Source organism: Ictidomys tridecemlineatus, chromosome 8 (assembly GCF_052094955.1).
Source record: "Ictidomys tridecemlineatus isolate mIctTri1 chromosome 8, mIctTri1.hap1, whole genome shotgun sequence".
NCBI classification, from domain to species: domain Eukaryota; kingdom Metazoa; phylum Chordata; class Mammalia; order Rodentia; family Sciuridae; genus Ictidomys; species Ictidomys tridecemlineatus.
In genome coordinates, this window is record NC_135484.1 from 126,277,575 (window position 1) to 126,349,663 (window position 72,089).

The 72,089-nt window shown below is 35.9% G+C and overlaps 1 protein-coding gene and 1 pseudogene across 1 annotated transcript; both read right to left on the reverse strand.

Annotated features, from left to right (window-relative positions):
- Nucleotides 1-4,858: 4,858 nt before the first annotated feature.
- LOC106145423 (olfactory receptor 2B6) lies at nt 4,859-26,181 on the reverse strand. Its single transcript, XM_013365639.2, has 2 exons — nt 25,815-26,181; nt 4,859-5,436 (listed from the first exon to the last, which is right to left on the reverse strand). Exons 1-2 carry the CDS (start codon nt 26,179-26,181, stop codon nt 4,859-4,861), a joined length of 945 nt encoding a protein of 314 aa, XP_013221093.2.
- Nucleotides 26,182-40,682: 14,501 nt separating this feature from the next.
- Nucleotides 40,683-41,586, reverse strand: LOC101956151 (olfactory receptor 2B11-like; annotated as a pseudogene).
- Between the last annotated feature and the right edge of the window lie 30,503 nt (nt 41,587-72,089).

Here is a 72,089-nt window from a genome sequence, read left to right on the forward strand (position 1 = left end):
ATATATACCCCTTTCCAATTCCCTCTTTTTGCTTTAATAAGTACATTTCAATAGTTTGATGAGCTCTTTCAACTATGCCTTGTCCCTGTGCATTGTATGGGATTCCTATTATATGAGTAATGCCAAATGATGAGCAAAATTGTTTAAAAGAGTTAGAAGTATAGCCAGGGGCATTATCTGTTTTTAACTATTTTGGACCACCTACAGTGGCAAAATTTTATAAGCAATGAGCTATAATATCTTTAGTTTTTTCTCTGGCATGAAGGGAGCCCATCAAAAATCCGGAAGAACTATCAACTGTAACATGCAAATATTTTAATTTTCCAAATTCTGTTCTACCAGTATGTTTTGGTGCCAATACCATGTTGTTTTTGTTACCATTGCTCTGTAGTATAGTTTAAGGTCTGGTATAGTGATGCCACCAGCTGTACTCTTCCTGCTAAGAATTGCTTTAGCTATTCTGGGTTTCTTATTTTTCCAGATAAATTTCATGATTGCTTTTTCTATTTCTATGAGGAATATCATTAGGATTTTAATTGGAATTGCATTAAATCTGTATAATGCTTTTGGTAATGTGGTCATTTTGACAATATTAATTCTTCCTATTCAAGAGCAAGGTAGATCTTTCCATCTTCTAAGGTCTTATTTGATTTCTCCTTTTAGGGTTCTGTAGTTTTCATTGTATAGATCTTTTACCTCTTTTGTTAAGTTGATTCCCTAGTATTTATTTATTTACTATTTGAGGCTATTGGAATGGGGTAGTTTTCCTCATTTCTCTCTCAGAGGATTTGTCACCAATATACAGAAATGCCTTTGATTTGTGGGTATTGATTTTATATTCTGCTACTTTGCTGAATTCATTTATTAGTTTTAGAAGTTTGCTGGTGGAACTTTTTGGGCCTTCTAGATATAGGATCTTATCATCAGCAAATAGTACTAATTTAAGTTTTTATTTTCCTATGCATATCCCTTTAATTTCTGTTATTTGCCTAATTGCTGTGGCCAGTGTTTCAAGAACTATGTTAAATAGAAGTGGTGAAATATGGCATCACTGTCTTGTTCTAGATTTTAGAGGAAATGCCTTTAATTTTTCTTCACTTAGAATGATGTTGGCCTGGGGCTTAGCATAGATAGCCTTTATGATGTCGAAATATTTTTCTGTTATCTCTAGTTTTTCTAGTGTTTTGAATATGAAAGGATGCTGTATTTTGTGAAATGCTTTTCTGAATCTATTGGGATGATCATATGATTCTTATCTTTGAGTATATTGATGTGATGAATTACATTTATTGATTTCCATATGTTGAGCCCACTTTCATCCCTGGGATGAGTCCTACTTGATCATGATGCACTGTCTTCTTGAGATGTTTCCATGTTCAATTTTCCAGAACTTCATTGAGAATTTTTGCATCTATGTTCATTAGAGATATTGGTCTGAAGTTTTCTTTCTTTGATGTGTCTTTGTCTGGTTTTGTAATCAGTTACTCAATGCTTTTTATTCTTTGTGTGTTTATTATAAGTTGTCACTTCCTGACTGCTGTGAGCTTTCTGAAAACATCTCATAGCTGTAACAGGATATTTTAAATTGATAACAACTTAACTTTGATCATATTAAAAACCTCTACACTTTTACTTTGTCACTTCCCACATTTTGCATTTGGGATTTTACAATTTATACTTTATTATATTGCATGTCCTATAACAAACTATTGTACTTATTATTAAATAATATTTATAGTAAAGACATAAATGGTTTACATTTCAACATTATAGTGTTACAGTATCCTGAAGGGACTGCACAAGTAGTGTAATTAGTCGTAAAAGTGTTTATTGAACAAGAATCACAAAATGCATTTATTTTAATCATTCCCCTGTGTATAATTTGGAGTTTGGAAAAGCCACTTATTCAGTTATTATACTATGTTACACAGATCTGAGGAAGTCTCTTGAATGGAGAAAACTATTGTAAAAACATTTTCTTTTATTTTTTAATCTTGATGCCCTAAATAATTTTATAAATGCATGACTGTATTCTTTATTTTATTTTTAAGTGTTTAAATATTTTGCTGTCTTTCATTTGTTCTTCATGAAAGCCTTGCTTGCTTAAGAAAATGAGAAAAGCTTTTAATTATCTTCCTTGAAAAGATAATGTTAGAATTACACATGCTTTACTTTAAAAGCACAGCACCTTTTTGCCTTCAGAGATAATATGTGCCTTTTCTTCAACATAGCTTCTCAAAAACTAATCACAGTATGCTTTATGGTAGAGTATCCTGAACATATGTGCCAGGGACATGTCAAGTATTCTACATAAATAAAATATTCCTGTGGTTTTCTTCATCACTTCTGAAAGTATTTTTTCCTGATATTTTGCTATATAATTCTTAGGAAGTACAGAGTTTTCACAATCTGTACATCACTCACATTTATGAAATAAGTCATCTTCAACAGCTTAGAAAGTAGTATACACATTAAGTAGCCCAAAGCAGAGTAAATAGGATAGCTATAATCAGTCTGTGTGGTTATGTTTTTGACACAAATTTTACTGGATTTTGACCCCAGAATAAAAAATACTTTTTCTGTGTGTAAAACTAAGGTAGACAATGGATACCTTATGTAAAAAAAATGTTTAACATCACAAAATTTATATTTCATTTGTGTGAATGTGTGTGTTCACAATTTTGATAAAAATTTAGTAGTCAGGTATCATCCAAAAATCAGTCAGTTTTAAAGGTTATTTATAATTTTTTTCTAAACTGAACATACTATAATATAAATCCATTGAGAATTGGGCCAGCACTCTTCAAAGAGTGGATCTGGCTTGCAGCTGATTGTTGTTCAAAATAACGTAACAAAAATAACCTCTTATTTTTCTTACAGTATTCAGTTTCTCACTACCTATCATGTTGGATTCACAAAATATATGTTCAATTTGAATAACTACAAAGTCCTTAAGTGGTTCTCATTAATGATAAATAAATTTATGATGAATTTTAAATTTTTAGTATATCTTAGTCTATTTAAGATATTACAAATACCTGAGACTCTGTAATTTGTAAACAATAGTATTTTTTTCTCATTATAATGCTGAGAGTCCAAAGTAAGGCATCAGTACATTTGACTGGTAGGGACCCCAGTCTCAGTTACCAAGACAGAGATTTGCTTATTGTATTCAATGGAGGGGAGGATCACTTTTTTCTCACATTGTGGAAAGCAGTGGGCACAAAAATTCCAATTCTCTGTCAAGTCTCCTTTATCTCATTCTTAGTGGAGAAGCCCTCATGATCTTGTCATCTCTTATAGGTTTCTTAATATGGTCCATTGGACATTAAGTTTGGATATGTGAATTTTGGAGGAGTTACATTTTAAAAAGACAGAGTGTGATTACAATTTTAGGACTCCCTTTATCATATATATATATATATATATATATATATAATATTAATATATGTTATATATATATAATATATATAATAAACATATACTGATATATATAAATATATATTTATTTTTAGTTGTTTATGGACACAATATCTTTATTTATTTTTATGTTGTGCTGAGGATTGAACCCAGTTCCTCATACATGTGAGGCACAAGCTCTACCACTGAGCTGCAGTCCCAGACCTCCATTTATCTTTTAATGAATCAAATTTTGATCACTATTTGCGTTCAAATTTAAATAAATTTTAAAAACCCTAATATTGCTTGCTGAAATAATTGAGGTGGTTTTCATCCCAGAAATATAAATTATTTCTTTTTCCTATTGATTTTTTTTTTTTAGATTTCAAAGGCATTCCTGGTTGTTTCAGTTTATGCACAGAAATGTTGCCAGATTGACATTCATTATGATTGTTATCATCACTTCCTTGTACTCTCACTGATTCAGAAGACATATGCTTATGGTATTTGAAAGGAACATTAAGAAACATCCATATTTTATCTCTTTATATTAATGTTTAATGTAAATTTTAGATTAAAGACACAACACAACTTTCTTGTTAATTACGTTGGTTTTTTTCTTTTTTCTTTTTTCTTTTAGTGCTGGGTTATAAATTAAGGGCTTTGAGCACAGTATGTAAATATTCTGCCATTGAGCTATACTGGCAGCTCTCAAAACTCATTTTCTCTGTTTGTGTTAGTAAATGAAACAAATACACAAATATTGAACCCTGGAGCACTCTTACTCTGAAGTATACCCCCAGACCATTTTTATTTTAAGACAGGATATCCCTAAATTACAAAGGCTGGTCTTGAAGTTACAATTCTCATTTCCCAGTCTTCCAAATCACTGAGATTATAAATCTGTGCCACTACATGCTCTACAATGTATCTTCAAAGGAACAATGGTATTTACATAAATAAAGTTTGATCAACTTAAAAGAATGATGATTCTTTGAAAACATAGAGTTCTTCACACAGAAAGTCAAGATATAGCCATTCTGCTCACATAGACTTGGGATAAACTCCCAGAGAAATAAGAAAATATTTCTTGGGTAAAGGTGACAGGAAGCCCATTTGAAAATGGTAACATACTATTTTTGTAGAGTTTATATTGAACTAATGAACTTATAATTTGTATTGTTAATTTAACACACTTTATTATTTAAATATGTTAGTATTCAGCACAATTTCAGTATCTTTCTGAATGGAATTATTTTAATGTATTTTCAAAAATTGCTCATAATGTTATGTATTAGCTGAGCATAATTCTTGCCAAACATTATTATAAAGCACATAATAAATATTGCATATCTTGCAAGAAGAACATCTAACTCAGATTTATGATACTAGAATGAGTTATTAGAGAAATCCATATAAACCTACAGTGTTAAATAATTTCATTTCATGTTTACAACTGTCACTTGGGTCTGAAAATACTCCACATCACTTTGCCTAATGCCCCTTTCACATCTTTATTCCTTAGGGTATAGATGAAGGGATTGAGTGTAGGGGTCACTACTCCATAGAATAGAGCCATGAACTTAGACTGGTCTCTTGAGGTGGAAGAGGGAGGCTGAAGGTACATGCTAATGCCTGGACCATAAAATAAGAAAACTACAATTAGATGATAGGAACATGTCCCAAAGGCCTTTTTCCTTCCTTCAGAAGATTTGATTTTAAATAAGGCATGTCCAATACTAGCATATGAGGCAAAAATTAAACACAGAGGAACAACCACTATAAAAATGCCTACCGCAGAGAGTGTGAGCTCATTAGCCTCCTTTTTCCCACAGGCAGCCTTTATCAGAACTAGAATCTCACACAACAAGTGAGCCAGTTTATTGATGCCACACAGTGGCAATTTTAATTTAACAGAAGCTTCAGAGATTTCATAGGTCATCCCAGTCAGCCACAAGATGGATACTAATAGGATGCAGATGTGCTGATTCATGATGAAGGTGTAGTGTAGAGGTCTGCAGATGGCCACATAGCGATCTGCCTCAGTCTGGCTGGGCACAAAATCACAAGCCACTCAAGCAGGAACAAACTTTATTTCCAAAACTCCCGCCAATGCCACACACTCGGCCTTCTCCCGGGACACACTCCACCAACAGGAAATCTCTCCTCCAGAATTCCCTCCTACCACACTTCCCCAACCAATGGGAACTCTCCTGGAGTCCTGGGAGAGCTCCAAAGTAGCAGGCCTCTACAGACAGCAGGGGCCTAATCTCCAATTGAATGCACATCTTAACATAATCATTATCATCTCAATGGCTTGCTGGGGTCACCTTTCAACCAAAAATGTCATGCTTCATTCCTACTTGGCTATGGCTCTCAGCATCTCCCCCCTTCTGTTTAATTAAAAAACAAGCAATGTGGCTTAGGAACCGTGCCTGTTAGGTTGTCCAATACAACATATGTTCCTTATGTGTCATTGGATGAACTGACCTCTAGGCATCAGCCTCCTGTCTTAGGTTGGTACCACTTCAATTGGATCATACCCGTCACTGACTACTGGTCTGGCATACAGCCATACTTGTGGATAGGCCTATGCACCAGTGGGGGGGTGAGTGCTGGTAACAGGCCTTCCCTGGCCCCTGGGGCTCAGCCCCGAATTTCTTGTTCTGCATGTCAAAGTGGCCAGCTCACAGGGTCATGACGCAGGCTTGCGGTTTCATGTTTATCTGCCTCAGACATATGTGCCTTTTTGGGAGCATCTTGGCCTTCTTGGAGCTTCCTGATAAGGGACGGTCATGGTAACCCAAGAGTAGCAGGTGTTATTCCTCCCCTGTTTTGGCTAAATTTCCACTGCAGTTGTAGAAAGTATATAAGGGAACAAACTTGGATAATAAAGCGCACACATGCCTCCTCCTGGATGAAGAACCTTGGTGTCCTGTGATTTTTTTTTTTTTTTAATTCTTTAACCTCGACGTCCCTCGCCGGACTCGGTTCCTGAGGCCAGACGCAGCATCTGGAGGTCCTTACCGAGATTCGGAAGGCAGGGGGTAAGCGGACGAGGCTCACCTTCTAAGGGAGAAGGGAGAGGATTGGATCAAAGATAATTTAAAGAGAGAGGGTACGTACCATGGGTAACTCAACAGTGAAACTTCGTTTGGTCAACGAAGTTAAAGAACTGTTAAGCAAACAAGGAACAGGAATAAAAACCAAGACAACAACCAAATTCATTGAAGCTATAGCCCAGGCTTGTCCTTGGTTTCTGAAAGGAGGCTTTGTTAATAACAGTGATTGGGATTTGCAGAATCTCCAAAAGTTGTTGAGAGACCAGGGTCCGGATAGAGTCCCGATTGCTACTTTCTCTCTATGGAGATTGGTAAAGGATGCTCTTTTAACTGATAAAGTGAAGATTAAGGAGCAGCTTGCTGAATGCAAACAGGCCCTTAATCAGGTCCAGGAAGAGCAAATGGCAGAGTCCTTACCCCTTTCCCATTATTCTTTCACATCTCCTTCTTCATTCTTAGATCCACCCTAGCCGCTCTCAACCCTGCCTTCTCATCTTCCCCCTCCCTACCAGGCCCACAGAAAAGTCTTAACTGACCTTCTCCAGAATATTCACCATGGCTGATTTTAGGACTTTCAGCAAAAAGAATCTCTACTAAAAAGTTCAATATAGATAAAACTTTCTATTTTCATGTTGCCCTGTTTTACTTGGCTACTGTCTGGGAAAAATCAGCACTCCAGGCGATGGACACTCCCTTACTAGTTTTTCACAAAAATATGTAAACAAGGCCTCTGGCCTTGAGCTGGGCTTCACAGTGCTGACTACATTGCTAAGATAAGGGTGTTACTAACTGGGCTCCATGGTAACAGCTGGCAGGAGGAGGAACTGGAAAGGGAGATAGAGGAACTAGAGGATCAATTGAGGAAGTCAAGAGTTAAAGCACCTACGGCCCCGATCACTGTTATGCTCCCTCCTTATATCCCCGATTGGGACGAGGACAACATCAGAAGGCGGGGGGAGGGGGGGTGTTCAGTGGCAACCTAAGACAGCCCAAACTTTTCCAGTAATTGAAAACCTGGATGCCGATGAACAGCCAGCCAGAGTGCATGTTCCTTTAGCCTTTAAGGATGTTAAACAACTAGAGGAGGCAGTTACTAATTACAGACCCCACACCCCCTTTACATTGACTCTCCTGAGTCTTTCTCTGCCAATCAGCTGACACCTAGTGACTGGCAACAGCTTTGCAGGGCTGTGTTGTCCAGAGGGGATTTTATGTTGTGGAAAAGTGAAAATCAAGAGAGGTGTCGCAAGCTAGCCCGAGTGAATCAGGACACCGGCTTCCCACAGCGTAACCTTGAAATGTTAACAGGCTTGGGACAATATGCTATCATAAATCAACAAATTAATTATGATCCTGGGGTCTATTCTCAGATAGCTACAGCAGCCATTCAGGCTTGGAAGGCTCTACCTATTTCAAATGCTGAAGCAAAAATTTCAAAAATTGCTCAAGGACCCTCTGAGCCTTATCCTGACTTCATAGCCCGATTGATGCAGATAGCAGGAAAAATTTTCCCTAATTTGTAACAAGCCATGCCGGTCATTAAGCAACTGGCTTTTGAAAATGCAAACTCCTATTGCCAAAATGCTATTAAATCTACCAGAGCAAAGAGTGTTGATGACATGATTCGAGCTTGTAAGGATATTGATGGATCTCATATTACCGGACAGGTTCTGGCCGCTGCCCTCAAAACGGGAACAGGGGCCTGCCCTGGGCCCCGGAAGCCAAGGTGTACAGGGCAATCCAGGGACAGAATGGTGCCCCCCACGGACCAACCCCTTTCTATCTGTAGACTCCCAAGGGGAACGCCAGGAAGTGCAGGATGTACACGAGCTGCAACCGCAGGTCGCAGAGACAGAACAAGCTGCTACCGCAGTAAGATCTTGGCCGGGGCGGGGGGGGGGGAAATGCAGACAAAATTAAACAAAATGCAATCGGCTAGGAAAACTTGGGGAACTTTTGCCCCGAAAATGGGCAGCGGACTCCATGTTGTTTGCATCACCATGGTAACCATGGAGTGCCTGGCCAGAAGAGCGACTTCCTGGTCCCACCTCCCACACTTTTGCCGGCTTTCGATTGGTTCTTCCACAGTCACTCAGACAGGACTTCTAGTCCTACCTTTCAGCCACTAACCTGTACTGCTGTGTTTCAGATTTCTACCGGAGCTGCTCAGAGCCTGTAGTTTTAAAAAATGCCTACCTGTAAATGCTAACGAAAGATATCTTTTTCAGACAAAATTTAATTCCACAGGTTTCTATGTTACAGACCTAAATTTAAGTTAGTTCTAAGTTAAATAACCTGACTTTTTTCTATAGTTGTGTTGCTAAATAATGTTCTATTGATGAGAGATATCAAATATGCTTCTTTATATTTTACTTTTAATTTTGGAGGTTATGAGGATGCATTGGCTCGCCACAGGAACAAGCTGGCAAAGTTCCTGTGATGACCAAAAAATCCTTATTTTTATTGCTAACTATAAAAATAAAAATGTATACTCAAGGATCTTATTTCAGTTACATCAAGTGATGTCACATAGAAGAGTGCACTCCTAGTTAAAAATAAATTAAAATGGATCCTAATATTTTAAGACCACGTGGTTACATAAAGTTAATACAATTATAAGTTAAGTTCTTATTCTTTATATATATTTTTTAGATATTTAGATAACCTATATTTGTTAATCTATAAATTAATTAGCACATACCTAATTGATTAGTTAATATATAATTTGCCTAATTGTTTTTCTTCAACAGAAAACCCATAATTTATGTTTTATATTTACATTTATCAGATACTTTGTCTTTTCAGTTACAGATATTTAAGATAAATGTATTTACTATAAATTTGCTTTTAAGTGAAAATACAATCAAGTAGTTTCTAATTCTCAAGGTTACTGTTTAAACTCATAAGATGATAAATTATTATAATTATTTCTACAAAATATCTAAGGGTTTTAACTATATTTTCATTGATATTTCTTATCAAAGTATAATAATTTGTTTATAGATTCTGAGGTTTTCAGAAATTGTTCCAAAGTACAAAAAAAAAATTTTTTTTTAAAGAAAAAGATGCTTCAACAAAGAAAAAACACACATGGATCCTAAAATGAAGAAAGAAATCATATTTGGGTAAAACAAGGTCTTTATATTCATTTTCCTAAGTAAAAAAGATTTTTATATTGTTATCTAAACAGATGATGTAAAAAGTTAGAACAATTAAAAAAGAGATTTATATATACTAAACTGACTATAATTAATTTAAGGGTATTTCAGCTTATTTTCCTAATTTAACTATACTAATGTGAGCTAAAATTTTGTCCATATTTTGATATGATAAACACCTATTAAAATGTAAGTTTATTTCTTTAAAGAAAGATCCTTATTGTCTAATAATTCTTACTGTTTAAGATAAAGATTAATTTTGGTAAATAAATTCACATTGTTGATTAAACATTAAGTATATTGAACTACTAACTTAAACCCCTGTATGACCTTTTGAGAGGAGGCCCCTCACCCACCTCTCTGCAAAAACCTACTCCAGAAGCCTTGAAGGCACTTAGATTGATAGAGACAGCCTTATAATAAATGCAGGTAATGCAGGTGGATTACTCCCAGTCCTTGTTATTCATTGTTCTGCCATCAAAACTCACCCTGACTGGAGTCTTTTGGCAGACTGGTCCTATTTATTGGGTTCACTTACCTACATTCCCCTCTCGGGTCTTGATACCTTTCCATGATCTGGTAATACAATTAGTTTGGAAAGCAAAATATCTAGGAGATGCCTTGTTTGGGGAAACCTTTGATGTTCTCATATTACCATATAATCAAGACATTCTTTCTAAATTAAGACAGGAACATGATCTCTGGTGTCTCTTCTTCTGTAGTTTCATGGGACAGGTTACAATCACTACTCTAAAAGCAGGCTCCTTGAAAGTCTAAAAACATGTCCAATAATTTTCCCAGGGATCCTAAAAACGGATCCTCTCCCGGGGGCACAAACCGTCTTCACTGACAGGGCCAAAAATGGGTTTGCTGTTGTCTTGGATGGAACCCAGGTCATCCGCAAGAGAGTGGCCGATTGTTCAGCCCAAAAAGCGGAAGTTGAAGCCTTGATATTGGCCTTACAGACCTATAGCTCGGTGCCCCTGAATGTTTTCACAAACAGTCTCTATATCGCCAGGCTCGCCTCCGTGATTGAGACGGCACCTTATATAGGAAAACAATCTACTATCATGGATCAACTACAAACAGTACAGCTTCTTACATGAGCTAGGGCAGACTCCCTCTTCATAGGTCACATTAGAAGTCATTCCGGGCTTCCAGGCCCTCTGGCGGTGGGCAACACCATGGCAGACGCTGCCACACATGCCACTAACCATGTATATACAATAACTGAGTATAAGGCCCTACAGATTCATAATAAATTTTACCTAAACGCACAAACTTTGCGCTTCTGCTCAGGATGTTCCCAGGATCAAGCTTTAAAAATTGTCTCCCTATGCCCTACTTGTGCACCTTTTATCCATTCCCCTTCTCTGGGAGTCAACCCAAGAGGCCTTCAGCCAAATGACATCTGGCAAACTGATGTAACTCATATTCCTAGTTTTGGAAAGTTGTCCTTTGTACATGTCAGTATAGACACGTTTTCTGGGTTTATCTCTGCTACTTTACATTCAGGAGAAAAGGCTAAAGATGTGATACAGCACTATGTAAAGCCTTTTCCTTTATGGGAACCCTTCAATGCATAGAAACAGATAATGGCCCAGCTTATACTAGTCAAACCTTCCAAAAATTTTGCTCACAGTGGGATATTATGCACAAGACAGGAATCCCATATAACCCCCAAGGACAGGCCATTGTTGAACGGGCCCATCAACATCTTAAAACCTATTTGCAAAAAACAAAAGAGGGGGAGATATACCAAAGTTGTCAGGAACCACATGCACTGTTAAATATAACTCTGTTCACTTTAAATTTTTTGCTCACAGACGCTGAAGACCGTACAGCAGCGCAGTGTCACTTCTCCTCTCCCACCATGCAAAAGGCACAGATAAGGTAGAAGGATTTATCTACAGGAAAGTGGCAACCCCCTGCTCCACTCTTGGCTGGAGTGAGAGGAGCTGTATGTGTCTTCCCTCCAGGGACGGAAAAACCCATTTGGGTCCTGGAACGCTGTAAGAGACCGGTGGACATAGACTTGGGAAGGAGTGATGACCCTGGAACTTAAGGTTAGGCCATTTTCATTTCTCCAAAGGAGTGACAGAATGAGTTTTGCGGATTGGATCTTCCTTATAACAGTCCTGGTATGCAGGCCTGTGGATGCAGGAATGGGTCCCCCACCAGGTAATATCTATCAACATCTTTTTTGGGACCCCCTGCGAGTGCAGGGGAAGGATTTGGAATCAGGCCCCCAGTAGCTGGATTCAGAAGGCCGATTGTGTAACCAAGGTAGCCTACCTCCGGGCTGAAGTTCATCAACAAATTGGGGGATTTCACCTCACTAAGTGGGTATGCATGAACAAACCAAAGATTAACCTCCCTGGTCCTGAAAAAACCTTCAGTAACTGCTCCACAACTTGCACTTATACTTCAGCAGTTCATGTCTCTTGCTATGAGACGGCCTCGATTTGTGTACACAAGGGATGACAGTATTTTGAGGCCAGATTGACCAAGACCCGGTTGGGGGAGGGGGTGGGAGTGACTTTTCACTTCACTCTGTTTCTTTTCGGCCAAGGGGGAGTTGAATCTAAACTCCGGTTGGCTGGGTGCCAGGGTCAAGTCGGCAAGTCCTCCTGTTGGCCCACTGAAGCCCCCACAGGGATCTCTGATGGGAGGGCACGGATTCTGTTAAACATCTTCAAATAATCAGGCTCTTGAAACCACAGGTCCCTGACCTCATATACAACCCCTTGGTGCTGCCTAAGTCCCAGCTCCCAGATCTGGATGCCAACACGTGGAATATTTTAAAAACCACCCTTTTCTTACTTAACAACTCTGATCCCACGCTTGCTAGTGACTACTGGCTCTGCTTGACAACAGGGGAGGTCATGCCCGTGGCGGTTCCTATCAATGCCACCATATCTGATGATGAGACCTGCCAGCCCGGACTGCCTTTCAAGGTCCAACCTATGGGCATTTTTACAGAATGTCTCCTGGGTATGATGCAAAACAACACCTATGATGTTGATGTTGGAGTGACTTCCTTTGGAAACTGGTCAATCTCAATAACCAAGAACTATTCCTCACCCACTCCAGCCCTCTTCTCCCCTAATAGCACTGTTTTTATGTGTGGTGGAAACTCTGCCTTCCCCCAACTCCCTGCCAACTGGACAGGTGGTGGTGTTCTCACCCTGCTCCTCCCTGACATAACCATTGTCCCTGGGGATGAGCCCCTGCCCATCCCCAGCCTAGAGACTCTAGTGAGAAGACACAGGTGAGCTATACAGGCTCTACTGCTACTCGCCACACTTGGGATAACAGCTGTTGTAGGTACAGGCATGGCGGTGCTGGGTGCAGCAATACATTCTTCTCGCCGCCTATCTCAGCAGCTTATAGATGATGTGCAGACCTTATCTGGCACTATTGGGGACCTACAAGACCAAATTAATTTTTTGGCAGAAGTGGTCCTCCAAAATAGGCGAGGCCTAGACTTACTGACTGCCAATCAGTGGGGAATCTGTTTAGCCTTAGGAGAAAGGTGCTGCTTCTATGCCAATAAATCGAGCATAGTTCGCACTAAAATCAAGGAGCTTCAAGAAGACCTAGAGAAAAGGAGAAAAAACTTATTCGAGAACGCTCTTTGGACTGGGATGAATGGGTTCCTTTCCTACCTTCTTCCCCTCCTGGGACCCTTACTGAGTCTTCTTTTGATTGCAACCTTGGGAACTTGTGTTGCAAATAGGATAACTCAATTCATTAAGGACCAGATTAACATTTTAACCTCCAAGCCAATACAGGTTCACTATCAACGCCTGAAGATGGATGACTCCACCCAAGAAGTGTACTTACGACCCATCCGGAGATGAGATGTAACTGGACAAGAGCCAATACCCGAGCCCTCCTATGTGCCTGCTTTTGCCCAGGTCCCTAATTACCCTGCCGGCTTGGTGCCGTCATCCCAGACCCTTACGTTCAGAAAGCTCCCTGGTCATAGCTATCCCACTGGCAGAGATGATGACTGGGATCTGCAGTTATGTCCTGCTGGCCATGACACCCTAACTGAAAAGTGTCCCTTTATGTAGGACAAGAGCAGATCTTGTAGTACCCAGTGACGGGCAACTTTCATGCTTGCACTGCAACCTAAGCCAGGGGAATGGGGCCTCCCCAGAGACGGGTAAGCAGTGCAGGGCGGTGGATGACCTAAGACAGGGGCTACTTGATTCCCTTTGACATGCAAAAAACAAAAGAGGGGGACTTGCTGGTAACAGGCCTTCCCTGGCCCCTGGGGCTCAGCCCCGAATTTCTTGTTCTGCATGTCAAAGTGGCCAGCTCACAGGGTCATGACGCAGGCTTGCGGTTTCATGTTTATCTGCCTCAGACATATGTGCCTTTTTGGGAACATCTTGGCCTTCTCGGAGCTTCCTGATAAGGGACGGTCATGGTAACCCAAGAGTAGCAGGTGTTATTCCTCCCCTGTTTTGGCTAAATTTCCACTGCAGTTATAGAAAGTATATAAGAGAACAAACTTGGATAATAAAGTGCACACATGCCTCCTCCTGGATGAAGAACCTTGGTGTCCTGTGATTTTTTTTTTTTTATTCTTTAACCTTGACGTCCCTCGCCAGACTCGGTTCCTGAGGCCGGACGCAGCAGGTGAGGTTCTTTGCCTCACCTCTGTTGGCACCCAAATTTGGTCTTGGTGCCAGTGGGGGGTGAGGTTCTTTGCCTCACCTCTGTTTGCACCCAAATTTGGTCTTGGTGCCAGTGGGGGGTGAGGTTCTTTGCCTCACCTCTGTTAGCCCCCAAATTTTAGACCATCACTAGCAGAAGGGATGAGGATACAGAAATGCCACGACACCAAGCCAATTGATAGCTCCTTTGGAAAAATTGTATCACTGGTGACACCATCAGCAAAGATACACCAGCACTACCACAATTTGCTGCACCAACAGATAGTTCACAATGCATACAAGTGATACATAGTCCAGGAAAGTTCTACAAGCAGTTCAAAGCTGAGTAATCTATCAATATGTTTATTTCCTCCCAGTAAATTGACTCCTTGATTGAGCATTACTTGCTGAGTTATTATTCATTGATGCATCAGTTTATATAGTTTACTGTAATAGCTATCGAAGAAGCTGTAGTTTGGTTTCATCTTTTGTTGAGAGCCACAGCCGAAGGGGCCCCAGCAAACTTCCAGCTGCCGTCTGATGATTGGCTCACAGCAGCCCCAGCAACATCTAGCTGATTGGCTCCTCTGTGGTGATGCTCATTGGAGATGCTCATTGAGCTGTTCCCTGCCCTTTCAGACTGCCAGCTGATGATTGGCTCACAGCGACCCCAGCAACATCTAGCTGATTGGCTCCTCTGCGGTGATGCTCATTGGGCTGTTTCCCAGCCCTTTCAGACCACAGAGCTGCTCATTGGGGGACGTTTTTGGCTCCACCCACGTGACCCAGCCAATCGGCCTCAAGAGCAGGAGGATTGTGGGAGGTGGTGAGGCTTGTGGTTCAGGGAGAGGCTTGTGGGAAGCCCATGGTGGCAGTTGGCCTCTGAGGGTTTTTCCTGAGGAGCTGTTTTGTTTGGCATGTGTGGTTCTAAAAATAAAGTTTGTTTCTTTTGACAAGTGACTCCTGAATTGTGCCCAGCCAGACTGTGGCATTTGGTGGGCCACACAGGGAACAACTGAGGGTAAGCGATAAGGTAAACTGCTCCCCCCTGAGGGCAGGACAAGAGGATGGGTAGCCATTTTAAGATTATTATTGTGTTTTGCTTCACTTTTGTTTTAATTTGCCTGTCCCTGGAGATGTGGAAGAAAAACTGCTCACATCTGAGGAACAGAAAGGGAGAAAAGATGGATGGACATTTCAGGAGGCTATAATAATGATTTGTGTTGTTCCAATTTTGTTTCACTCTGTTTCAGTTTTGTTAGGCGTTATCTTGTTGGATTGTAATATAGTAGAAATATGGGATCAGAAATTAGTAGAAAACAAACTGAAAGAGTGTTAAGTAAAAAGTTATTCTTAAAAGTGTTAAGTAAAAGGGTTATTTTAAGTTTATCTTTGGGGAATATATACCCCTCCCCAATTATACACCAAGCCAATTGACGGCTCCTTTTGGAAAAATTGTACCACCGATGACACCATCAGCAAAAATACCCCACACTACTATAAGCCGCTGCACCAACAGATAGTTCACAATGCATACAGGTGAGTTCACAATGCATACAAGTGATACATAGTCCAGGCAAATTCTGCAAGCAGTTCAGTGATGGCTATTGCAGAAGCTGTAGATTGGTTTTTTCTTTGTCTTCACCAGGACTGGGATGAAGATAGGAATTCTGGCAATGATGGCTAAAGAAAAAATTATGTAACATTCCAGAAGGCACTAAAAGAAAACAATTTTCTTAACAATTTACATTGTCTTGAAGAGAATTATTAAAAATAATGAAAAGGAAAGGTGAAAGTAAACAAACAGATCTGTTAAACTCCTTTTTTGTTAATATATTAAAACAACCCTCAACAGCTGTTTACCCAATTTAAATTAAACCATTTAAATCACATAAATAAAAAAAATATTTGGATCCATTTTTTTTATGAGCGCTCATCATATATGATATATGGACATACATACATTCAAACATATAACACAAAACACAAGTGTGCACACATAATACATACAACACATAACATAATAGTAAAGGCCTTATACCTTTTTACAGGTGAAATCTCCATTGCAATGTTTAAAATCTCTATAGTCAAAAATAGAACTGATCAACAAAATATTAACCTAGGTCTGTATGAGCTCAAAAAACAAAACAGAACTTTATGATATAGGAAATGGCAATAATAAAATAGATATTGAAAAAAGCATCCTGGTTCTGTTGCAGATGTAAGGATAGCCAAATTGGAGTTTTGGATATCAGCTGTTATGGATTTGAGCCAAATCATCTTCTTTTTGGTCTATAGAAATTGCTTTAGATAATCCCTCTGGAATCCAAATCGGCTGCTGTTCTCCCTGTGGAAACACATAAACAGACCCCTTACTCCAGACAATCACTGGGTCAGGACCTTAGTTAATCTCTCTGTAATCCAAATCGGCTGCTGTTCTCCCTGTGGAAACACACAAACAGACCCCAGACTCCAGACAATTACTGGGTCAGGACCTTTCCATTGTCCTGTTAAAATATCCTTCCAAAGTACCTTGGGCTTATGCACATTTTTTGGACACATATGCCTTTTCACAGCACTAAGTCCTGATGAATCCAAATTTAAAAAGTTTAGAGTAAAAAGGGTTATTTTAAGTTTATCTTTGGGGGACATATACCCCTTCCCAATTCCGTCTTTTTGCTTTAATAAGTACATTTTAATAGTTTGATGAGCTCTTTCAACTATGCCTTGTCCCTGTGGATTGTATGGGATTCCTGTTATATGAGTAATGCCAAATGATGAGCAAAATTGTTTAAAAGAGGTAGAAGTATAACCAGGGGCATTATCTGTTTTTAACTGTTTTGGAACGCACACAGTGGCAAAATTTTGTAAGCAATGAGCTATAACATCTTTAGTTTTTTCTCTGGCATGAAGGGAGTCCATCAAAAATCCGGAAGAAGTATCAATTGTAACATGCAAATATTTTAATTTTCCAAATTCTAGCAAGTGTGTGACATCCATGTGCCAAATATGGTTAGGTATCAATCCTCTAGGATTGACTCCAAGATTAACTTGTGGTAAAAAGGTCACACAATTTTGACATTGTTTTATTATTTGTCTAGCTTGTTCCTTAGTTATTTTAAAATGCTTTTGTAAAGTATTAGCATTGACATGGAACCGTTTATGAAAATTTATAGCCTCTTCTAGTGTAGAGAAAATATGTATGTCATGTGTAGTTTTATCTGCTAAATCATTGCCCAAACTAAGGGCTCCAGGCAATCCTGTATGAGCCCTGATATGTACTATAAAGAGTGGATCTTTTGTGTCCCAGATTAGACTTTGTATAGTGGAAAACAAAGAGAAAACAGTAGAGGAAGGGTAAATCCTACCAGCATCTTCAAGGGATACTATAGCATTAACTATATACTGACTATCTGAAAATAAATTAAATACAGAATCTTTAAACATCACAAAAGCTTATAATACTGCATTAAGTTCTACCTTTTGAGCTGATTGTTTGGGTACTAAAAATGTAAAAGTTTGATCAGGTGTAAATATTGCTGCTATACCATTATTTGACCCATCAGTTAATATATTTGGAGCATTCATGATAGGGGTTTTTCTTGTCATTTTTGGAAAAATTACAGGATGCAATGACCAAAAAGACAATAAAGAATTAAATGGTAAGTGATTATGAAATGAAATATTAGATTTACACATGATTATTGCCCCAGTATTTAACTCATTAGCTAACTCATCCATTTGATCCATAGTATATGGAGTAATAATTTTATTGGGAGAAATTCCAAACACTCCCTTTTCTGGTTTTATTCCTTTGAGTATTAATTGTCCTATGGCCTCAGGATACCTAGTAAGAATAGTGTTAGGAGAATAAGATAAATGTCTCCATAATAATGGACCTTCTTGCCCAAATACTACTGTAGGAATATTTTTTGTTGGTAGTACAATAAATAATAAAGGCAAACTTACATAAATTCTATCCAAATGCATATTTTCCACATATGTTTCAACGATTTTTAATGCCTTTCTTGTTTCAGACATTAACATTTGTGGTGAATTTGGATCTGATTGACCTTTTATGATATCAAATAAAGGTCCCAACTCTTCTGTTGGTATACCTAGATAAGGCCTTATCCAATTTATGTCTCCTAATAACTTTTGAAAGTCATTAAGTGATTTGAGTTATCTACACTTATTTGAATTCTTGGTGGACAGATCATGGTTGAGGATAATAGAACTCCTAAATAATTAATTGGAAAATTTTATTGTACTTTATCTTTTGCTATCTCTAGATTATAATTTTTTAATAAGTTTGTAAGTGTGGCATGACATTCTAGCAATGTGTTTTTATGTTTGTGTGATAATAATACATCATTCATATAGTGAAATATTTGTAGTTCAGGATTTTGATTTCTAAGTGGCTGGATTACTTTGTTAACATAAATTTGACACATAGTTGGGCTTTTAGCCATCCCTTGAGGGAGTACTTTCCATTCATATCTCTGATCAGGACCTTCATGATTCAGTGCAGGGATAGTAAATGCAAAACTTGGACTATCCTCAGGATGAATTGGAATTGAAAAAAAAAACAATCTTTAATATCTATAGCTAAAACGTACCAGGATTTTGCAAAGCAGACAATTGAGGAATCCCCGATTGAGCAGGTCCCATAATAACCATATCATTATTAATGGCTCTTAAATCTTGCAATAATCTCCATTTCCCAGATTTCTTTTTGATGACAAAAATGGGAGTATTATGGGGAGATACAGAAGGTTGTATATGTCCTTCCACTAATTGTTTTTTGACCAGATTATGGGCTGCTTGTATCTTTTCTTTAGTCAGGGCCTACTGAGGAACACATACTGGTCTTTCTGATTTCCAAGTAATTTTTATTGTCTCAGTGGCCCTCTGTGAAAATCCAACCCATGTCTGTCTGTTCCTTGATGTATTTGTATTGGTGCTGCTATACCTTGTTCTTGTTTTTCTAATCTTTTTCCTTTGCTAAAACCTTGTCTTTTCATAATAGTGTGTGCATTTTTGTTGATGTTATTTGTTAATGTCAAACCTAATTGATCTAGTACATCTCATCCCCATAAACTTACGGAAAGATGATCCAATACATATGGCTGTATAGTTCCTTCACATCCTTCAGGATCCTTCCAATATAATAGCATTGCACTACTATGGGGATTAGTTGCCACTCCTAGGCCTCGAAGTGTTTGAGTGGCTTGTTGTAATGGCCAATGTTTTGGCCATTCTTGATGAGAGATGATGCTAAGGTCTGCACCTGTATCCAGTATCCCATTAAATTCATGTCCTTGAGTATTTAGTTTTAGCATGGGGCGAGACTCTAAATTTAAAGAAAGCATAGCCCAATCTACACCTATGGAACCTAATCCCTTGGAACCTCTTTCTACAGAATGACTTGAAAATTTATCATGTAGTCTTGGTATTATTAGTAACTGTGCTATTCTATCTCCTGGTGAAATTATTGATATACCCTTTTGAGAACTGGCTATAATTTTTATTTCACCTTCATAATTGGGAACAATTACCCCAGGACTTATCATAAGACCTTTTAGTGTAGAAGAACTGTGTCCCAATAGTAAGCCTACTGTTCCTTGGGGAAGAGGTCCTTTTACTCCCGGGGAATGATTGGAACTTCCATCTCTGGAGTTAGTACTGCTCTGGCGAGGTGCAGATATCCAATCCTGTGCTCCCTCTGGTTTGTCTGATGAGGGATTTAATGGATAATGTGTCCTGGGCACTACCATGATGGTGTTGCTGGGTTCTTGCATTGCCCCGTATATTTGTGGTTGTGGGCCCTGGAGCATTGGGCCCTTCAATCCGTTTTAGGCAATGGAGCCTGATGCCTTTCTTCACGATATCGTGGATAAACATCTGTTCCTTGTCCATTTTTTTGACAACAGAATACCCTCTATGGTGGTTTGAGAATGACATTCATTAGCCCAATGTCTCCCTCTACAGCAAATACCTGGTATTCTATTTTTTTTATACCTAGTTTTGTTAAACCCTTTCCTATGCAGCAATTCCTTTTCAAATATCCTGTTTGTTCACAATTGTAGCATGTTCTTGGCTTGGCATCTAAAGCCTGTGGTATTGCAGATGCTAAGACTTGTTTTTGTTCATTAATGTCTCTACATAATTTAATATATGTGTTTAAATCTTCATTTTTCCATGGTCTAATAACCTCTCTGCAGCAACAATTTGCTTGGTCATAAGCCAGTTGTTTTATTAATGGCATTGCTTGTTCTGTATCCCCAAAAACTCTGGTAGCTGTTTGAATCAGCCTATCTACAAATTCAGCGTAAGGGTCATCAGCTCTCTGTTTCACCTTAGATAATTGACCTTGTAAATATCCATGTCCCTGTAAAGTCTTCCATATCCTAATTGCATCTGCAGCAATTTGTGCATATATAGTAGTATCATATTCAATTTGTTGTCATTGACCCTCATAAGGTTCTTTTCCTAACAACATATCTAGATTTCTTTGAGAGTAACCAGCTGATGCATTTCCCCTAGCTGTCTCCATGCAAAATTCCTCATTTGCAACATTCCATAACAAATATTGTCCTCCATTTAGCACAAATTTACACATGCTAGCCTGCCGCAGTCTAGCTGGGCACAAAATCATGAGCCACAACACACCTTGTAAATTCAAACAGCAACTATTTATTCTCAAACTCTCACCAGCATTCTACACGCACGTTCTGGGAAAATCCACACCTCCACTGGGCTCTGCATCCCAAAGTACTCTCTGAATCCCGTGAGAACTCAACGGGAACTCAAGGAGCAGACACCTGGAGGCAGCAGGATACACCCTATTCCCACCAGGATACACCTTAAACCTGGAACCGCCCTAAACCTGAATCACGCTAAACCCCAATCTGCCCTAAACCCTGATCCACCCTAAACCTGGATCCGCCCTAAACCTGGATCTGCCCTAAACCCTGATCCACCCTAAACCTGGATCTGCCCTAAACCCGGATCTGCCCTGGTCCTTGAGCAGGGTCACCTTACTCAAACATTCATACAATGTCACTGCAAATGACCTGGGTCCAAGGCAAGCCCATTTCAACAATGGAGAGTCCTCCCTCTAAGCAAAATGGGGTAGGCTGACAAGGAAATTGCCATGCATCATTCTTACTTAGCTATGGCTATCAGCACCTCCCCTCTTCTGATTAATTAAACAACAAGCAATGTGGCTTAGGGACCGTGCCTGGTAGGTTGTCCAATTCAACATATGGTTCTTACCCATCATTGGATGAACTGACCTCTAGGCATCAGCCTCCCATCTTAGGTTGATACCACTGCAAGTGGATCATACCTGTCACTGACTACTGGTCCAGCATACAGCCATACTTGTGGATAGACCTATGCACCAGTGGGGGGGTGAGGTTCTTTGCCTCACCTCTGTTCACCCCCAAATTTTGCCTTGGTGCCAGTGTGTGGGGGGGTGAGTTCCTTTGCCTCACCTCTCTTGGTCCCCAAATTTTAGACCATCACTAGCAGAAGGAAGGACAATACAGAAATGCCACGACACCAAGCCAATTCACGGCTCCTTTGGAAAAATTGTATCACTGGTGACACCATTAGCAAAGATATGCCAGCACTACCACAATTCGCTGCACTAATAGATAGTTCACAATGTATACAAGTGATACATAGTCCAGGAAAGTTCTGTAAGTAGTTCAAAGTGGAGTAGTCTTTCAATATGTCCATTTCCTCCCAAAGTAAATTGACTCCTTGATTGAGCATTACTTGTTGAGTTATATTCATTGATGCATCAGTTTTTACAGTTTACTGTTATAGCTATAATAGAAGCTGTAGTTTGGTTTTTTCTTTGTCTTCACCAGCACTGGGATGAAGATAGGAATTCTGGCAATGATGTTGAAGAGACATTATCCTGAACAGAATTATTAAATATAATGAAAAGGAAAGGTTGTAAGTAAGTTCTCCCTGTGGAAACACACAAACAGAACCCCAACTCCAGCAATCACTGGGTCAGGACCTTTCCATTGTCCTGTTATACTATCTTTCCAAAGTACCTTAGGCTTATGTACATTTTTTGGATACATATGTCTTTCCACAGCACTAAGTCCTGATTAATCCAAATTTAAAAGTGTAGAGTAAAAAGAGTTATTTTAAGTTTATCTTTGGGGGATATATACCCCTTTCCAATTCCCCCTTTTTGCTTTCATAAGTACATTTTAATTCTATCTTGAATGTCTGTATCTAATAGTTGTCTTAGCTTTTTGTATTTTTTATCTGAAATACCTTTACTTGACAATTTCAACCATTTTCTATCTTACTTTTATCTTCTAGTTTTTTCCCCCTAATGTTTGTACATTCACCTTTAATTGGTTTTTTCCTCTTAGTTTTATCTTATTTCCTATTTTGTGGGTTTAAAATTCTTGTCTTCCTACATCTTTTTTATCTTCTTACATCTTTTCTATCTTTTTTTTCTTTTTAACTTTCTATACTTCTGTCTTTAACGTTTTTCACTTCAAATTTTTAATCTTCTTTAAGTATCTTTTATCCTATTATCTTCCCATTTTCATGTTTTTTTAAGTAATGCTTTTAAGATTAACTAGGCTTTGAATGATGCAATCTTTCCTCCGCCATGAAGGCATCTTAACCACCTTTAATTTAACCTTTTAAAGCCTTCCAATAATCATCTATACTGTACTTTTAAATGTACTTTTTCACCACCTACAGCTTCACTCTTTTAAAGGAGGCTTACATTCTATTTAAATCACTTAATGTTAGTTTACATGGCTGCCCTTTAACTAAAGGCTTTTTTTTACTCCATTAAGAAGCTTTGTCTCAATCTGCCATGTACAAATACCTTTTTTTCTTTCTTCTTTTCTCAAGCTTTTAAAGTAAGTCGAGTTTCCTCAAAATCTTTTAAAATGGCATTTTACAACTTTTTACTTTACCACAGAGATTATTTCATCTAGAAACATTTATTTTTCCTTTAACCTTTTATATCAAAATATATTTCCACATCTTGAATCTTTTTATATCCTTTTTTAACCATTAACCCTTTTTATAAATTCACATTCTGAAACAACTCTTATAAAATTTCTGATTTAAACAAATTACTCCACTTTAATAAGATGAAATACTTTCATGTTTTTCTATGGTACTATAATACTATAATTGAAACCCAACTGAAACTTCTTATACTCTTTGTATATAAACTACACCTGATAGAATCTGAACACTTAGTAACCTTGTTTCAGCAAAGACACAGACCAAAGCAATATTAAACTTTTTTTTTCATTTATCAATTTATGAAAACACACATAATGTTTAAATATATTACCTTATGTAACTTAATAAGTAGAGAGTACTTGATTTTACATTTAGTGGTTGATATTTTAACACTTTATCTTTGTAAATTAATCAGATGTCTGTAAAAACCAAGATCTTAGACAAGTGTAGTAAACAGAACTAGTCATCTCTTTCTTGTTGAAGAAAAATTCTTCTACAGGATACCGTGATGGTCTCATTGATACACTTAATAAGTCATCTTTAAAAAGCCATGGGCTACATTTTTGTACTATATTAACATACGTCCTAACTGTTCTTGGTTTTACTGGGGTGCCTCCTTCCTCTTACAATTTCTCTTCCTCAGGTGCAAACAACTTCAAACCTTGAGTCAACCATTTTCCCCAGTTTGCCTGAGAAATTTATAGCAACAGGCAACTTGAACTAAAAACAAAATAAATCAAAACAAGAACATATTGTTTTTTGAAATGCTCACCCATTCTTTCTCTCTTCCTCAAGGGTGAGAATTTTCACTTACCTCCAAGCTTCAGATGTTCCTCGTATGGGCCACCAAATGCCACAGTCTATCTGGGCACAAAATCACGAGCCACCACACACCATGTAGATTCAAACAGCAACTCTTTATTCTCGAACTCTCATCGGCACTCTACACGCACGTTCTGGGGAAAATACACCGGCACTCTACACGCATGTTCTGGGAAAATCCACACTTCCACTGGGCTCTGCATCCCCAAATACTCTCTGAATCCCTGGAGAACTCAATGGGAACTCAAGGAGTGGGCACCTGGAGGCAGCAGGATATGCCCTATTCCCAGAAGGATACACCTTAAACCCGGATCGCCCTAAACCCCGATCTGCCCTAAATCCTGGTCTGCCCTAAACCCGGATCCGCCTTGTTCCTTGAGCAGGGTCACCTTACTCAAACATTCATGCAATGTTACTGCAAATGACCTGGGTCCAACGCAAGCCCATTTCCACAATGGAGGGTCCTCCCTCTAAGCAACATGGGGTAGGCTGACACGGAAATTGCCATGCGTCATTCTTACTTAGCTATGGCTCTCAGCACTAGCCCAATATGCTGGTGTCATGTCCAAGTTTGTAATGGATTCGACCATGCTTACGGTGAAGAGTGCTTGGGGCTCATAGGTTGTTGCAGCCTCCTTTAACTGCTTTACTGTTTTGAAATCTAGAGCATGGTGAATTCGCTGCCTTCCTGCCTGCTCAAGTACAGGGCATGCTAATCTTTGAGGTCCTGTCCCAGGATTCCATCTATCAACTACGGGGGTTGAGGGCCACTCAGCTGTCTCCATAGGTGGAGCTCTTGGTTGAATTACGCCCTCTGGTGATAGAATGGAGTTAGTAGAAGCCTCCTGTTGTAGCTTCCCCCTGATAGCTATTTCTCCTCTAAGCTTTCTTCCTTCAAATTTTCTTCCTCTATCTGACTAGCTGGAGAGACCTTCTCTCTTGCTTGATCTAACATGTTTTCTACCATAGTCTGGACCTCTAACAATTTACTTAACACTCTTTTGGTTTGTTTTTTACTAATTTCTAATCTACTATAAAGATAACTCAACCCAATAAGATAACACAAAACAAAACAAAAACAGAATGAAACAAAAATGGAACAAAAAATCATTGTATCAATTTTCTCTTTCTCAGGGCTGAACAACTTCAAACATTGAGCCAACCATTTTTCCCAGTTTGCCTGAGAAATTTTTAGGGATAGGCAGCTTGAAACAAAAACAAAATAAATCAAAACCAGAACACATTGTTTTTTTTAAATGGTCACCCATTCTCTCCCCTTCCCTCAGGGTGAGCAATTTCACTTACCTCTGAGCTTCAGGCATTCCCCATACGGGCCGCCAAATGCTGCAGTCTGGCTGGGCACAAAATCACGAACCATTCAAGCAGGAACAAACTTTATTTCCAGAACTCCCACCAATGCCATGCATGCGTTCTTCTCCCGGGACATACTCCACCAACAGGAAATCCCTCCTCTGGAATTTCCTCCTACAGAACTTCCCCAACCAATGGAAACTCTCCTGGAGTCCTGGGAGAGCTCCAAAGTAGCCGGCCTTGGCAGACAGCAGGGGTCTAATCTCCAATTGAATGCACATCTTAACATAATCATTATCATCTCAATGGCTTGCAGGGGTCACATTTCAACTAAAAATGCCATGCATCATTCCTACTTGGCTATGGCTCTCAGCAGGGATCAAAAGACATGAGAGCCAAGAGCAGACATTCTGTGCTCCCCATTATGCTAAAGAAATAAAGTTGAACTATACACCCCAAATAACTGATGGTATTCTTAGAAGTTCCCAAGTTAAGCAGCATATGAGGCACAATGCTTGTGGTGTAACACATGTCTAAGAAGGAGAAGTTGGTGAGAAAGAAATACATGGGGCTGTGTAGATGAGTGTCTAACTTGGATACCAGAATGATGGTAATGTTTCCAATCATGGCCATTGGGTATGTTGTGAGAAGAATAATGAATAAAGAAAGTTCTAACCAAGGGCAGTGAACAAAGCCTAGTAGAATGAACTCTTCATGGTGACTTTTGTTAATCAGTGCCATCCTCTTTAGTTCATTTCACATATAGTATGGTAGCAAAAAGTCAGAGTTACAAGAAATGGCGAACTATAATTATGCATTAGACATTCAATCATGGAAGATATTTGTGCAATAAGTTGTGGGAGAAATAATATAAATGTTCAGGCAAAAGTGGAACCCATTATTTTTTCATAAAACTAAGTTAAAGACAGTTACCTTTAACAAGTAAACTAGTCCTTCTAAAACTGAACATTCTGAGAACTGAAAAAAAAACTATCTTCTTGGGTTTTGATGAGGATAAATTAGAAAAATAAGTTACTGTGATTTGGCAACCTCCAACATAAAGGTTTTATAATTTTATCTTGCATAGAAATCAACTGAATAAGCTATAAAAATGAAATGTTGTGTTAGTAGATGTGACATGATGCTGAGGAATCACATGATTCATTTTCAGGAGTACTGCTGCAACTTGTTACTGAAATATTAAAAAGAAAGTATTAAGCTATCCATAATAAAAGAAGGAGGAGAAAACCTGGAGCTATAAGAACCATCAGGGTAGACTTGTCCACCTTTGTACACAACTGATTATACCACAGTGAATCTCACAATCATGTATATCCACAAGACAGAAAAAAGAGAAGAAAACTAAAAGTAAATAGCAGATAGATTACTAGAGTAAAGAGACCAGCGTGAGAGAGGAGGGGAGGGAAATAGAAAATACTAGGGACAAGAGCAAATTATATTCTATGCCTTTATAATTATGTCAAAATAATACCAATATTACACTTAAACAAAAAGAATCAGCAAAAATGGAAAAAAATAACAAAAGGCTGGACTTGTCCAACCTCAATTAATCAGCGTAATAATTATATCATCTCCACGGGAAGTAAGAAGACTTTGATGTTAAACAATCTTAGAATATATATATATATATATATTTTTGGGGGGGTAATGGGAATTGAACTCAGGGACACTGGGCCCCTGAGCCATATCCCCAGCCCTATTTTGTATTTTATTTAGAGACAGGATCTTACTGAGTTGCTTAGAGCCTCACTTTTGCTGAGGCTGGCTTTTTAACTTGTGATCCTTCTTTCTTAGCCTCTGAGCTGCTGGGATTACAGGCATGCACCACCTTGCTTGGTTCAATCTTAGCTATTTTGAATTGAGGGGAAAAATTAAATAATTTTTTTGTTTTTCTGCTAGTGTTTTCTCATTTTTTTTCTTATTCACTGGTGCATAGTAATTATATACACCAGTGAGTTTCATTATGATATTGTGGTACATGCATATAACATAATTTGATCAATTTTATTCCCTAGTACCCTCCACCCCTGAATCTTAACCTCCTCCTTACAACAGATCCTGTTCATTTACTTTCCTGTTTTTCATCCTACTTTCATGATATATTTTTATTTTATATTATTTTATTTATGTTTCCCCAGTAGCTTTCAATATGACAGAAAATGTGGTACTTGTCTTTCTGACTATGGCTTATTTTGCTTAACATGATACTTCACAACTCCATTCATTTTTTCTAAAAATGACATAATTTTATTCTTCTTTGTGACTGAATAAAAGTCCATATTTTCTGTATCCATTCATCCATTGATGGACCCCTAGGTTTGTTCCATAACTTGGTTATTGCAAATTGTGTTCCAATAAACACTGCTATGCATGTATCTCCAAAGTATGCTGGCTTAAATTCTTTCAGGTAGACACCAAGGAGTGGTATAGTGGGATTATAGGGAAGTTCTATTTTTAGCTTTTTGAGGAAACTCCATACTGATTTTTATTATAATGGCTATACTAAATTATGTTCCGATCAACAGTGTATAAATGTTCCCTTGCTTCCACATCCTCATCAGCATTTAATGTTATCTGCATTTTTGATGACTGCCATTCTGATAGGAATGAGATGGAGTCTCAGTATAATTTTGTTTTGCAATGAATTGCTAAAGATTTTGAAAAATTTTTCATATAATTGTTGGCTATTTGTCTATCTTCTTTTGAGAAATGTCTATTCAGTTAATTTGCCCATATATTGATCAGGCTATTTGCTGTTTTAATGTTAATTTTGTTGAGTTCTTTATATATTTTGGATATTAATGTTCTGACAGAAGAGTAGTTGAAAAGATTTTCTCTCTTTCTGTAGGCTGTCTGGTCATACTATTTTTTCCTTTGCTTTGCTGAAACTTTTGAAGTTGATGCTGTCTTGTTTATTGAGTCTTGCTTTTATATCCTGAGCTATAGGAGTTCTGAAGACATTGCCTGAGCCTTTATGTTAAAGTGTTTCCCCTATGTTTTCTTCTAATAGTTTCAAAGTTTTTGATTTTTATACATAGACTTTTGATCCATTTTGTGTTGTGTGGTAGAAAGTAAGAGATAGGGATCAAGTTTCATTCTTCTATATATAAATATCTATTTTTTTCTCAGCACAATGTGTTAAAGAGGTTATTTTATCTCCAATATATGTTTTTGGCACCTTTGTCAAAAATAGATAAATAATTGTGGGGGTTTGTTTCTCTGTCTTCTATTCTATCCCATTGATCAATATGTCATTTTAATTTTATTATCATACTTTTTTGATATTAAGGCTCTGTGGTAAATTTTGAAATCAGCTATTACAATGTCTCCAGCTTTATTCTTTTTGATCATGATTTCTTTGGCTATTCTGGGTCTTTTGTTTTTTCATATGAAATTTAGGATTTTAATTCTGTGATAAATACCATTGATAGATATTGCATTGAATCTGTAGATCACTTTTGTCAATATGGCTCTATAAACAATATTAGTTCTGCCTGTTTATAAACATTAGGGGTCTTTCTATCTTCTAGCATCTTCTTCTATACCTTTATTCAGTGTTCTGTAATTTTCCTACTGGAAGCCCTTAGCTTCATTTGTTAGACCTGTTGTTCAGCATTTCATTTATTTATATACTTTTGGAGCTATTGTGAATAGAATTGTTTTCCTGATTGGAAATACCAATAGATTTGTTATTGGTATGTAGAAAAACTATTGACTTTTGTACATTTTTTCCTGCTACTTTGCTGCATTTATTTTTCTGTGTTTTGGTGAAAGCTTTAAGTCTTTCCAAGAATTGTTTGTTATAAACTGCAAATAGGAATAATTGAACTTCTTCCTTTCCTTTTTGTATCTCTCCCTTTTGTTTCTTTCTCTTGGCTAGTTGCTCTGGTTAAAATTTCAAGCACAATATTGAATAGAAGTTGAGAGAGTGAGTGCACTTTCTTTTCTTGTTCCCAATTTTAAAGAAAATGCTTTCAGCTTTTTCTCATTCAGAAGGCTGTTGACTTTGGGTTCAACATAAATGCTTTTAAAATTATCTTTCTCCATTACAATTTGAGGGAATTGAGCTACAATGTTTCTTCATGCTTACGATTGCATGTTTGTGTGTGCTATTTTATTTATTTATTTATCTGCACAGCCACTTAGCTCACTTTGATCATTTGATATCTTATGCTAAATTTTCTCTATTGTATCCATTGTGTATGAATTTTCCTTTACTGGATTTATTAAAACAAGTTTTCATATAAATTTGGACAGTCATCAGTAACCCAGTTGTTATACAACAGCTGAAATATATTTTTAAACTCCAGGTAATTACTCCATGGTGGAAACTCAATTTCACGCCAGGGTCTTATTCAAACTCATAAATTATTTCACATTTCCAGGATATACATGTTTCCTTGTTTCCCAGCCACTATGTGCATTGAAAGCAACAACATCAAGTACTTGATTACAGTATCACTTTGAGAAAGATAAGTATGCAATGAGGGGTTTTCAAGTGTGCTTTATGAAATCCACAATCATCTTTAGGGTGAACAATATTCATATAGGAAGCTTAGATAATACACCAGTAGAAAGTTTTGAGTCTCCTGTCTAGTTAGTTAGTGTTTAAGGATACCACCTACATTCATATGATTATAAAACCATCCTATGGTATGTCACATAAAATTATTGAAAGCAAAGATGTGAATGTTGTCCTTTTATCATATGTTATTCTAGTGCTGAATTGTGCAATAACAAAAATTAAATAATAATTACAACCAATCCTTAGTGACCCCTTTGTGTGAAACACAATAAGCTTTTCATATTCATTAAATCCCTTATCACCCACACCCAAACCTCTGATAAAGAACATTTTAGTATGTGTATTTTAGTATGTTGTTATTTACTCCTATATTCTGTTACTAACTGGAAAATTTCTTAAGATCAAAAGACAATCAATGCCTTAGAAATGATCTAGTGATATATCAAAACTAGAATTTCAGTGTTTGAATATTCCATAGAAAGCACTGGTAATTTAGGGCCTGAAATAGCTGACATTATTAAAAATATTATCTTTGTACAATGTGCATTTAGGAACATATCTTACCTTATGTTCTCTTTTGGGTGAAAATTCTATGGTATAGAGGGGATAGTACATAAGCATACTATCAATAAATTAGATACATAAGATAGACATTATAAAAATAATAATCTCCCCATATTATTAAATAATTGCACTACAAGACACCTATTATCTGTTCAATTAACACTGCTATATTCACCTTTGATATTTTTCTACCATGCACCATCTTTCAATATTTTAAAGAACATTTTAGAGTTGATGTTCTATGAATTCTATAACCAATAACATCTAATTATCTCTCTAGTGACACTATTCATTTCAATATGCATTAGCAATTTTATTAAATTTGTATTATTTCAAATTTTATTCATAATATTTACCTCAGTGACATTTTGTTTGTGAATATTCATCACTCCTGTCAATAGACCAAATTACAACAAATTTAATTATAGATCTGGTTGGCTTCTATTTGCAATTCATGAATCAAGGCAGCCTCCATTCTACAAAATAAATTAAATTTCCTACTGGGCAATAATAGGACCATGTTTTGTAAGGTGGAAACAGGGAAACAGAATGACTGAAAAAAATCTCACTTTTTAACATCAGGTGTTTTAGGTTACTTTTTGAAAGGATTGAAACAGAGCACCTCAGTAGCTGACTCAAGTAGCCCAGAATCTCCTTTTTCAGGAAAGCCTTGTCTGTTTGGGGATCTATCTGATTTCTTAACATTTCAGTTCAATTATGTGGCATTTTAGCATGTGTGATTCCAATTTGGTTTGATCTGATCTGTTGGAGCCTCATGTAGAAAGTCTGGATATTTCCCTAGAGACATCATTGCAGGTGTGCCTATTCCATGTGATTTAATCTGAAATATATTTTAAGCTCTACAATTATGTTCTTATATCTCTCATCTTTTCCATATCATTCTCATGATATTTCATTATTTTTAGTATTTGAGGTCCATGACTTTTGAATCTTCTACTTCCAGTGTTTTTTTCATCACTATTTCACAACCTGGACAAATTGTTTACCCCCCAAATTTTAAAATTACTTTAATAAAGGACCAAACTCTATTCCTTTTGACATCTCTTTAGTTTATCTGCTCATATTTTCATTGTAGTATATCTTGTCCATACTTAATTTTCATCAAACACAGTATTTGACTTATATTCACAGCATTTTTGACCTTTATTTATAATAAAAGATAAAGAAATTCATGTTATTTTTATATGATATCAAAACATTTGAATGAAATAAGTACAAGTGAATCCATGAAAATTTGATTATACAATAAAAAGTATTTCATGTGACTTAGTCCCTTGATCTAAGGAAATCTTTATACTTCATTCAAGTATTTAACATCACTCTGATATAGAATTTATTGATATTTAAATGCTTTAAAGTTTGGTCTAATTAAGAAGAGAAATCTAGTTATCAGAGTCACTGAAGTGATATTTCTAGTTTAAAATATCTCCCTGAAATTTTGCTTTTCATATGTACATTAGGCAGTATGATGTATATATCTTCATGCCTTTACTGAGAATGTTTGACCTTTAAAGACAAGTATCTTTTAACTTACCTTATTTTGATAAATATTATTCAGTAAAAATAAAATATGAAGAAATTTATCAATATTTTTTAATCTTTCAGAGAAGGATGGAGAAACTGAAGTACACAGATGAGCATTTAAGAATTTGTTTCAGAATTCAGTTTTTCATTTGACTCTAGGCTGTCAAGGATAAGACAAGGATGGATTGGGAAGGCAGTAGTAGAAAATATTACAAATGCTTTGTAGGTGTGTTATTTGTATGCTGTTTCTGAGACCTCTCGGGCATTGTTTTCACACAGGCCATTCATTTTTATTCATTTATCAACTTCCCAGATGAGGTAACAGAGAACATTCCTTGGGACAGAATTTGTAATTTAAATGCTTCTTGTGTAAAATTAGTTACTTAATGAACTGAGGATGAGAGCAGGTCTCTTCTGTTGGTAAATGTGTTCCAAAATAAACTCAGTCAATTTATCAACCCCCAGGACACAAATTTGAACAGCAAAAATTATCACTTTGTACCCCTGAGAAATTGTTCCCATGATTCCTAATGGACACCCAAATCTGTGTATGCTCTAATTCTTTACATGAAATTCCATATTAGTGGGATTTAACCCACATAAATCCTCCTGTGTACTTTAAATTATTCATAGATTACTTATAATACCTAGCAAAGCTTAAATGCTATATGAATTGTTATACTATTATTTAGGGAATAACAATGAAGGAAAGTCTGTAAATGTTCAGTACAGAAGCACTCATGTTAGGTCTAACTGCATAGCACATGATCTACTATTGGTAGAATCTGTTGATGAGGAACCTGGGGACAGGGAGGGCCTCCTGTATAATTGAATAATTAAATAGCAAACAGATCTGAGGTAGACTGAATAAATGATTTTGGGCATTTAAATGAGATTCTTGAATATAGTATTTTATTTATTATTCAATTATGTCAAGAAATATTTGGTAACTTCTAATAATAACAATAAAAGGTACAACAATTAGGAAAAGAAAAAAATTATAAAAGTGATGTTTTCAATAGAAAGGAATAGTGATACTTAAAAACTTCAAAATATTTGATGATTTTATAACAAAAAGACTAACACACACAAAAGTGCATGTTACTCAGATATGTGGGTATTAAGATTTAAAAAAAATAGACACGTAATTCATGAACTCATTATTTTGAAAAACAATTTAAATCTTTGAAATCAAGTACAAATGGAAAGGCTTTCTTTTGACAATTGCTCCCTGGTCTGTAATCCTTCTAACTCCCTGAAGGTAATCACTTGTAGTGCATGACTGTTTGTCTTTCCAAATTACACGTGTGCTAGATATTTCCCACTCCCTCTCTCAATCCCAGATCCATTCTCTATCTCTCTATATGTTTCTACCATGTTTTGTGCTTCTAGGGGTTGACTGAATAGAATTCCTTTGTATCTGGCTTCTGGTTGGGTTTAGCTAATGGAAAACAACATTAAAGTTAGCATGTGAGAATAAAGAGAGTTTAGGGTATTTTCCCCTTTCTGCTTCTCAGCTGAAACACATGAGGCTGCCTATAGTTTCAGCCAAAGGTGATACCTCCTGAAGGTGGCCATGTTAATATAGTTACTCTCTTGTTTCCAGTACCACTTCCTCCCTTTGCTTTTTCAGGTTTTTGGTTGATAACAGGCTCTCCACCATTGCTAGCTCCAGGATAGTGCATATGTAATACACAGGTATAAATCCCTTGTTGGTATTTCTAAGTCCTTCCCACAAACACCTTTGTAAATGCTTTTTTTTTTTTTTTTTTGAACCTACCCTCAAAATCCCAGGTGGAGTATACCATCTAATTTATACTGGGACCATAGCTGACAAAAATTTTGAGAGAAACAGACCAAGGGCATTTAAAATTATTATTATTATTATTATTATTATTATTATTATTATTATTATTATTATTATTATTATTATGGTGCTGGAATTAAACCCAGAGCCTTGTGCATGCAAGGCAAGCACCTACCAACCTATGTATAACCTTAGCCCTTTTTCATTAGTTTCTTATCTGGTCTTTGTTCTTCCTTATGCTAATTTTGGGTTTGTTCTTGATTTTCTAGTTCCCTGAGATTCAGCTATGTGATTTATTTGAGATCATTCTTTTTTTTTGATGTGGATATTAATTGCTATAAATCTTCCTTGTAGTACAGCTTTTACTATATTCTGTAGGTTTCTGTACATTGTGGTGGCATTTTCTCTTCTTTCAGAACTTTTAAATTTCCTTCTTGGTTTCTTCCTTGATCCATTGAATGTTCAGTAGTATTGAAATAGTAGTATTCAAATTAATTGTTTAATTTCCATGTATTTGTATAGTTTGAAATTTGTTCTTATTGTTGACTTTCAGTTTTATTTGACTGTTGTCAGAAAAGAAACTCCATATAATTTTAAGATTTTAAAATTTCTTGAGAATGTTTTTGATGTCTGTAATGTGATCTATCCTGGATAATATTTATTTGCTGTTGACAAAAATGTGTATTTACAGTTGTTAAATGGAGTGTTCTGTAGGTACCTGTTGGGTTAATTGGTTTAGTGTGAATTATAACTCTAACTCCATTATTTCCTTATTGATTTTTTTTTCCGAATTATCAGTCTGTTGCCAAAAGTAGTAGTATGATAATATCACCAACTCTTATTGTATTGGAGTCTATTATTTCCTATAGTTCAATTAATATTTGTGTTTGTATTTTTATTTGTATTTGGTGCTCCAGTATTGGATGAATACAAACACACACACACACACACACACACACACACACACACACATTATTATCTTGATAAATTGACTCCTTTATCATTATATAAGAGCCTTATTTGTCTCTTTATTGCCTTTGTTCTAATGTCTATTTCATCTATTGTAAGTGTGGTACTCCTGTTTTGTCTTGGATTATACTTGCATGAAACATTTTATTCCTTCAATCTCAGTCTATATCTGTACATGGAGGTAAAATGACTTTCTTGGTTTTTTTTTAAAAGTTTAATCTACTCAGAGTAGTCATTTTCTGTCTTTTTTAAAACAGTCTTTTTAAGCATCTTTTTTGAAGACTATTTATTTATTTATTTATTTGCATTATAATTCTTAACGCACCATTATACAATAATTTATCATATATCTGATTATATACAACGTATGTTGACACCACATTCACATCTTCATATATGTATTTTGTATAATGATTTAAACATCTTTTATTAATTTTATTTTACTTATTCTTATTAGTTATATATGACAGCAGAGTACAATTCCATTCCATATTACACAAATAGAACACAATTTTTTGTTTCTGATTGAATACAAAGTAGAGTCACATCATTTGTGTTTTTATATATGTACTTAGGGTAATAATGTCCATCTCATTCCACCTGCAAATGCCATGATTTCATTGACTTTTAATGCTGAGTATTCCATTGTGTATATATACCACACTTTCTTTATCCATTCATATACTGACATGCATCTAGGTTGTTTTTACAATTAGCAGTTGTGAATTCTGTTGCTATAAACATTGACATTGCTGTGTCCTTGTAATATGCTGTTTTTAAGTCCTTTGAGTATAAACCAAGGAGTGGGATAGCTCGGTCAAATGTGATTCTATTACTAGTTTTCCAAGGAATCTCCATTCTGCTTTCCAGATGGGCTGCACCAATTTGCAGTCCCAGCGGCAATGTTAAGAGTGTGCCCTTTTTCCCACATCCGCACCAATACCTATTGTTGTTTGTATTCTTAATAGGTGCCATTCTGACTGGAGTGATATGAAATCTTAGAGTAGTTTTGATTTAGTAGTTTTGATTAGCATTTTTAGTAGTTTTGATTAGCATTTCTCTAATTGATAGAGATGCTGAACTTTTCTTCATATATTTGTTGATTGATTATATATCATCTTCTGAGAAATGTCTGTTCAGTTTCTTGACCCATTTATTGATTGGATTATTTGGTTTTTGGTGTTAAGATTTTTGATTTTTTATATATCCTAGAGATTTCTTTTTCATTCTTTATTTCTTTCTCTTTTTTCCTTCCTTCCTCAATCCAATTCTTTATTTTTTTAATTTTCTTTTACAGTGCTTTGAACCAAGATCAGAAACTTGTGCATGCTATAAAGTAACCTTTCACAGATCTATAACCCTAGCCCTTCTACTATTACTTGTGTAGGTAATCTTTCTCTCCTTTGTCTTTCTTATCTTCTTCTTTAACTCCTATAACTCCAATTTTTTCTTATTTTGTCCCATAAATCTTATAATCTTTTTATATACCACATCATATTCTTTTCTTTTTCTCCTATAAGTATTTTAAAATTACCTGTGTTTGAGTTCAAAGATTTGTCTTCTGGTGAATAATTATGTTGTAGATGTTTTAAATAGTACTCCTCATTTTTGTATTCCAGCTCTGGGCTTCTGTCAAATTTCTTTATTGTTTTAATCTATTAAATTTCCTGTTCTGCTCACTTACTCTTTCTCACTTTTTGAATTTAATTTCATTCTTATTTATTTGTGCTTTCTTGAAGTTCAACCAATTCTCTGAAAGCGGTTATTTTATTTATTTGTCAAGTAATTCATCTCTTTAGGGTCAGTTGCTGCCACTTTACTTTGGGATTTTTGGTGATATCATGTTTCTCTGGTTGTTCCTGCATTGAAGTTGTTATAGTTAAAGCAATGTCCCAGGGTTTCATAAATTGACTTCCAGACTAGTCACATATAATAGAATCAAGCCTTTATTGAAGCACAGTGGTGGCAACTGACCAGAACATAAAGTTGTTCTCCTGATTAGCCCCAAACTATTACAGGGGTGCTCTTTATAAACCTGAAAACTGCAAAAGGGACATTTCAGGGTCTAGTCAATGCAAGCAAGCCAAGTTACAGAAGCAGGAGAGTGCAGCCAGGTGGCAGGAAGCTTAACCAATCACAATAGCCCAGTCATCCCAATTACAGAAACACAGCCCTATTATCCTAGCTACAGAAACAATGCCCCATTAGGTAGTTCTGTGTTCTTAAGGGTTTCTAGAGCAAAAGAAAAAGAACAACTTGCCCCAGTGACCCTTGTATTTGGCATGGCTGTTTTATAAAATGGAGTCACCTTGGCTTGACTATTACAATGTCTAAGCTTTGAAGAAGTAGGTGTTAATTCCAGTCTTGACATACTAGTTTTATTGCAGGAATGTAAATATGTCCATAGATTTTTGGCCAGACTCTCTGATATGGTTTTTATATCCTTTGACAATTACCTTTATTATAGTGCTGTAATGGTTAATTTTAATTATCAATTTGATTGGCTTAAAAATACCAAGTATTGAGAGGATTATGGTTGTATCAATGAGTGTGTGTCTAGGAAAGATTGGCATGTGGGATAGCCAACTGGAAAGGAGTTCTTCCTTAAGCATGGGCAGCACCAACCAATAGAATGATGGCTTGAATGGAATAAAGTTGGGAATACAAAGAAGCAGCAACAGATGTAAGCTCAATTCTTCTTGAATGGGTTCTTGATTGCTGCTGTGATTGTCTGAGGATATCAGATTTTTGCTTCTTCACTTTTCCACAGTGGACTCTGACAGTGATTTTCCAGAAAGCTTAGATCTCAGATTAGCATAGCACCATTGATCCCTCTTGTTCTGGGGCTTCAGTCTCTTGGACAGTGCTGCTTCTGTTTTCCCAGCTCTCCAGGCTACAGATGACCATTGTGAACTATCCAGCTGCTGGTCACATAAGCCAACCTAATAAATCCCCTTTTATAATTATACTTCCTGTTCATTCTGTTCCTCTTGAGAACCCTGACTAATACATGTTGGATTGGAATATTTTGATCCTTGGAGCTGTTGTAACTCAGGGGTGTACCTGAAGGCTATGGTCCCAAGGCTCCCATTGCACTAGAGTATATCTGAGGACCACAACAATTGAGGCCTGTCTGCCATGAAAATTTCACAAAAGTCCAAATGTCCTGTATTCTGTCAGCAGGATTTTTCCCAGAGAGTGAATCTCCCTCCCAGTGGCTACATTTCCCACCTGGTGTTGGAGGCGATATGAAGACTGAGCCTATGGTCAGGGGCTATGATTGTCTGTTTGGTCTAGAATTTCACTTGGTTGGTTCAATGTTGAGTTGTAAATAAAAGCCTATACTTATTTTCCTTTCCCTTCTTCAAATACATGTTATGTCTCTCTGTATTCTTCTGTGTGGGGATGAGGAAATAGTGACATGGGTAATGTAAAATAAACTTTCCTGCTATCTTCAATCTAGCATCTTCTTATTATATAATAATCAGGTACTGTGATCTCTCACCTCTTTTTCTTAGTTCTTGTGAAATTTTACATTAGAATCATCACAAAAGTTTATGTTTAAACTTTACATTTCTGCAGAAGGACAATTATTGATAAATCTTATCACCTTGTTCTACCTCCCTTTTAGAAAATGCTTTTCTTGATATTTACTTATTGAAAAAAAAATTATACCTTCTATTCATTTCTGTATATATGAAATATAACCACTGTCAATGGCTCATATTTTTCTCAGAGTACTTATATTTTATAAAATTTCCAAGTCAACCTACTATATTAATTTCTCACAATTTCTGTTTCTTTTACACTTATTTAATACTTCTTAAGTTGTAGATGAACACAATACCTTTATTTAGGTATTTTTATGTGGTGCTGAGGATCAAACCCAGTGCCTCACACATGCTAGGCAAGTGCTCTACCCGAGCCACAACCCCAGCCCGTCTTTTACATTTTTATCACACAGCTTAGTGAAGAACCTCATTGCTACTTTAAGAAAAAATTTTAGGTATTTTTCTATTTAAAACAACTTTTAATTTAACTTCATATGTTCTTAAATTCAGGGTTGTACATAATGTTATTATTTAAAGTCCTATAAGTTTTTATCACATGAAAGAATACACATTCTTTAATATTGCAATTACTTTTGGTACCTGGTAGTTTAACATATATCCCATTTTCAACAATTTATAATTTTTAGCTTGAAATTTATTGAATTATTTATGATTTTGGACACATAAAATTAAGTATCTATTGTTTTGTTTTTGTACTGGGGATTGAATTCAGGGTCACTCAACTGCTGAGCTATATCTCCAGCCCTATTTTGTATTTTATTTAGACACAGGGTCTCAGTGATTTTCTAAGTATCTAGCTGTTGCTGGCTTTAAACTCACCATCCTTCTGCCTCAGCCTCCCAAGCACTGGGATTACTGGTATGCGCCATCATACCCAGTAATCCATTGTATTTTTAAATAGATTACTATAAATTGAAAAGAGTTGATTTTTTTGGTAATTAATGTAATTCCAAGACATTATGTTGTTATAACAATATCATACAATATTGTCTTCCTCTTTAACATTAAAAAAATACCAATGATCTAAATAGAAACAAAATTTATGCATGAGGAAAGATTTGGATATTCTGACACCTACTATGACCTGAATGAATCCAGAAGACACTATACTAAATATGGTATGATTCCACCTAAGGCAGCCATTCACAGAGATAAAAAGCAAAATAGTGATTGTCAGTGTTTGGAGGTGGGAATTGGATTTATTGTTTAATTGGTACAGAGATGCAGGTTGTGAAGATCAAAAGATTTCTAGAGATGCGTGGTGGTGATGAGTGCACAAGGGGAATCTACTTCTGAAGTATACATCAAAAAAAGTAAAATGATAAATGTTATGTGTACTTTACCACATTAAAAATGAAATAATATTTAGAAGGAACAAAGTAAAAGGTAAAGTGAGTAAACCTGTACCCCCAAATAATAAAAGAAATGGTTTCAATTTTCAATCCTAATATAAACTATAAGAGCTCAAGAATCAATGAGGTACTTCATTATATATCAACTGTGGTTTATACTTTCCTTGAAGATTTTTTGAAACATTAGATAAGGTTGCAAATACAAAATATGGTCAAATATTTACTAACTCACAGCATCCTTTTCCTATTTTTGTGTTGTCTTTCTCATATGTCTCCTTTATTAGTTGTTTCCCTAAGATAATGATATATTCTTGTGCAAAGGTAGTATGTATTCCAATTTTTGCCATCTGACCTTGAAAAATAACAGCAATTTTTCATTTGTTGAGTGTATGTTACATCAACATGAACTGAGTTTGAAAAATTTTTGATTTTTGGAAAGCATACGGTGTTTCACACAGAATACAGAGTGCAGCCAGGCTGTGAACACAGACCTTGGCCAATCTTACAGAGTGAGGAAAATGTTTCTCAGTTGAATGGATGGGAAGCCCACTGATGAATGGTTACCATGGAATTGCTATGATGACTAGTGTGAACTAATCAGTTTATATTCCTAAATTTAAAACTACTAAATGAAATTACTATTTCACCATGTATGTTCCATAATAGAACCATTATAATATGTTTCCACAGAGTGCCACAGATGCATATTACACAGATGCATATTAGCTAACTTTATTTATTTTGGACATGATTGTGAAGAATGTGACAAATATTATTTGGAAGAAGAATATGTAACATGAGATGGAATTATAAGATAAAATGAGCTATTAAGAGAACCAAGTAAATCAACTCTAATTTTGAAAATGTTTCATTTGATTTACCAAGTATTACCTGGAACTAAAAATGCTTCTCAACAGCTTGCCTAATGCCAGCTTCACATCCTTATTTCTCAGGGTACAGATGAAGGAGTTGAGTGTAGGAGTCAACAATCCATAGAACAGAGCCATGAACTTGGGTTGTTCCCTTGAGATGGAAGAAACGGGCTTAAAGTACCTGATAATGGCTGGATCATAACATAAAAGAACTACAATAAGATGTTCCAAATGCCTTTTTACTTCCTTCAGAAGATTTGATCTTAAATATAGTATGCCCAATATTAGCATAGGAGGCAAAAATTAGGCACTGAAGAACAGTTATTACAAAAATGCATGCCACAGAGAGTGCAAGCTCATTATTTTCCTTTTCCCTAGAGGCAGTCTTTATCAGAACTGGAATCTCACAAAACAAGTGATCCAGTTTATTGATGCCACACAGTGGCAACTGTAATATAAGAGTGACCTCAAAAACTCCGTAAGTAATTCCACTCATTCACAAAATTAAACCTAATAGGACACAGATGCGCTAATTCATGATGAGGATGCAATGCAGAGGTCTGCAGAAGGACACATCATGGTCAAAAGACATAAGAGCCAGAAGAAGAAATTCTGTGTCTCCCAATGTGCTGAAAAATAAACCTGAACTGCACACTCCACATAGCTGATGGTCTTCTTAGAGTTTCCCAGTTAAACAGCAGCTGGGGCACAATGCTTGTGGTTAAACAGATGTCCAGGAAGCAGAAGTTGGTGAGGAAGAAATAAATGGGGCTATGAAGATGAGAGTCTAACTTGGACACTAGAATGATGGCAGTTTCTCACCAATGGGGTATGCTAAGAGAAGGATAACAAAAAATGGAAGCTCTAGCTATGGATGGTCAGCAAAACTTTTAGGGTGGCTTTCATTAATTAGTGCCATTCTCTTCAAAATGTTTAACCTATAGTAAGAAATTTATTTTAAAAAGTGTAGAATTATAAAGCACAATTAGGCATTGACTATACACAAATCTGAGATGGCATGCAAAATCTTGTTAGGCAAATAGTATAAGTTTAATAAGTATAAGTGTAAATTAAAAGCAGCTACATTTAGCAAACATACTTAACATTCTGTAACTGAATTTCTTCTCATATTTAATAAAGGTAACAATAGTTATTTCCTTTAATTCTGATGAGGATTCAATGGCAAGTTCAAAGCAATAATTTTCAATCTTCTACTGGCATAAATATCATCAGAATAGTTTGTTTACATTAAGTTTGTAGGTTCTTCTTTTTATTTATTTTTATTGTTTACTTATATATGACAGCTCAATGAATTACAATTCTTACTACACATATAGAGCATATTTTTTTCATATTTCTGGTTGTATAAAAGTTTGTAGGTTCTTATAAACTGACAAAAGAGCTCTGTCATGGGATGCTTGTATAAGATGGTTTCTTTTCAGATGCACTGCTGCAAAGCATTATGGAAATGTTAAGAAAAGGAAAGGTACTGAGGTTTCAGTAGTTGAGGAAGAACAGGGAAAAATCTGGAGCAATGGAAATTGTCAATACAGTATTTTCCCAATCAAACTAGATAGTATAATAGTTGCTACAAAGTAACATGACTACATTTGATAATACAAAGTAGTGTAATTTCCTTGGAATAGTTAGAAGACCTTCTGTTGAACGTAATTGTTAGCTTTCCAGAATTGAGCAAGAAGTTCAAACACTTTTGGCAGTAGTTTCTGTACCTATAAACTGAGATAGTAAAATTACAACATAAGCGTCCTGTTGTTTAAAACTTTAATTTGTAAAGTTTTCTTCCATAACTCTTTGTGTCAAACATAGGTATTTGATCTCTTGTATTAAATTTTATTTAATATATCCTTTGTGTGTTTTTCATTATAAACTGAGCTTAGCATCCTGTTGTAATATATCAGCATACAATTGATATATTGAATAATTATCAATGGTCAATTGAATGTATATACAGCTAAAAATATGTTTTTGAACTAAACACAACTGCTGTCAGGAGAAAAATCAATATCCCACTTTAAGCTCAGATACATTTTCAGATTCTCCAGTTATTTTACATTTTCAGATTCTCCAGTTATTTTACATATGTATATGTATGTATATATATGCATATATATCTACATATCTGCATATATACGTATATTTGTTTCTCAGCTATATGGCACATAGAAAATAATTGAATTGATAGATGAGTAAAGCAATATTTTGAGAAATGTAAACCAGGTAATTAAGGTTCTGTTTGTATATTAATTTTTACATATTTTAATTTGTATATACTTTAAATTTATGTATTAAAACAGACATACATATTCATTTATCTATGTGTATGTATATAGTGTATACCATTAAATCCACTGTATTCTATAAGATGGAGAGCTTTCAAATGGGAATTTAAGACACTGTCCTAGTGACAAAATCTGAGGTATTTTCCCTTTACCATGCTTTGTAGTATGATACAAAACTATTCAGAGCCAAGACACCAAGATGACCCTTAGATTAAATGCTATCATAGTTCAGAAATGTGCATGAGAAATAATAAAATAATAATAATGCCAGGTGCTCCTTAATGAGACTGGTGGACCAAATACTCCAATAAGCTTTTTAAAGGAAATCTTAGTAACCATATTTCTGGGCATTGTTAAAGCTTTATTCTTACAGTATACTAATAACTAAAAGATTTTAAAGAAAGCATATGTCCAAAAAGTATGTTTCTTGAATGTGTTTTGTTTATACCCTTTTTTTTTTTTATTGGAGCTTGAACCCTGGGTCACTCTACCACTGTTTTTTATTCTCAGCTATTATTATTATTTACATGTAATAGGATCTTACTAGATTGCTCAGGCTCACCTTGAATTTGCAATTCTCCTGCCATGGCATCAGAGTAGCTGGAATTATGGCCAGTGCAGCACTTTTTACTTTATTTGAATTGACATTCAGGATGTTATTGTCTACAGAGAATTTAGAAATATACTCTATCCCAAATTTTTATTCAGTTAAAATTGTGTGTCATATTAAATATGAAGTAAACTTGGTTAAATTTTATTGAGTTATGAAATATATTTTTATGAAAATTACTATCTAAACCTCATTATTAAGTAATTATACTGTTAGAGTCTTCTTGTCTATTTATTGGGCTTAATTTCATAATTTGCTACCCTGAACCACACTTTAATCTTTTTACAAACGATTTTAGATTTTATTCTCCAAAATTTTTATATAACTTAGTACATCTATTTCTAAAGAAAAAAATCCATTAATTATGCTTTGAGTGAGTTTATTAAATCTTTATTATTTAAAATCTTGTTCCTGTTATTCACTTTAAATGTAGTTCATAATGAATGAGCATTACTCCATAGTGCCTTCATTTATCTGTTTCCTTGAACATAGCAGAGACAGTGTAAGTCAATTTCATTTACTAAGAAGTATATTTGAGCTCTTTAAGTTTAACCTTAGATCATATCTTTTCTATGTTATGCTCACATTTTATTATCACTTGGATTCTATCTACATTAGATGATTTTTCCATTCCTATCTCATTACACTTGAATGCTTAAAGTAAGGTTGGCAAATTTCCAGACTATTCATGTTGATATCTTCTTTGCAACTTCCCACACATTTTCAGGCTTGTATATTATTCATAATTCATTTTCATAACACATAGTATGTTATATATACTTTTAGCCCTTTTTGGCATCATTGGGAGGAAAAGATCAGAAGAAAGAATCAGTCATCTTCATCTTATACCAAAACATCTTATTGAAAGGTGTGGAAAAGTCAATCCATGAAATTTGATCATATAATAAAAAAAAAGAATTCACATTTTATACTCACTTGATTGAATGAAGACTTCATATTTCATTCAAGTATTTCTGTCAGAAAAGCTCTTTATAAAACTTAAATGCTTTCATTATTGTTTAAAGTGAGAGACTAAGATATACATTACAAAGTGATATCTAGTTGTTCCTCAGCCACTGACCTAGTTTTTTTTTTTAATTTAGGAAAGTCTCTCTTGAACTGAAATATACTCTGCCCTTCATATGTATAGTAGGCTTTATTGTCTACACACATTCCTACCTTCTTTGAGAATGAGTAGTCCATAAGAACAAGTATTTTTACTCAACTTATTTTGATAAATTTCCCAGTAAAAGAGTAATAAAAAATGCACTTGATTTTTTGCTCTTTCAGAAAAATCAAGGAATATATCCACACATTTTCATTTAGAATTAGCTTCAGAACTATCAGTGTTTCAGGTGATACAAAAAGCAGAGGTTAGGGAAGTAACAGTGTAAAACTCATAGAATGGTTGCAATCATGTTATTTATATGCTTTTCTTGAGACTCTTGGGCATTGTTTTCAAATAAGCCATTCATGTACACTTATCCCAGATGAATTTGAAGAGAAAGTTCTGGGGATAGAATTCTCTATAGAAAAACTTGTTATGTAAAATTACCTGCCTAATGCACTGGGATTGGGAACACATCTCTTTTTAGATGTGTTTTACAATAAACTCATTCAATTTCTCAACACACTTAATTTTAATTTTAAATAAAATGCAATAAATAGATAAGTTGATAAATAAATTGTATATAATAAGACCAGAGCTTGTTTGAAAGAATGCTTCTGGGAATTTTAAACAAGAGTTCTTTGAACATATTACTTAATTATAAGAATATGTTATTTCTAGTCATAACAATAAAGGCACTCCAAATTGGGTTTAGTCAATTCAGAGGAACAGTTCCAGGAATAGAAGTCAAGTGATGCTTAAAACCTTTAAAATATTTAATGTTTTTACAATGAAAAGATTAAATGACAATCTGTCTTTTTATTTTTGTCTCTTCATTTCTTTGCCTCTGCATACACAAACACAAAAACATACACACACTATTAGTTAAATATGCAAGTAACATTAAGATGCAAAAATTAGATACATAATGCATGAGTAGACTGTTTTGTGAAAAACTTAACTATATAAAATTTCAGGTAACCACTACTACTATATGTGTATTTTTCCATGTTATGCATTTGTTTGATTGTCTCCTCTGTTTTAAATCCAATATGTATCCCAATATATATATATATATATATATATATATATATATATATATATATATATATATCTTTTATTAGAAAAGAAAATAACAACATATTTAGTTGTACATCTAATTGTTTTATTTCCTGATTCATTAATCACTACAACTTTAATTACAAAAAGAAAGAATTAAAGGAAAAATAAGAGAAAAAGAACTCCTACTGGGCAATGGCAGAATACAGGACTTTGTAAATTGAAGACAAGGAAATAGACAATAGAAAAAGTTGATTGTGTATACCGTAACACTTCAAGTACCCTTTTCAGTGTTAAAGAGGAGGAATCATATTTATTATACTGACACAGGTAGACTGGAATCACTTCTTTCAGGAAAATCTTGTCTGGTTTATAAATGCTGGAATATGGGCAGACCCAGAAGCTATTCAGCCCAATAATCATGTACACAAAAAAGTCACAGTTGAGCTGTGCACAGGGAGCATAGACTTAAATACCTCCATGAAAAAGTGGCATAAACTCAGACTTGGAGCTTAGATCTATGAATTCCAGGCTGAAACCAACATATGCATCTGGCAGATGCCAACTGTGAGATTTAAAGTAAGTCTAGCAATTCAGGACAATCTGTGGCATGGAGAATTTCCTGCACAGAGACCATTTGGCTGGGGGCAATACAGATCAGAGAGGCCAGAGGAAGCCAGAACCCCCTTCCCCTCCTTCATTGAACCTGTAGCCAACCAGTGGCATAGAACCAGTGGCAGGGGAAACCGAAAGCGGCAGAGTGACATCAAAATCCCCCTTGAGAAGCGAAACAAAACAAAACACAAAACAAAACAACCACTCCCATATCAGTATCCTAAAAAACAGAACCTGAGAAGGACTCCCTCTTCCCATGGAGGTGCCCTGTGGAGAGCAGTGGGATACAGTCCTAGAAGCACATTGGCTAATTAACATCCCCAAATCTGCCTCATGAAAAACCCCTGGGGGAAATAACACATGAAATCTCTGTATCATTGCAGCAACTAATCATGAAGATCCCCAAGACAATACTCAGGGAATTAAGCTCCTAGATTCTTCCATAGCTCCTCAAACCATCCTCATCACACCTAGCTGAATTTATTTTTCAATGGTACAAAGTTTCAGTTTGCTCAAATCAAAATATTTCTGGAGAGTATAGTAGTAATGCTTGTATAATGAGAATCTACTTAGTGCTGCTGAGGTGTGCATCCTACAAAATGTAAAATGCTAAATGTTTTGTTTTGTATACTCTACCACAATTGACACATGAAATAATTTTAAATTCAAAAAAGTTAAAGAAACAACAACAACAAATCCCACAAAAGAATGATAAAGAGAAAGGCTCTCAAATTCCACTTCTGACATAAAATATACATTCTCAAGAATTCATGTGCCACATTTTATTACTGCCAATGTTGGTTTATACTTACTTAGATGGGTTTTTGAAAAAATGAGATAATATTTCAAATATAAAGTGTGTAAAATATTCACAAATTTGTGGCAACTTTTTCAAATATTATAATTGTCTTTCCAGTATATCAACTTTAGTTTTGTATTCTCCCAGAAAGTGATATATTTCAGTATAATTCTACCACATGTTCCAGTTTCTGCCAAATGCTCTTGGAAGATAACTTTATTTCTTTAGGGCAACATAGTTTTTGTTCCAGAAACATATTCTTGAAGGTGAATTTTAGTGCTTTGTGCATTGTATATTGTGTATAACTCACTTTCAGGAGAAATTCAGAAAGGTAATAACCTAGAAGAGGCATGATGGACAACAAAAACAAATACACAAAAAGTTAAGAAAAATGGAAGTGATAAGATATTGTGGTTAGTATGAGATTTGGTAATGGTTTTAAGGGAAGTATATAGTGTGTTGTTTGAAAAGGAAGTGTTCTGGCAGGTAGTATGTGAAATCAAACAAAACTTCAGCAATTATTTGAGTTCCCTGTCTGTGCAAAATAAATAAATCTCAGTATGTACAAGAAATTGAGACCTCAAGTTCAATAGATAAATATTGATATAATGAAAAAAGTTATAAAAAATTATGATGTTGATCTAAATGAAAATAGAGAAGTTTAGATTTTAGTTTGTGGAGTGAATTCTTAAATGGCTATTTAAACATCCTCTACCCAATGAAGTGTGTTTTTGTGTATTATATGCCCAAGGGAAAAATATATTTACCTCTCAGATTAGATCAGGGCAACAGTTATCTTTGTTTCTATCTAGTGTGTTTTCTTCCAACAAAATCTGACATTTTCATTCCATTTCTAACATTCTCCTGCCAACCCAATTGAGCCTTCTCTGGCACTCCTCTAAGGCCTTGGAATTCTGAATGTAACAGTTTAGAAAGATACAGTTTGAATTTATATTAGTCAAGGACACATTTTGTATCAGAATCTTAGTGCATATGTATTTTAATCATCCCTGTTAGAATAAGATGGACTGCTAAAAACTGGCAGTTTTATCCTATGCAGCTGTGATATCTGTAGTGATGAAAAATGTATTTCTAAAACATCTTTGACTTTTACTCATATGAAGCCTCTAAATGGGTGTGTGCATTTTAAAGTTTTTATTAATTCTTATTTTATTTTTTAATGTTCACATTTTTACCTATTAACATTATTTCCTGTTCTTTAGGAAAGTCATGATTGCTTGGGACAATGACAAAAATATTGGATGATCCTCCTTGCAAAAGCAATCTCAAGAGTGCTCATGCTTTATACCAAGGGTGGAGCACAGTTCAACTTTACATAACATATATGTATTTCTGTTGAAAGAAAAGAAATTAATTAAGGTATCCTTCATTCTGGCATAAACTGAATGTAATTAACTCTGGAGATGTGAAGACATGAAGACCAAGTAAAGTATTTCTGTGTGTTGTTGTCACCACTTCTCTAGGTATTATTCATTCTCAGATGGTTATTTTTTTTAAGAGGTCCTGATTTCTCAGAGTAGAAATAATAGTCACAATTTTGTCATGAGTAATCTCCACAGGCCATGATTACTAAATTGCATTCACTCAGAACAGAGGATAACTTAAGAAACTAGACAGAACAACCATTACCAGTCTTTTATTTTTAAGAGAGAGAGAGAGAGAGAGAGAGAGAGAGAGAGAGAGAGAGAGAGAGAGAGAGAGAGAGAGAGAATATCTTTTTGTAGATGGACACAACACAATGCCTTTATTTTTTTAATGTGGTACTGAGAATCGAACCTGGGTCATGCCCTTGCTAAGCGAGTGCTCTACCGCTAAGCCACAATCCTAGCCCCTGTTACCAGTCTTTCTAGCTGTGCTTTTGACAAAAATCTTTCTGTATTATTTTTCTTAAAGTTATTGTATTTTACTGTATGTATGACTAAGTCAGACAAATGATACCTTAACTAATAAAATTGTTAAAAGATATTATTTAACATCAAAGGATACTTATTTCTCTGAGTGCTTTGTGTGCATGCACAAAATTGAAAACCTTTTTCTGACAATGATTCAGCCCCTAGCCAGAAATGGGGAAATATTTAAAATTATTACATTTTTCCCCTATTTAATCTATCAATGTTCAACACTGAACCAGCAATGGTTGTTCTGTTATTTTTAAAGACTATGCTTGAGTTACAATTGATTCTTGCTCATGATAATATGTGACTTTTCCTCTAGTGATTTGTTTCATTTTGATCAGATCAGAAGACATGCCAGAAAATTCCAAATGATCCCTTAATTTCCCTGCAGTGCACACAATATAACAAAGAGAGTTAAGTCTGATTCATTCCACTTTCTTTCCTCCATAGATTCCTTTTGCAATTTCTATATAAAAATATTGTCAAGTTGTAGTTCATTATTAACATTATCTCTCATTCATTAAGAAGACTCATGCTTATAATATTTTAAAATAATTTTAAGAAATTTATCTCTTTATTCTATTCATTTTAATATTAAAATATGAATTCTTAATTTCCACATAGAAAATACAGTGTAGTTATTCATTAAGGAAGAACTATAATGCATTTGAAAAGCCTTATGTAAAATAATGACTTTGATTTAAAGGAAATAATAAAGCTTGATCATTCTAATTTAAATATGTGAATGCTAGTCTAATAATGGTCAAATTACCCTAAATGACAAATACTGGTGAGAAAGAGTTTGCATAAACTTATAGCCATACCAGTGGAATATAATAGAAAACACAAAGCAAGCCCCCACAAATGCCGAAAAGCACCAAAACATACATTGGAGAAAATATAGCCTCTTCAGCAAATGGTGCTGGGAAAGCTGAAAATCCATATGCAGTAAAATAAAATTTAACCCCTATCTCTCACCTTGCAAAAACTTCAACTCAAAGTGGATCAAAGACCTAGGTATTTGATCAGAAACTCTGCATCTACTAGAAGGAAAAGTAGTCCTAACTCTCCAACATGTCAGCTTAGGAAATGACTTCCTCAACATGACTCCTCCAGTGCAAGGAATAAAATCTAGAATTAATAAATGGGTTGAGTGTGGTGATATACATCTGTAATCCCAGTTGCTTCAGAGGTTACAGCACGAGGATAGTGAGTTCAAAGCCAGTCTCAGCAACAGTGTGGTGCTAAGCAAGTCAGTGAGACCCTTTCTCTAAAAGATAAAATATAAAAAAGGGCTGGGAATGTGGCTCAGTGGTTGAGTGTCCCTGAGTTCAATCCCTGTTATGCCTCCCCATGCACACCAAAAAAGAATAAATGGGATGGTATCAAACTAAAAGCCTTTTTCACAGCAAAGGAGACATGAAGAGAGAACCTACATAATGGGGAAAAATCTTTGTCATTGGCACCTCAGATATAGCATCAATCTCCAGGATATATAAAGAACACAAAAAAATAATACCAAAACAAAAAAAAATAAGCAAGCAAAGGAAATAAACAGACACTTTGCAAAAGAAGAAATATGAACAGTCAACAAATATATGAAAAATATTTAATATCTGTAGCAATTAAAGAAGCTCAAAGTAAAACTACACTGAGACTCTACCTCATTCCAACCAGAGTGACAATGATCAAGAATAGAATTTAAGATAAATGTTGTCAAGAATGTGGGGAAAAGGTTATACTCATATATTATTGGTGGGACTGAAAATTGGTGCAATTATTCTGGAAAGCAGTACAGAGGTTCCTCAGAAACCTAGAAATGGAACCATCCTTTGATCCAGTTATTCCATGCCTTGGTATATTCCCAAAGGAGTTAAAATCAGCATACTACAGTAAAACAGACAAATAAATGTTTATATAGCAGCATAATTCACAATAGATAAGCTATGGAGCCAACTTAGATGCACACCAAGAGATAAAGAGATAAAGAAATTGTGGTATATATACACAATGGAATATTCTTCAACCATAAAGAATAATGCCTTTATGACATTTGCTGATAAATTGTGAGAGAGCTGGAGACCATGCTAAGTGAAATAAGCCAGTTCCTAAAATCCAGAACTTGAATGTTCGCTCTGATATGTGAATGCTAACCCACAAGAAGGAAGGGTGGAAAATAGAATTTCATTGGATTAGAGAAAGGAGAATGAAAGAAAGCGAGGTGGGATGGAAATGGGAAAGACAGTGGAATGAATCTGACATAACTTTCTTATGTACATATATAAATACACCACAATGAATCTACCCATAGTGTACATCCACAAGACTGGGAATATAATTAGAATAAAATATATTCCATACTGTAGGAGACCATCCTCACACTTGATTAAAGTTACCTCCCTGGCTGGGCGAGAGGCGCTTTAACACAACTTTGTGTCCAGAGCTTTTCCCACCCTTCTCAGGTCTGAGGGCTTGTCCATGTGGAGGTGTGCTTAGCCATAATCCCTGAAGACCCAATTGTCTCACCTGACCTTGGGACACAGCCCCCCTTAATCTTCATTGGATAGGATTTTCCCCAGAATTTTTTGTTCCCTAATAAAAGTCCACTCCCTGGCGTGTTCTCTCTCTCACTAGCCTCTTCAGTAAACCTCAATACTCTAATATGTAGCTTGAGGCTGGGCATACAAAAAACTGTCCTGGAGCTGGTTTAAAGGTAATTAGAGTCCATCTCTTTAATTCAAACTCCCTTTGGATTTTTCACATAGACGAACCTTCACCTATGAAGCCTGTGCTGGCCGCAGGCTAAACCATACTTTATAAATATATCACAATGGTTTCCACTGTCATGTATAACTAATAAAAAGAAAAAGAAACTTTTTTGGCCATAGAACAAAAATTATATATAAAAATTATTTACAAAATATATTGTCGGAGGCACTAGATAAGCAGTTATAACAAACTAAGGAAATCTGTTCATTAGGTTTCAGATGTTATAGCAATCTTAGTTTTAGGGCTAGTGAAGGCCAGAGCTCTGCTTATTTTAGCAATACATTCCAAAAGATTTATCTAGTAGTCATATATATATATTAAATCAGATACAGATTTGAAAGAAATTTGCTGATAAAAGTACTAAGACACTCTAAAAATGTTCATTCTTGTCCTACAATATTCTCCTTCTGCACACACATTTCACTCATTCCTAATCAGTGTCCAGAATCTTTATTAGATGAGTCTTCTTCAGAGAATTTTAGTTTCACAAAAATAATAGCATCAACATAAACTGAGCTTGAAAAATTAATGAGACTCATGATTGTTTGAAGAAATAGAGTCTTTCACAGAGAACTCACAGTGTGCATACAGACATGGCTGAATCTTACAGAGAATGACAAAATATTTCTCAGGTGAACTGATAGGAAGTCCATTAATGAATGGTTGGCATAATGTTGTTATCATGTCTAATCAGTTTATACTATAGTTTATCTTGTTAATTATAAACTACTAATCAATGTTCTTATTTCACCTTGTATGACTAGAATAGAACCATTTAAAAATGTACTACAGATAGAGAGACACTATGGTGTCTATTAGATGAATATAATTCTTGCTTAGGAATATATCCCCAAGGCCTTTTTCTTTCAGAAGATTTAACCTTAAGTATGGCATATTCAATACTAGCATAGAAAGAAAGAATTAAACACAGAGGAACAGTTACTAAAATATGCAAAATAAAGATAGTGAGAGTTCAAGAGCCTCCTTTTTACCACAGGCAGTCTTCATCAGAACTGGCATCTCTCAAAACAAGTGATCCAGTTTATTGATGCCACACAGTGGCAACTGCAATGTGAGAGTGACCTCTACAACAGAATATGTAATTCCACTCAGCCATATAATGGACATGGATAGGATACCAATATATTGATTAATGATATAATGTAGTGCAGAGGCCTACAGATGGCCATATAGCAGTCAAAAGATATATAGCAGTCAAAAGAGCCCCAAGAAGACATTCTGTGGCTCCCACTGTGCTAAAAAATTAAACCTGAATTGCACACTCCACATAGCTAATGGTCTTCTTAGAACTTCCCAGGTTAAACAGCAACTGAGGCACAATGCTTGTGGTTAAACAGATGTTCAGAAAGGAGAGGCTGGTGAGGAAGAAATACATGGGGCTATGAAGATGAGAATCTAACTTGGACACCAGAATGATGGCAGTTTCCCACCAAGGCCATGGGGTATGCTAAGAGAAGAATAACAAATAGTGAAAGATCTAGCCAAGGGTGGTCAGCAAAGCATAGTAGGATAAAAACTTCAGGGTGGCTTTCATTAATTAGTGCCATTATCTTCAATGTGTTTCCCCTATAGTAAGTAAGTGGCTAAAAAAAGTATGGAGTTATAAAAAATGAAAAAAAACATATTGTGCATTGACCTCTACAAATTGTAGTTTGGAAGCAAAAGCTATGTGGCAAATGATATAAATACTCTGGCAGCAAGTGACCAAATTTTCTTTTATAACAGTAAAAAGTAAAAGTATTTACTTTCAACATGTATGATAATTATTCTGGAAATGAGTATCTTCTTCTTAATAAGCCAGACAATAACTATTTACTTGAATTCTGATAAGGAATAAATAAAAAATAGGAGTGACTGTGTTTTATAATATCCAAGACAATAGTTTTCAGACTTGTACTGGTAAACCAGGTAGTTTGTTTATTTGAGGATTATAGGTTTCTCTCTCCAGGTGTCTGATAGAGTTGATATGGCATCAGGTAATGAAATTAGATGGTTTATTGTCAGACACACTCTTGTAAGACATTACAGGAATGTCAAAAAAGAATCATATAATTAGGTTATAGTTGTTGGAGAAGAAGGAGATCTAGAGCTATGGAAATTAATACATTCTTGTCCATTGTGAGTAGTTGGTCCAAAAATCATATTACTTTTTTAGATATTAAATACAATTTGGATTGAAACAATGGTCTCTTTACTCTTTAGAATTGAACAAGAAGTTCAAACACTTTAGCATTAGTTTTTTTGTTTTACATTTGAATCAGAATATAGTTTCTCTTTTTATTAAGTGTACAGGTTGCAGAATTACATTGGTCATGCAGTCACATATATACACAAAGTAATAATGATGTCTGTTTCATTCTACTATCTTTCCTATCCCCCCATCCTCTTCCCTCCCCTCCCATCACTTCTCTCTACCTCATCTAAAATAACACTATTCCTTTTTTTTTCTTTAACTACAAATTGAAAGCTATTTCTGATTTACAAAGTTTAAGAATATTTATTCATTTGTAGTTTTTTCTTCATAGCTACTTTGTTCAAATTTGGGGCATTTGGTCTTTTAATTTAAAGGTCAGTTAGTATATCCATATGTAGGGATTCAGTATGAGTTTGAAAAATTATTAGAAATTGATTGTGTACAACTACAAATGCATTTATGATCTACAAATAACTTCTATAAAGTAATATGTTTACATTTCTGTTTTGGCCTAAGAAGTTAATTCAAACTTGCTAGTTATTTCCCATTTTAAGTACATACATGTTTAAAAGTCACATGGACAATAACAAAGTTCTTTTCCTGAGTAATTCAGTATTTTGTGTAAGGTAAGTGGGATAATGAATTTTTAAAGTTATATTATTCTTTTCTTTAGCCATGAGGATGTATTTCATAAAATCCACACCCTTCTCTAAAATGAAGAATGTTCAGAAGGGCAATGAAGGCAGCATCTCTGTGATAAAGTTTTGAGGTACTCTTTCCATCCCTTTGTTGTAAGGGTGTCAGTTTAAATTCTAAATGTTATAAGTCACAATTTTTCCTTCTCAGTTTCATTAAGTCCTCAAAGCCATCCTTTGCACTATTATACAAAACTACTCTGAATCAACATGTGAATGTTGCCCTTTGATTAGATGAGTTTCTAGCGATAATAAAACCATAATAATTCCATCTAATCCTAAACATTGTCTCTATGCTCAAAATTTCAATGTTCTTATTACACACATCAAATCATTTAGTATTCACTTTAGGCTTTATAATAAAGGAAATGTTAGCATCCTCATTTCAGGACACTGTTATACTGTATTCATTTTTTTTTTTTTGGTATCAGAAATTGAACTCGGGGGCACTTGACCACTCAGCCACATCCTCAGCTCTATTTTGTATTTTAATTAGAGACAAAATCTCACTGAGTTGCTTAGTGTCTTGCCATTGCTGAGGCTAGTTTTTGAACCCTCCTGTCTCAGCCTCCAGGCCTGATGGGATTACAGGTGTGGGCCACCTTGCTGGGCCTGTTAGTAATTCTTAAAGTACACAATAACTGGGAGTTCTGAATACTAAAGGACATTGAATGCCTTAAATGAGGTAGTGATATAATGAGACCATAAACTCAAGAGTTTCAACACTTCAAATAAAGCATGATTACATTTAGAACATGTATATTTTGGAATAGGTTTCACCTACACTTTTGAGTTTGATATTATGCAAGTGAAATTTATTAAAGTGAAATTTATTAAATCACCTTCAAGGTAAATGGTGATTACTCATAGTTCCTGAATTTCTCTGGATATCTCCCTAAAGGTACCAGAAAAATTGTGACTAGTCAATTTTATTTACTCAGAAATATATTTAAGCTCTTAAAATTTATCCTTAGATATCATGCTGTGCATGTTCTGCTCCTATTCCATTATCTTTTGGATTCCATCTGCCATTTGGATCTTTTACTTCAATTGATTTTTCTCTCCTATTTCATTACATGGTAATCTATTTACTCATAAATGTTGAAACTCAGGTTGGTAAACTGCCAGACTCTATGTGTATTAAAATTTTCTTTTCATTTCCCTTACATTTTCAGGCTACTGCATCTTATTTATACTTTATTTTTATCACATATGTTATCTTATCTACACTTAACACCACTTTTTAGTTTTACAAGGAAGAAAAGAATACAAGCAGAAATTAGTCACTTTCATCTGATGCCAAAATATCTCATTGAAAAGTGTGAAGTGAATTCATGAAATTTTGATCATATGATAGGAAAATATGTTTCATGTTTTATGTGCACATGATTTAATAAAAGCTTTATACTTTGAGAACATCAAGAATACTCATTATGAAACATAAATGATATTTTAATGTTGTTTAAAGTGAGACTGAGAAAGATTAATTATAAAGTGAAATCTAGGTTTTCCTAGGGCCACTGACCTAGGTATTTCCAAAGTTTAGAAAAGGCTACCAGATATGAAATGCACTGTCTTTCATAAGCATATTAGCACTAAGATCTACACACATTCCAACCTTCCCTTGAAAATACATAGCCAATAAAACAAATGTTTTTACTCACTTTTTTTTATAGATATTTTTCCATAAAAAAATAGTGAAGCATTTTAAGTTTTCCAACTTTCAGATGCAGACCAAAAAACTATAGCCCTCACATGTACATTTAGAGCTAGCTTAAAAACTGTTAGTGTTTCAGTTGATATAGGGTACAAGAGAGAAAAACAACTAGATTAGAAAGTTAATTCATGTAATGCTTTGTACATGCTATTTCTATACTTTCCTTGAGACCCTTGGACAGTTTGCAAAGAAGTCATTCATTTTAGGTTTATCCCAGAGGAATCAGCAGAGCAAATTTCTGGGGACAGAGCTCTCTATGAAAATGCTTATTAAATACAATTAGTTACTATTGAACTGAAGTCAGAGCCAAAATGACTTTGTAATATGTGCTCTGAAATAAAAACATATGATTTCCCAATATATGAAATATAAATTTTGAATAAGATGCAATTAATAACAAATGAACAAATAAATGATATAACAGTATATTGTTAGAGTACAACCTTTTAAAAAAATTCTTCTGGGAAATTTAACAAGAAACTATTGAATATTCTACTTCATTAATTCTCAGATATATCACACATTCTTTAATTATTTTTTAGTTTAAACAGAAAAGTGGCTCAAAATAAAACTTTGGGTAAATAAAAAGCAAATATTCCAATTGTTACCAGGTCATATCACCCCTCAGTTCTCATTTTCATGAGAAAGATTTTGATCTAGAGATCCAATCAAATAAGCAAAAAGAGTTTTTAAATTAAAATGGAAGTATGATCCACATGGAGTAAACCACTTCCCAGAGAGAACATGGCTTTGGGTTTTCAATGTTATAGGTTTATATTTGGTCTGCCTACCTCTGTCCTCAAGCCCAATACTTAAAGTATTTGGTGTAGTTACTGTGGTCTGTGCCATGTACCAGTGTGTGTGCACTGGTTTTGCAGTATGGTTGGTTCCCATAAACAGTGAGACATCATATTAGGTAAAATAAGCCATCCATAGAAAGACAAGTACTGCAGGAGATCTCTGAGTGTATGGCACCTCACAGAGCAGTGAGGAAGGGGAAATGGGGATGGGGAACTTACCTAGTTCCACCAAAGACTCACAGTTGCAAGTGCTGTATACTATCTTAGATACTAGAAGTTTAATACTGAATAAGAGAGAAACCCAGAAGTTCTGAGATGTTGTGATTGATACCAGTCCGTGGATAAGTGCTGCTGTTTTTGATCCCAGGATATGGGACAAGATAACGACAAATGCACAGCAAGCTGAAGTGAGACAAGGGTATACTTTACCACTACTTTTTTCCTATTGTGATGGCCATTCAGCAATGCTTAGGGGGCCCTGCAACAGACCATTGTCATATAATGATGGTCCTGAGGGAAGATGAGACTGTGAAAGACAGGCAAATAAAAAAAGCAGGGGCGACAATCTACCCCAAATCAAGCAACTGCAGCAGGTACAGGAAAGAGGGGTTGAGAATCTACTTCAAAGCAAGCAACTACACCAGGTGCAGGAGAGAGAGAGCAGGAAATAATACTGCTAATCTTCATGGTACAGGAAGAGGTGATCATAAATAGTGCAGGTGTGCCTTCTACTGACAGGCAAAGATATGTCTTTCCCTGAGTCATTGGCAACTGCTTCCTTATGAGGCAATGCCAAAGCCAGCAAGAGACTATGGCAGCTTAGAGATGACCAGGCCACCAGACAGGACCAAGCCATGGTCTCCCAGAAACCCATTCCAGGAGGCCAGAGATCCTTTTGAAGATCTATGTAAGATATTAGGTCAAAATTGGGGTAAGGGAATACAAGCTTTCGCAGTCAACATGGCCCCCACACCACAGTGCCCTGACACTTGGTATATATATGCATTGGGTACCCTGAGGGGGTTAAAGAAGGCAGTAAAAGAGGATGGGTCCCAGGGGCCATTTGCAGAGCACTCAGTCTTGAATTTAATTGCCCTCAAGACTGGAAAGACCTAGCCAAAGTTGCTCTTTATCCCGCAACAGTTTTGAAGTGAAAGGCATTTTTCTATAATGAATGTGAATAGCATGGGGATGTAACCACACCACAAATGTTAACCTGCCAGCTGAATGCTTACAGGGAGAAGGAATCTACAGTTCCCCAGTGGTACAGGATACAGGCTCACCAAATTATTTTGATCAGATGTGGCTGTGTTCTCTGAGAGCCTGGAGGAAGTTACCAGCTGGGGGAGGTATAGTTTCTATACAGAGCTTAAGGCAGAAAACCACTGAGGACTTGCCACAGATTAATTGACAGAGTAAACAAGGTGGTAGAAGGGAAGGTGTCTCATGAAGAAACCAGGATGGCCCTAGCCAAGGAATTGATCTGGTGCAGACTAAATATGGAACACAGAGCAGCAGTGGCACCAGTATACAATGGCACATAGGATGACTGGAGTTTGGTCAACCAGGATATAGGGACATAAGCAGCTCAAGCCTCTCTGCTGGCTTCAAGCATGGAAGTTGCACAAAAGCAAGACTAAAGAGGCTTGCAGATAAATAGTCCGGGACTGAAAAAAAATGTGTAACTTTTCTCCCCATTGGCCCTTTACAACCTGTTGGAGTGAGTCCCCGAGAGTTAAAATCTAATGCTGTATGGCAAATGGATGTCACTCACTAGGCAACTTTTGGAAATTTAAAATATATTCATGTAGTCACTGATATTTGTTCAGGCTATGTAATGACCACACCTTCCACAGGAGAAACCACAAAAAAAGGTCATCTCCCATCTACTTAAATGTTTTGGAAATATGGACGTTCCCATGTCTGTTAAAACTGACAATGGACCAGCCTATAATAGCTAGACATTTCAGCAGTTTTCAATGATTGGGATATATAGCACTTAACTGGGATCCCCTACAACAACTTAGACTCAAGGCATCATAGAAAGAACACACAAAAAATTAAAGACCATGCTACAAAATAGAGGGGGGAAACTATGCCAAGTCCCCTAACTATGCCTTGAACAAAACCTTATTTGCTTTAAATTTTCTTTCAATTTCAAAATTTTGTATAAAAATAGCAGTCCATAAGCATTGGGCCCCTCAACAGAGCCCTCCCACCAACCTATGGTCTCATGGAAGGATCCCAAAACAAATGCATGAGATGGTCAGGGGCCCCTCCTAACCTTGGGAGGAGGGTTTACATATGTTAACAGGAACCTCACCCCATCAGGGTTACTGCCAGAAAGTCAAGTCCTGGACACCCAGGACCACCAACCAAGAAGATGAAGGAACTAACTGTGGAGGAGAAACCTCATGAACAAAGGACTCAACAGTGCAAATTGACCTCATGTAAAGTAATCTGGGGTCATCTTAAAAATCTTTTTGACCAAGCCACCATATTGGCTCCTTTGCCTGGTGGCAACCCTATCCCTGGGCCTATGATGATGGTCCTAGTGTGTGAAGTGCTCACTTCTAACAGTGAAGCCTCTCTTCAGGTATATTGGGCTTTGGTCACTAGACCATCCTTTCTGGCTATTGCTAGTTGAGAAGAGGCTTTACCTAAGCTCTTTTCCAATAATTCCAACCTTACTGATTCTGAGTTATCTATCCAGGAGGCAATGGTACCCTGGAATACCAGCATTTCCATACCTACTCTGCCCATTTGTTTAGCCATAGTTGATGATGAGACCTACAATCCAGACAGTCCTCTCTGTTTTGCTCTTGTCAATAAAACTATTGTAGATATATAGTAAGTTATATGTTGGGCTATCTCTCACTATTCTGAGTTATAGTTAATGCTACCTGTAGCCATAGAGTCCCAAATGGCAAATGCAAGAAACCCTGCTGCCAACATGCCCAACAATGCTTTTTGGAAAGCCCCCCATATAATGATAGCATCCCATGGAATCAATGTGACACTGTCATACCTTATCTTCTTGATAAGAGGAATTTCTCTGGGGAAGAAGAACATCTATGGGCCTGGGTGGGTGCAGTTCCCTGGAATATAATATGCCCCCAAACCACATGGGTTACTGCAGTAACTGCTACACAGGACAAGCCGTTTGTGCAAGAAATCAGTATGGCATGATGGATATCATGCAGATATTGCTATCTGTTAGACCCATCAAATGGGCAGAAGCAGGCAAAATGAATGGATCAATATTAAGTCTAGATCTTGACCATGGATTTGCCTTTGTGCCAAATTATACCCATACCCACTATATACAAGCTTGTGTTACACCACCCTTTGGCATGCTAATAATCAATGATACTGATAGTATAAGTGTCACTCATACAGAGATCCCCTGTACAGTCAATACATCCTGCTGGCTCACAAATTGTCTAACCTCTGCTATAAAAGCTAAATATATATTTATCCTCAGAGTGCCCCTAGCAATCTGACTTCCAGTGAACCTGTCCAGAGAGTGGAGGAGTTCATGGGACGTGGAAATGAAGAATCTTCTGAATGAGATCCTCCACTGGACAAGGCGTGCAATTAGTCTCATCATCACTGGGATTATTGCCCTGGTAGCCACCATTGCTGCCACAGTCACTGTGGCTGCTTCACTCACTCAGAGTATCCAGACTGCTCAGACTGTAAACAATTTGTCTACTTCCATGGCAGAAGCCTTTGCTGTTCAAAATGACTTAAATAAACTGTACAAAGCCACTATTTTGGTCATTAAACAACAACTAGGCCTCTACCAGGAACAACTAGATAATCTGTTTATGTTACCAGGGCTCACTTGTGACCCTGGATTTCATAGTATTTGTGTTACCCAATAGGATGTTCCTCTCCAGTTTTTCTCAGTGTATTAAGGGCATTTTGGATGCTAACTCTGTTATGACTATTCATAACCTTACGAAGGCAATTGTCAAAATCAATAAGACTAAGGTGTCTATCCTTCTTCCAAGGACTGACTGAACATTGGAAAAACCTGATAGCTAAAATTAACTATTCCTTATAATGCTATACCCTGGCCCTACTGTTTATAATAGTGATAATATTTTCTTGCATTGTGAGATGCTTGTGTAGCCATGTGAAGGCCACCAAACAGAAAACAGCAATGCTGGCTGAAGTCCTTGCAGCACAGTCAGAGGGGGGAGATGTGGGGACAAGTGCATGGAGTACTGCATACATAGCATATGTTAAGTGTGTCTGAGTGGCAAACAACTCCCCTGTGCTAGGCATGTGAGTGGTAAACCACTTAAGTCAAAGGCACAACCCTCGCCCTGGGTGTAAGGCTGCGTGTTGCAGTCTTGTGCTTGATCCATAGCTGCCTCCGAGACTGGTCACTGTAAGGAAAGTTACCAGAAATTGCATTGGTGGCTACCTGTCATCTGTTTAGCTACTGCCTGAATTAATTTCATTTTGTCACATATGGATTTTCAGTTTTCCCAGAACCATTTTTTGAAGAGGCTATCTTTACTCCAATGCATGTTTTTGGCGCCTTTGTCTAATATAATTGTAATTTTGTGGATTAGTCTCTATGTCTTCTATTCAGTACCATTGGTCTGCCAGTCTGTTTTGGTGCCAATACCATGCTGTTTTTGTTACTATTGCTCTGTAGTATAGTTTAAGATCTGGTATAATGATGCCACCTGCTTCACTCTTCCTGTTAAGAATTCTTCAGCTATTCTGGAAAAATAAGAGTATTTTTCCAGAGGAATTTCACGATTTCTTTTTCTATTTCTATGAGGAATGCCATTGGGATTTTGATCATAATTGCATTAAACCAATATAGTTCTTTTAGTAGTATGGCCACTTTTATAATATTAATTTTGCCTATCCAAGATCAAGGTAGATCTTTCCATCTTCTAAGGTCTTCTTTGATTTCTTTCTTTAGCGTTCTGTAGTTTTAATTGTATAGATCTTTCACCTCTTTCCTTAAGTTGTATTCCCAAGTATTTTTTTTTGAGGCTATTGTAAATAGGATAGTTTTCCTCATTTCCCTCTCAGAGGATTTGTCACTGATATACAGAAATGCCTTTGATTTATGGGTGTTGATTTTATATCTTGCTACTTTGCTGAACTTATTTACTAGTTCTAGAAGTTTTGGTGGAGCATTTTGGGTCTTCTATGTATAGAATCATATCTTCAGCAAACAGTGCTAATTTAAGTTCTTCCTTTTCAATATGTATCCCTCTAATTTCTCTCCTCTAATTGCTCTGGCCAATATTCAAGAACTATACTAAAAAGAAGTCATGAAAGAGGGCAGCCTGTATTATTCCAGTTTTTAGAGGGAATGCCTTGGATTTTTCTCTGTTTAGAATGATGTTGGCCTGAGGCTTGGAGTATATCTAGCCTTCACAATGTTGAGATATATTCCTGTTATCCCTAGTTTTTCTAGTGTTTTGAACATGAAGCAGTGCTGTATTTTGTCAAATGCTTTTTCTGCACCTATTGAGATGATTATATGATTTTTATTTTTGAGTCTATTAATGTGATGAATAAAATTTATTGACTTCTGTATGATGAACCAAACTTGCATCCCTGGTATGAGTTCCACTTGATCATGGTGCATGATCTTTTTGACATGTTTTCATATTCAATTTGCCAGAATTTTATTGAGAATTTTTGCATCTATATTCATTAGAGATATTGGTCTGAAGGTTTCTTTCTTTGATGTGCTTTTGCTTGGTTTAGAAATCAGAGACAGAAAGTAATTTAGGGTAGACAAGTATGTGGGGAGACAGTAGAGTACATAAAAACACAATTATATATTTAGAAAAATACGGGATGTTAAAATAGTAAAATTTGGAGGGGGAAAGAAAAATAAAATAAGAAAATTTGCAAGATTCCTTTTCTCAAATCTTCACCAACATTTCTTATATTTTGTCTTTTTGGTAATAGCCATTATAACAAGTGTGAGGGGATATCTGATGTAAGTTTTAATTTCCATTTCCTTGATTGTTAGTGATTCATGCATTTTTTCATATGTCCCTTGGCCTTTGTAAGTGTTGCCTTGAGAAATGTCTCTTAGGATTCTTTGCTAATTTTAATAGAGGTATTACCTTTTTATTAGGTTGTCTGATTTTCTTACATTTCTGGATATTAACTCTTTATCAGATGGATAGTTGCAAATGTTTTTTTTTCCAATTTTCTTTGATTCTTTTTCTGTGCAAAAATCTTTTCATTCAATGCAATTGCATTTATCAATTATTTGCACTTGTTGTGTGTGGTTTTGGCTTCATATCCAAAAGTCATTGTTCAAATCATTTCTTCTAGGAATTTGAAATTTTAAAAAAATAAATGAATCTACTGAGAGTAGAAGGATAGGAATTCCCCATGGTGCAATTAACTCTACTATTTATTAAAGCTACTGGCATAAGAATAAAAGTAAAATTTCAAAAATAAAATTTAATTTTGTACATCAATGACAAATCCTCTGAGAGGGAAAAGAGGAAAACCACCCCATTTAAAATAGCCTCAAAAATACTTGGGAATCAACTTAATGAAAGAGGTGAAAGATCTACACAATTAAAACTACAGAACCCTAAAGAAAGAAATCAAAGAAGACCTTAGAAAATGAAAAGATCTACCTTGTTCTTGGATAGGCAGAATTAGTATTATAAAAATGAACATACTACTAAAAGCACTATACAGATTTAATGCAATTCCAATAAAAATTCCAAAGACTTTCCTCATAGAAATAGAAAAAGAAATCATGAAATTCTTCTGGAAAAACAAGAGATCCAGAATAGCTAAAACAATCTTTAGCAGGAAGAGTGAAGTCTGCCATCACTACACCAGACCATAAACTATACTGCAGAGCAATAGTAACAAAATCAACATGGTATTGGCACCAAAACAGACTGGTAGACCAATGGTTCAGAATAGAGGACATAGAGACTAACCCACAAAATTACAATTATCTTATATTAGACAAAGGCACCAAAAACCTACAATGGAGGAATGACAGCCTCTTCAAAAAATGTTGCTGGGAAAACTGGAAATCCCTATGCAACAAGATGAAATTAAATCCCTATTTCTCACCATGCACAAACTCAACTCATAATGGATCAAAAACCTAGGAATGAATCCAGACACTCTGTATCTAAAAGAAGAAAAAGTAGGCCCTAATCTTTAAATGTGGCATTAGGCCCCAACTTCCTTAACATGACTCCAATAGTGCAAGAATTAAAACCAAGAATCAATAAATGGGATGGAATCAAACTAAAAAGTTTCTTATCAGCAAAAGAAACAATCTGTTATGTGAACAGAGAGCCTACATCCTGGGGGCAAATTTTTACCCCTCACACATCAGATAGAGCACTAATCTCTAGGGTATACAAAGAACTCAAAAAGCTAAGCACCAAAAATCAAATAAACCAATCAAAAACTTGGCCAGGGACCTGAACAGACACTTCTCAGAAGAGGATATACAATCAATAAACAAATATATGAAAAGATATACACCATTTCTAGCAATTAGAGAAATGCAAATCAAAACTACTCTAAGATTTCATCTCACTCGTGTCAGAATTGCAGCTATTATGAAGATAAACAACAATAAGCGTTGGCAAGTATGTGGGGGAAAAGGTACACTCACACATTGCTGGTGAGACTGCAAATTGGTGCAGTCAATATGGAAAGCAGTATGGGGATTCCTTGGAAATCTGGGAATGGCACCACCAGTTGACTCAGGTATCCCTCTCCTCAGTCTCTACCTGAAGGACTTAAAAACAGCATACTACAGGGACACAGCCACATCAATGTTTATAGTAGCACAATGCACAATAGATAAACTGTAGAGCCAACCTAGATGCCCGTCAGTGGATGAATGGCACTAGAGCAGATTATGCTTAGTGAAGCTAGCCAATCCCTAAAAAACAAATACCAAATGTCTTCTTTGATATAATGAGAGCAACTAAGAACAGAGCAGGGAGGAAGAACAGGAAGAAAATATTAACATTAAACAGAGACATCAGGTGGGAGGGAAAGGGAGAAAAAGGGAAATTACATGGAAATGGAGGGAGACCCTCATTGTTATAAAAAATTACATATAAGAGGTTGTGAGGGGAATGGGATAATAAACAAGGAGGGAAATGAATTACAGTAGATGGGGTAGAGAGAGAAGATGGGAGGAGAGGGGAGGGGGGATAGTAGAGAATAGGAAAGGTAGCAGAATACAACAGTCACTAATATGGCAGTATATAAAAATGTGGATGTGTAACCGATGTGATTCTGCAATCTGTATTTGGGGTAAAAATGGGAGTTCATAACCCACTTGATTCTAATGTATGAAATATGATATGTCAAGAGCTTTGTAATGTTGTGAACAACCAATAAAAAAAAAGTGAAGCTCTTGGAGCCTGGGTTGTGGCTCAGTGGTAAAGTACTTGCCTAGCATGTGTGAGGCACTGGGTTCAATTTTCAGCACCTCATATAAATAAATGAGCAAGATTAAAAAAATGTGGCATATATACACAATGGAATATTACTCAGCAATAAAAGAGCATAAAATCCTGACATTTTCAGGTAAATGGATGGTGTTGGAGTAGATAATGCTAAGTGAAGCTAGCCAATTCCAAAAAAAAACAAATGCTGAATGTTTTCTCTGACATATAGAGACTGATACATAGTTGGGTAGAGAGGGGGAGCATTGGAGGAATAGAGGAACTCTAGGGCAGAGGGATGGGAGGGGAAGGGAGGAGGCAGGGGTTAGCAAGAATGGTGAAATGTGATAGACATCATTATCCAAAGTACATGTTTGAAAACACAAATTGATATGAACATGCTTGAAATATAAGCAGAAATATGAAAAAATGTGCTCTATTTGTACAATAAGTGTTATTATGCATTCCACTGTCATTTATTTTAAAAGAATCAATAAAAAATAAAAACGTTCTACTTTTCAATCCCCAACCCTTTGGAGTATCACAAAATTACACATTACATTTTTAAATGTAATTAAAATGACAATTAATCTATGATGTAAATGTCCTTTGACTAAATAGTCTATAAAAATGCAATAGTATATCCTTGATTTGGTGTGTGCTTCACTCTTCAAAATCTCCAATGAGATTTGTACACCTATTAAATTATTTTTTATCCACACTCAAACCCTATGAATAAGGAAATATTAGTGTCCATATTTTAGGAAATTGGTAGCCTTTCATTGTTATCATATACTATTAACTGGGAATATTCTTAACTAAAAAGGCATTCAATACCTTAAATGAGACAGTGAGATAGTGAGGTGATAGGTTCAGTTTCAAGATTTCAAACAAAGCATGGGTGCTCTAGATACATATCTTGGATATGTTAACCCTATACTTCATTTAAAGTTGACATTTTGCAGGGTGTTATATGTGCATAAAGAATTTAAAACTTTATCTTTGCTTATATTCTTATTTATGATAAAAAATCTGTCATAGATTGAATATGAATTAAGCATGATCAGAATTGATTGGATTTGAAATGGCATAGAATAAAAATTGTAATCTAACCACATTACAAAATAATTGCAGTATCAGACACTTGTCCATTTTTATAACATTACTTACATTCACATTTTTGTACTTTTCAAACCTCAACTGCCATTTAGATTTTTAAATATATTTTTTTAGTTGTAGATGGACACAATACCTTTATTTATTTATTTATTTTTATATAGTGCTGAAGATCAAACCCAGTGCCTCATACATGTGAGGTAAGCTCTGCCACTGAGCCACAATCCCAGCCTTGCCATTAAGATTCTTTAAAAAATGTTAAATTTGACCCTCTATATTTTCTATCATAATTAATTATATGTAACTCTAGCTTAATAATCCAGTTTGTTTTCTGTTGTTCACTTTAAATGTAGCTCAGGCTCTGAATGTTCCCTTCTTCTCTGAATATTTCCCTAATCGTACCAGAGAAAGTGTGACTATTCAATTTTCTTTAATCTGAGTTATGTCTCAGCACTTTCAGTCTGTCCTTATACAGCATGCTTTCATGTCACTCTCACATTATATTTTGCATTCTCTATGCAATTTGGACCTTGGAACTTCTTCTTGCTGTGACTTATATATACAGTGTCAGTTTATCCCCAAATGCTTAATTTCAGGTTAATACATTGCAAGACTCTATTAGTGCTGATACCTTTCTTGTATTTCCACTGGCATTTTCAATATACTGTATCTTGTTCATACTTCATTTTCATCGTGCATAATATTTTATCTATACACACAGCACTTTTTAGTTTAATAGAGAGGAAAAGATCACAAAAAGGAATCAACATGATGAACTTCCTTTTACATTTCTTGTGAGATCTAGGGGATAATAATTCACTCAGTTTAGTTTTTATCTCTCTGGGAGAGATTTTATCTCTCCTTCATTTCTAAAGAAGAGTTTATGTGTATATTATTCTGTTTATGATTTTTAGTGCATTACAGTTATACATAATTGTGAGGTTAATTTTGACCTATTCATGCATGCAAGAAATATAATGTGCTCCTTTTCAGTCTTTAACACTTTAAACTATCCCTCCCCACATCTATTCTCCTGTTTCTCATCCTCTAATCTTCTGATCTTCCTTCTATTTATTTTTTAATTGATGTTTTGTAGATACACATAAAGACAGAATATATTGTGCAATATTTATATATGTATATAGCATAATTGGTCAATTTCATTTTTCAGTTTTTCCTCTTTCCTTGCCTCCTCTCTCATACTAAGTCCCTTTTTTTCTGTTGCATTTGACTCCCACAATTTTTATGGGATTCCCTCACTTTTTCACTATAGCTTCCACATGTGACAGAAAACATTCGACTATTGACTCTCTAAGTCTAGCTTATTTTATTTTATTTAGAATGATGTTCCCTATTGCCATCATAATTTCATTCTCCTTTATGTCTGAATAAAGAAACATTTTTTGTGTATCTCTCTCTCTCTCTCTCTCTCTCTCTATATATATATATATATATATATATATATATATATATATATATACACACACACACACACATACTGCTACATATATACACACATATACGTCCATATGTGTAAATTTGTATATAAACATATTTTGTATATATATATATATATATATATATATATATATATATATAAACATCAACTAGGAAGATAAAGAAAAATAAATTAAATTTAGTGCTTTAAAATACTTAGAAGAAATACAAATAGGTTGAGTTAACAAGATCAAATACAACTATAAAATCAAAATAAAGAGCAATACATGTATGACCAAAGTTGATGTTAAAGCTACTTATACAAAACCATGCCGAGGAGGAAAAAATTCTGATTGTTCTTGATTGGAATTTTATTAGGTTTTGGGATCTTTATAAGGTTTTCATCATTCTTCAGCTTTTGATCCCCCCAGTGATGCTGGGGCACCAAAGCCACAGCCCTGGTCACTATGGATATCCCTCCAGCTGGTTTTCATTTATCAGCCCAGGGGGCCTGAGTCTTAATTCTTGGAGGGTGCTAGGCTGTCTCTGCTGGCTATTTCTATTATGTGCTGGAGAAAAACACACAGGGTTTATGGCTGTAACTTCAACTGAAGGGAGCCACTAAACACTTGTTCTCCTTCACAAGAGCCTCCTCAAAGTGGCAGAGTCTGCTAGCTGTCTGCAAGTATAGAGTGTGTGGTTATGGGAAAGAAGCATCTCCCTGAGTGAAGCAGGTCATCAGCACACCATCCAGGTGACCAGGAAGAAGACACAAATAATCCTCCTGTGTCCAAAGTACCTCTGCTTTCAGTTGTGAACCAAAGTCACCAGTCCCCTGTTAAGGGCTGTCCATGGGCTATGTGTGGACTATAATGTATATTGCAACCTAGTGAATAGGATAATCTGGGGTCTGGAAACTTCAAGTGGATATTTCCTCTTTGTAAGACTGCCCAGAAACATAGTGAGCTCTACTCAAGCTCTGCCAAAAGTTCCACACAGCATCAGAGATGGGGTGACTTTCTGTTAGCTGGACAGCCCCTCTGAGATGGGTGTGACCTGCCAAGATGCCAATCAAACTGCTGATTGCAAGACATCACAAAACAAAACCCCACCCCTGTAACCTTAGCTCTGCCTTTGATGTACCCCCTTAAATAAATCACAGGAGCATACATATTCTATTGTATAGCTCCAGCTCCTGTGTAGACTGGATCTATCCAGGCTCCATCTTTAAAACTATCCTTTCTGGATTTTTGTCTTTTGTTTTTCATTAATTATTCTAGACTTTAATTTCTTAGGAGGCCTATCCCTCCGAGAAGGCAAGAATTCCCTGGAGAAGTGCTGACCCACCTTGTGATACTCACCTCTATGGGCTGGGACAGAGACAGATGATGTCTCACCTGTGCCTACCCAGTAGTAGCCCACAGCCATGAATCATGATTGTTTATTCTCATCTTTGACCAAGCTCATATGAAGACTGTGCAGAGCTGTGGGTTAAGCCAACCCTTTATGAGAGTAACCCGCTTTCATGTTTGTTATACTACACTCTCCAATGGAGGGTGGGGGTTCAGCAATTTTCAGCTAGTAGCAGACTCTTCACAGATTCCTTCTAGATTATTATTGAGACATTTTACAGAGAAACACCCTCTGCTGGTTTTATTTGTTGCTGTCTGAAGCTGGGGAGAAGCTGTGTTGATTTAATTTTTTTCTAGGAAAGCTGACCAGCTGTGGATGCTACAAAATATCTGCCATGCCCAGCATAGCTTTCATTCCACAATTTGATATGATGGTAGAGTAAAGCTAGTTGTGACTCCTGATCCCTCCATACCCAACAACTGAGACAGAGAAGGAAGAACTTACTAGAGAGATAGCTGACAAAGTATTCAACATTTTATACTCTGAGACCTGGAGAGTCTCTTCTGGTTTGTTTACTAAAGCAGGAAATAAGGACAGTTTCTTAATCCTGAACCCAAATGAGGACAGTGTGAGGAGAGAGTGGAAAAGAAAAAGGTGAAAAAGAAAATCACATAAATTTGCTTCCTTAACAAGAATTCAAAAGAAAAGCAGACCAAATTAAAATGTGACAGAGGCAGTATAGTCAGTGAAAGAGATCAGATGTTTAATCCTTGTTGTAGGTTTGATATCTGTAAGGGTTCTGGCTGTGGAAATGTACAAGACAGTGAATTTCTTCTGCTGAGCAGACAGTGAATTTCTTTTGGTGAGCAAACTCCTGGGGATAACAGGTGCCCTGTTTTTCACAGTTAGAATATTCTGAAGTTTATCCCAGGAACTAGTAATATGGCTAATACATGCTCAATACTTAGCTACTATAATAATGTCCCATGAGGAGGCTCTGTGCTAGACTCTTATCAGGCTCGACCTTGATCCAGATACTCAGCCTCTGGGAATAAAAGCACTCTCTTGTTAGACAACAACAATGTTTCACTGAGCCTAAACTTGCCCACATAAGAGTAACTTTATATAATGGACTTTCTTGAGAGCTACACAAAACTCCTAATATTGCACATTGGAACTTATTGTATAACTGAGGAATAAGCTGCACAATGTTGCTAACTCTGTAATCTACCTAGTGATACAATAAACAATAGGTGCTAATGATGCCAATGACCTAAAATAACCTATTGATATAAATAAAGCTAGCAGCTGGGATGAAGAGATTTGCTTTGCCTCTGCACCTTGCTTCTGTCTCCTTTTGCTTTATTTACAGATATCCAGAATACATGAATACATGCTAGTACATATATAATATATGGAAAGTACTGGGAACTGAATTGGAGCAAATTAAATTCCATGCTTATATAATTATGTCAAAATGAACCCCAATATTATGTATGACTATAATGTACTAATTAAAAGTGTCTTTTAAAATAAGAAAAAATGTATAAATTTACTGATAAACTGTATAAGGTTTGGAAGTGGATAAAGAGAAAAAATGGACAAAAAAAAAAAACAGAATAGAAAAAAAAAGTAATAGAAACTAAGATAAAAAAATCTGGTGAATTTGAGACAGGAGAGAGAAGAGGAATAATCTGAGCTTGGGAAGCAAAGATAGAGAGTATGAGTCCAGTTATGCTTTAAAACCTTAGAAGAAACACAATCAATTGGGTTGAGAGCTACATTATTAAATAATCATTGATAGATTCAATATGAAAAGTAGTATCAGTAAGGTTGAAAATGACATTAGAGCTGTTCATATTTCACGCTGAGCCATTTGTAGTGGGGAGATTTTTTATTGAGTCTTCTTGATTTAGATTTCATTAGAATGTGGGACTTTTGGAAGACATTCACTTCTTCTCTGCTTTACATCATGTTTTCCTTGTTATGAAATAATGATCACACCAACTCACTTCTGATACAATTCTAAGAGGCCCTCCTCAAATCTTTCTGCAGTGTATCCATGGACCTACAAGCTTTCTGGTGGGTCAGAGTAGATGGTGCCTAATAGTCAGAGGTGTAGCATCCAAGTTATTACTCCTTGTTAGGTGTATTCTTCTGTGCCTTTCTGAAAAAAAAGGTTATGTATCCAGTGCTTTCAAGTCTACTGCCGGCTCCTCTATGTATATTTCAGAGTGTGGGGGTTGTGACTGTATAAGGTAGAGTATAGTGGTCTGATTAAAGTGGCACTGTGGTGGCCTGTGGGAGGTGTAGGACTGCTGTTCCCTGTAGGGTCACTAGTTTGTGGGTTTATATCTGGAAAAACTCAGTGGTGGCTGGTATTTGAGGGATGATCTTCTATAAGCCCCTCTGTGAAACATACTGAATACCATATGCCCAAAGTTCTCCACTGGCTCTTTGTTTGGTACTATC

Bases quoted from the DNA above. Each gene is read 5' to 3' on its own strand.
- LOC106145423 (XM_013365639.2), bottom strand. From the start codon at position 26,181: ATGGCACTGATTAACAAAAGTCACCATGAAGAGTTCATTCTACTAGGC. The intron at 5,437-25,814 runs GCTGAGAGCCAT...AGACTGAGGCAG, and splicing joins TCTCATGTCTTTTGATCCCT to ATCGCTATGTGGCCATCTGC.